This window comes from Triticum aestivum, chromosome 5B, assembly GCF_018294505.1.
Source record: "Triticum aestivum cultivar Chinese Spring chromosome 5B, IWGSC CS RefSeq v2.1, whole genome shotgun sequence".
Taxonomy (NCBI): Eukaryota; Viridiplantae; Streptophyta; class Magnoliopsida; order Poales; family Poaceae; genus Triticum; species Triticum aestivum.
In genome coordinates this window covers 480,520,799-480,592,887 of record NC_057807.1, presented here as the reverse complement: position 1 = coordinate 480,592,887, position 72,089 = coordinate 480,520,799, and positions in this window count along the sequence as shown.

Here is a 72,089-nt window from a genome sequence, read left to right as displayed (position 1 = left end):
AATTCCTCAAACTTATTCCTTTTGAAAAACCTTCTGAGAACGCATATGACCTCTCCAAATTCCTCGCAACTATACTATGTTCACAGGTACTCATGTCTGCTGCTGAATCACTAGGTTCTCATCAACTTAACTCATTTGCAGCGTTCCTCGAAGAAAAGTTGCATACATCTTCAGAGAATTCCATTGTTCAAATTCCTCAGCTGAAGAAAATGGCTGATGATAAGAAGCCACAGAAGGGTGGAAAGAGGCTTGAGGTCAATACTGCTTTCGAGATCCCTGATGACATATACAAGGATTATTGCACTCCTGATGAGGCCAAATTTGGCAAGGAGGACAAAAATCAGCGCAAGGTGCTTATACAAAGGATAGAGAGGAGATGGGCACGGGAATGGAGGGAGTACAGATATGTTACTCCCAAGTATATGAAGAAACTCACTCTCAACCCTCCATTCTAAGACCTCCGTTGGCACCTGGCCAATTGGCAGATCCTACCAGCCTCAAGCGCGGTGAGGATTATCCTGATGAATGGGCAAAGCGCCAGGCCAAACTGGCCAAACAGGCAAAAGAAGCAGTAAGGAAATTCAATGAAGACTCTGCTACTGCTGTTACCGCCACTGAGGCCTCTACAAGCAAGCCGAAGAAGGCCATGGCTAAGAAGCCTGTTCACAAGCCAAGTGCTTCACCCTCAATGCCCTCACGGTCAAGTTCCTCAGCAATGCCCTCACGGCCAGATTCTTCAAAGCCCTCACGGCCAACTCCTCAAACTGCTCCTCCTCCTTTAAAGTCATCAGCTCCTCCGACAAAGTCCTCAGCTCCTCCAACTAAATCCTCTACACCTGTGCATCTCGCCACATGCCAAAGGACTACAGGCATCTCAATTGCCTTAAGAGCTTCTGCAAGTTCCTCAGCTGCACCAAATTCCTCAACTGGCCCCTCTGCTGAAGAAAAAGGCCACTGCTGGACGAGGCTCTCGACCAAGTCCTCACAAGAAGCAGGTCGCCTTTCAAGTGCCATCTGATGATGACGAGGCTGATGATGAAGAACTTACCGAAATCATCAGAGACAGGCAGGTCAAAGCCGTTAGAGCCAAAGGTAGCAATGTGCCAATGTTACTGGATCCGAAGTTGATCCTAGATTTCATCGATCTATGGCACAAGGACCCGAACACACCTTTGCCGGAGATGAACCTCACTCCTGGTCAAAGTCATGTTTTGACTGCCTTCATTGAAGAAGAAAAAATGGAAATATGAAGAAGGAAGAAGAGTGAAGAAAACGCAGTACAAGAAAGAGCGCTTTCTGAGGGAAAACGTTCTGAATCTTTCCCCCTAAAGAACTTGTTGCCTTACAAGCTAAAATCAAGAAACTGAGTGATGAATTTGATCTCTACTATGCTGATTGGCTTGGAGCCAAAGTCATATTTGTGAAGTTCACTGATAAATTCACTTCAAATGTTGCAGCCCCAATGCAACAAGAAAATCCTCAGGCTGAAGCATCTGCACAGCCTACTGAAGAACATGCCAGCACCGTTGATGACAATCAGGATGCTGAAGAAAATGAAAGTACCAGGGCTGACGACTGCATTCTAGCCGCTGAAGAAATTGCCAAGGCAACCACTAGTGTTGCGCCTGAACAAAATGAAGAAGTCAGGGTAACTGCATCAATTGTTCCTGAAGAAAATGAACCAAATTCCTCTGCTCCTCCTGCACCAACGCCAACTCCAATCCTTCCATCTGCATCAGATGTGAAGAAGACCAAGGCTGCAGAGCGTGCAACTGTGAAGAAAAGGAAGGCATCAACTTCATCAGATTCTTCAGCTCTGAAGAAGATGAAGCCTTTGTCAGGCTCATTTGACAACCCAATTGATGTCATTCCTATCTCATTCATGCCATCAAAGGACCTTGTTCCTTTTGATGAAGATTATGTGATTCCAAGTGAATCAGATGAAGAAATTCCTTCTGCTGCTTCGTTAGAGCAGTTGGATGAAGAAATTGAAGTGGATGAAATCCCTTCAACACCTGTTGTCTCCTCGCCTATGCCTCAGTTTACTGTTGAAGAGGCCGGCGTTGAAGAAATGGAAGATGAATATGTGGACATTGGTTGTACCACACCCGTGCTGAATGATGACTTTTGGGAAAGTCAGCACCCCAACTCTCCACTGTTCACACCACTTCAACAAATTCCTCAGTCCCCTGTTGCTACTGAAGTACAAATGGGATCTGAAGAACCTCGTGCAACCCCATCTGTCCATGAAGAAATTCCAGCCACTAGTGCTGATGAAAATGAAGAATTGAAGACCCAGGCTGCAACTAAAGAAGAGCCTGAAATTCCTCAGCCTGTGGATCCTGAGATTGCGATTCCTGAAGTGGTGATGCAATTGACTGATACTCCTCAGGCCAAGCCAAAGGATCCCTTCTCGAAGAATCAGGAATTCGAGGCTGATGATTTCTTCGGCGAGCACGTATTCTTTACGAATTATAGTCCCTATGATTCTGCTCGTCTTAGAAAGAAGCGCTTTTGGACTGCCAGCCAGGCCAATTTCTATTCTTCACTGCTTGTCAATAAGGACAAAGTCTTCGACCACGAGCATATTCCTCACGTGGATATGGAATCACTGCCTTGCTTCTCTCTAGTCCTCAGTGTGCCTCATAATGCAAGACTGCTCAACTTTTGTTCTGACATTGTTGATTGGAAAGAAGAGCTTATTATTCAGTTCTACGCAACGCTGCAGGTCACATGTGATGTTGACGATATCAACTCTTGGGTGTTGGACTAGATGATCGAAAATACTCATTAGAAAGCACCGACCTCTGAATTACTTCATGCCCTGCCAATCAGTCCTCCCCCTGAAGGTGCTCGTTGTCTGTACCAAGAACCTGAACTTACTGGTCATTACATGCAAGTGCTAATGAAGCCTCTGAAGCCCGGTCAAGCCCCAAGGACCAAATTCCTCGTGAAGGAATTGCTGTATGTGCCAAGAACAGTCTATCTCATTCTGACGAAGACTTTGAGTCCTATCAAAGGCCACGACTCATCTGATGAGGAAATTGTTGACATCATGAAGAATTTGCTATTCTACATCATGCATGACATCCCGGACAATTATCATGATTTCTTCATGAGGACTCTAGCAAATGTTGCACTTTCTCCGTTTGAGCTGAAGCCTTATGCTCCTTGGATTATGAGATTCATCAGAACAAGGTCTTCACTCAACTACAAAGCTGACTTTCAGAATCACCTCAGCTACTTGCCCCCGATTGAAGTCCTCAAGCGGACATATTCCTCAGCTGATGAGAAGGGCAAGGCGCTGACTATTTTTTATGAAGGCATTCATCCATTGGATGGTCAGTTTCGCAAAGCTGCATCTTATTCCACCAATGATGACTCTGCCACTCATGATTCTGCTGCCAATGCACCCAAGTCAAATCCTCAAGCCACTACTCCTCGTGTGATGGCTGACCGTGAGCTACTTCTTAGTCTTCACCAGAAGGTGGATCGAAACCACAAGTGGGTTAAGCGACAGTTCGGTTCTATTCTTCACAACATGACTGCTACACATAATGCAGTGAAGAAAAACCATTACTACCTCCATGAAGTCTTCGGTCGCACCTGGGCTATTCTGTCACATATATATGGTGAAGAAGATCTGAAGAAAATGGGTCTCAAGGAAGATTTTGACTGGTCTGCTCCTCTACCGAAGAAATACAAGAAGGTCAAGGTTCCTTCTTTGGTAGCCAATTCATATTCTTCATCTCGCGACACAGACGAGCATGAAGACTTGGACGACACTGCGGCATGCCCTACAACGACACACGACCCCAACAACGTTGGCGCTCCTTCATCATCATGATATTCTTCAGGGGCGTTAGTCCTCATTTTCAACCCTTTTGGTCATTCGATGACAAAGGGGGAGAAATTTGACTTAGTCTTCAAGCGGGTCTATCTTATCTAGGCATTTTTTTTGCTAAGTTACAACTCTCATTCTTCTGATTAATTTGGTGGATCGAGTTGTAAACATAAACTCTATGGTGGCCTGATACTTTTGCCGAGTTCTTCTGCATGCTTATTCCTCATTAATGTCAATACACGCATGTTGAATTACATCAGTCACCATATTTCATCATGCATTTCAAATTCTTCATATTATATGTCAAATGTGTGTATGAATTACAAGATATAGGGGGAGATCTCCATGATTATACTCTTCAAGTGTGCATTGCTTCAAAAGCAAATTCCTCACTATGCACATCTTCAGGGGGAGTTCTTCTATATCTTGCAATCAAATTCCTCAATATCAGTACTTACACTTCATATGTTTATCCCCGTTGAAAACTTAACCTATATTGTCATCAATCACCAAAAAGGGGGAGATTGTAAGTGCATCTAGTGCCCCTTTGTGATTTTGGTGTATTGAAAACTTATAGGTTAAGGGACTGATGCGTTTGTGAGTGTACAGAGGTCTATAAGTCTATGAGGAGTTTGATAATTACAGAGAAAGTCGACCCCTAAAAATGAAGTTCTTCAACTGAAGACTTTGGATTTCTGAAGACTTTCTGAAGACTTTGAAAGTGAAGAAATTGGTGTGACCTTGAAGACCTGGAATTCATTCGAGGAATATGATGCGTGAAGACTTTTGTTTTCGTATTTTCCTTTTCTCTTTCTTGAGTCATAGGAAACACTGTACTGTTAAAGGGGGTCGAGGAAATACTAAGGAAAAATTTCCATGTGATGCTCAACTCAAAATCCTACACCTACCAATCCCTTCGAGTGAAGCCATTGGAAATCTCATACAGTTCAGTCAATTTCTTTAGTAACAGAGACGAAGTTCTTCTGGTTGCTGAGGAATGTGTTCTGACTGAGGAGTTAGGAATTCGCCAGTGCGGATTGCCTACACAGTGAGGAACATCATAGCCCTGAGGAATTTGGGAGTCAAAATTCCGGCCGTTGTTGTGCTATGTGCCAGCTGTCCCAAAATATCTACCCACCTAACGGTCATATCATTGAAGGGCATTTATGTCTTATCATGTCGGGCTGCTCCCTAGGCTATAAATAGCCCCCCCTACAACCACTAGCTGGTTGGCTACTCCGAGAGAAACTGACACTTGTCATTTGAGAGCATCCCATCCTCCGAGGACATTGAGTGAAAATCATCAAGTGAGGAAAACCCAAACCCAAACACCTTCAAACCCAAAGTGATTGAGCATCACTGAAGAGATTAATCCTACGTGGATCTGACGCTTGTTACCTTTGAAGACTGTGCTTCTTCCAGACAGTTAGGCATCATGGTCTAGAGCATCCAAGAGGAATTGTGGATCGCCGAGTGACCGAGTCTGTGAAGGTTTGGAAGTCACCTGAAGACTTACCACGAGTGATTGAGCGAGGTCTGTGTGACCTTAGCTCAAGGAGAATACGGTGAGGACTGTGTGTCCTCAGGTTTAAATACCCAGCCGCTCCAACCAGACGTACAACTGAGATAGCAGTTGGAACTGGTCTACCAAATCATTGTATTCACCAAGCTTACTGGTTCTATTTCCTCAACTCTTTCATTTCCTCATTTCAGTTGTTGTGTGCTTGTTCATATCTGTTTGAAGACTTTGACTGAAGACTTTCTCAATTTCCTCAGTTCAATTTCTCCAGTCTGTCCGTCTTCATCCTGTCTTATCATGTGTTTACGCTTTCTGTACTCTATGCTTCTCTTCATTTCATCATGATGACTATGCTTGTGTTCTGTTATGTTTACTTTTGAGTACTTATTCCGCTGCAAGTAGTTCTTCGCTAAGGAATTTCCTCACCAGCAAATTCCTCAGTGAAGAATTCATAAAAATCGCCTATTCACCCCCCCTCTAGTCGATATAACGCACTTTCAGCCCTGCAAATTTAGTATGATTTTTTATGGAATATTTGAGAATATTTGGCACTAAGAACACAGAAGGGGGGGGGGGGCAAGCACCTGGCCACGAGGGTCCAGGCGCGCCCCCTTCCTCATGGGCCCATGGTGGCCCCCCTCCACTTATTCCTGCACCTACACACTTCATCTTCCTCCCAAAAAAATCACCATCCAGCTCAAGGACGAGTTCTAGCTCATTTTGCTGCGATTTTGGATCTCCTTGCTCAAAGCTCCATTCATAAAACTGCTTTGGGACATTGTTCCTTGGTATGTGACTCCTTCAATGGTCCAATTAGTTTTTGTTCTAGTGCTTTATTCATTGCTAATTTTTGCTGCCTAGGTGACCCTGTTCTTGAGCTTGCATGCCAAATTTATGAGATCCCAAGTAATTCTAATGCATGATATAGGCTCTAGGCACTTGTGGGAGTAGTTGCTATCAATCTTGTTTAGTTTGATTCACTTTTATTTTGAGTTACTAAAAATTTCAAAAAATGATGAAGAGATTTTTGAGGGGCTCTTCTAGCCAAAGCTCCAAGGATAAACAAGCTAAGGAGAAAGAAAAGGCCAAGTATAATCTTCCTCATGTAGCGGAAGTACGGCCGTGTGAATGGCCTTGTGATGATTTCTTGAGAGCAGCCGGGATTTATGTAGACTTTTATTCTTTGGCTGATAATGCGGGCCTCACCGACTTCCTCCACGACCGGATCGAACAGTATCTCTTACTCACCAATACCTTTGTGCAAAACTTCTACTATTATCCTAAGAATTCACCTCCTTCAGTAGCTTTTCATTTATATGACGAGGCTAGGGAGATGTCATTACGTAATTTTTGCGCGGTTTGCAGAATACCCTTCGAGGGCAGCTTAGATGAACCACATCGTAAAGATGCGGATGGTTTTATTGATACTATTACTGTAGGGGAATCGAGGAAGGTTTCTGATGCAAGACTAACTAGCATACATTTTCCTGTTTTACGCTACTTTGCCATATTAGCTAGTCGATGCTTAATTGGTCACGGAAACTATGGAAACCTCAGTGTTCCTGATATTATTATTCTGTTCCATGCCTTATTTTGTGATAACTCTTTTAGTATGGGTGCTGTTATTGCTAAAAGATTAAGCCTGAACCGTATGAAGGGCCCCAACTTTGTAGGTATCTATGCCTCACGCCTTGCTAAACACTTCGAGATACCTATTAGGCATTATGAGAAAGAGGAAAAATTGCTGCCCTCTACCTTTTTAGATTACAAGAGCATGGTAGCACATGAGTTTATTGTTAACAATGATGATAAGATGCTTCTATATAACCTGAGATTTAATAAGAAACACAATGAGATTATTATCTTGCCTGCGCGTTCTTTGTTTGATTTCACTGCAGGCCACTACCTCGTCTTGCCGGCGGCCGTTTACATGCACCAAGGCCAGACATTAGCTCCAGAGCCTGAGCCGGAACCACCACTAGATCCTTATCGTCCATCATCTTATCAGTGGGATCCGGAGCAGATCGCCAGCCAGTGGCAGTACGATGACACTCCTCAGTACACCGGGGAGAGTAGCCGCGATCCATGGGCATAGACCAACTTAGGCCAAAAGCCTAAGCTTGGGGGACTACGTATTTCTCACTGACATTACATTCATGTTCACACACTCATTCTAGTTGTCGGTGCTCATACTTTTTCATTGTACTATCCATGCTAGTTTAATTTCTTTTTCTAGTTTTCTTCTTGTGTGTTTGATAAACCTTAAGAAAAAATAAAAAAAAATTAGTTAGTTTAATTTCCATGCTTGTAGTAGTAATTAAAAGAAAACCCAAAAAGATTTCTCGTTCTTCTTTTGCTTGTTGGGAGCTTTCCCGTGTAAATAGTTTTATTTCTTTCCTTTCCTTTGGGGGTCACGAGGAGAAGACCATAATGAAAATGTTAAGTGGCTCTTATATGCATGATTGTTGATTTAACTTATAGCCAATATTACCATGTCTTCTCCCTTGAATTGAATGCTTGCAGATTCCAGATTAGTCCAATGCACGTGCACTATTATTATTATACATATTGTTCGGTCGTGCAAGTGAAAGGCAATAATGACGATATGTGATGGACTGATTGAGATGGAAGAAGTTGGTATGAACTCGACCTGTGTTGTTTTTGTAAATATGATTAGTTCATTGTTCCTGATTCAGCCTATTATGAATAAATATGTTTGCAATGACAATTAGAGATTATAGTTGCTTATGTCATGCTTAATTAGCTAGGAGCTTATAATGGTTTACCTTGCGTGCCAACATGCTATTAAAATGGTTGTGATGTGGTATGATAGGGTGGTATCCTCCTTTGAATGATTCGAGTGACTTGACTTGGTACATGTTCACGCATGTAGTTGAAACAAAATCAACATAGCCTTCATGATATTTATATTCATGGTGGATTATATCCTACTCATGCTTGCACTCAGTGTTGATTAATTTTAATGCATGTTCATGACTGTTGTCGCTCTCTCAGTTGGTCGCTTCCCAGTCTTTTGCTAGCCTTCACATGTACTAAGCGGGAATACTGCTTGTGCATCCAAACTCCATAAACCCCAAAGTTATTCCATATGAGTCCATCATACCTTCCTATATGCGGTATTTACCTGCCGTTCCAAGTAAATTTGTATGTGCCGAACTCCAAACCTTCAAATGAAATTCTGTTTTGTATGCTCGAGCAGCTCATGTATCAACTAGGGTTGTCTGTATCTTCCATGCTAGGTGGGTTATTATCAAGGGGAGTGGACTCCGCTCCTCATTCACGAGAAAATGGCTGGTAACCGGGATGCTCAGTCCCATGATCAAAAGATCAAATCAAATCAAAATTAAACAAAACCCCCCCAGGATTGTTGCTATAGTTGGAGGCACCCATTGTTTCAGGCAAGCCATGGATTGATGCTTGTTGGTGGTGGGGGAGTATAAACTTTACCATTCTGTTTGGGAACCGCCTATAATGTATGTAGCATGGAAGATATCGAGATCTCATAGTTGTTACGTTGACAGTGAAAGTATACCGTTCAAAATGTTATTCATCTCTATTTTAAAATCGAGCTCTCGCACCTCTACAAATCCCTGCTTCCCTCTACGAAGGGCCTATCTATTTACTTTTATGTTGAGTCATCACCCTCTTATTAAAAAGCACCCGCTGGAGAGCACCGCTATCATTTGCATGCATTACTATTAGTTTATATTGGGTATGACTTGACTGGATCTCTTTTACCATGAAGTACAATGTTTAGTCAGTCCTTGATCTTCAAAGGTGCTCTGCATTTATGTTTTGTGGTCACAGAAAGGGCTAGCGAGATACCATCTTGTTATATCATATTATGATTGTTTTGAGAAAGTGTTGTCATCTGAGTCTTATTATTATTTCTCACTAGTTGATTATGCCATTGATATGAGTAAACATGATGCCTAAGTGTTATTGTGAATATGGTTAGTTCATAATCTTTGCTGAAAACTTGAATGCTGGCTTTACATATTTGCAACAACAAGAGCAAACAGAGTTTGTAAAAGTTTTTCTTTATCATTTTCAGTTTATCAACTGAATTGCTTGAGGACAAGCAAAGGTTTAAGCTTGGGGGAGTTGATACGTCTCTATTGTATCTACTTTTCCAAACACTTTTGCCCTTGTTTTGGACTCTAACTTGCATGATTTGAATGGAACTAACCCGGACTGACGCTATTTTTAGCAGAATTGTCATGGTGTTATCTTTGTGCAGAAACAAAAGTTCTTGGAATGACCTAAAACTCCTCAGAGATTATTTTTGGAAAATATAAAAAATACTGGCGAAAGAATCAAGGCCAGGGGGCCCACACCCTGTCCACGAGGGTGGGGGCGCGCCCCCTGCCTCGTGGGCCCCCTGGACGTCCACTGGCCCCAACTCCAACTCCATATGTTTGCTTTCGCGGAGAAAACAATTAGAGAGAAAGTTTCATCATGTTTTACGATACGGAGCCGCCGCCTAGCCCTAATCTCTCTCAGGAGGGCTGATTTGGAGTCCGTTCGGGGCTCCGGAGAGGGGGATTCATCGTCGGTCTCATCATCAACCATCCTCCATCACCAATTTCATGATGCTCACCACCGTGCGTAAGAAATTCCATCGTAGGCTTGCTGGACGGTGATGGGTTGGATGAGATTTACCATGTAATCAAGTTAGTTTTGTTAGGGTTTGATCCCTAGTATCCACTATGTTCTGAGATTGGTGTTGCTATGACTTTGCTATGCTTAATGCTTGTCACGAGGGCCCGAGTGCCATGATTTTAGATCTGAACCTATTATGTTTTCATGAATATATGTGAGTTCTTGATCCTATCTTGGAAGTCTATAGTCACCTATTATGTGTTATGATCCGACAACCCCGAAGTGACAATAATCGGGATACTTCTCGGTGATGACCATAGTTTGAGGAGTTCATGTATTCACTAAGTGCTAATGCTTTGGTCTGGTACTCTATTAAAAGGAGGCCTTAATATACCTTAGTTTCCATTAGGACCCCGCTGCCACGGGAGGGTAGGACAAAAGATGTCAAGTTCTTTTCCATAAGCACATATGACTATATTCGGAATACATGCCTACATTACATTGATGAACTGGAGCTAGTTTTGTGTCACCCTATGTTATAACTATTACATGAGGAATCTTATCTGACATAATTATCCATCACTGATCCAATGCCTACGAGCTTTCACATATTGTGTTTTGCTTATTTACTTTACCGTTGCTACTGTTACAATTACTACAAAACTGCTACTCTTACTTTTGCCACTGTTACCGTTACTTCCATACTACTTTGCTACTAAATAATTTGCTGCAGATACTAAGTTATGCAGGTGTGGTTGAATTGACAACTCAACTGCTAATACTTGAGAATATTCTTTGGCTCCCCTTGTGTCGAATCAATAAATTTGGGTTGAATACTCTACCCTCGAAAACTTCTGCGATCCCCTATACTTGTGGGTTATCATGCTTCCTCCTCCATGGCCTCCCCCTTGGATGGCGAGAGGTTCTCCCTATGGTCCTTGGCCTTCATGGCAATGATGGGCCTCTGAGATCCTCCCCCATGGCCTCCGAAGATGATGGACCCTCCAGCAGGGTGCTAGAGAGGGCCTAGATTGACTTCTCGTGGCTATAGAGGCTTGCGGCGACGGAACTTCCAATCTCTCTTCTGTTCTAGGGTTTTTAGGATTCATAGGAGGGGTTGGCGTTGGTTTCACTCAGGGGGCCCCACAGGGAGTCCATGAGGCAGGGGGCGCGCCCAAGGGGGGCACGCTCCACCCTCGTGGTGGCCTCGGGACTCCCCTCCAGTAGCTTTTCGTTCCAGTATTTTTTATATTTTTCAAAAATATTCTCCGTTGATTTTCAATGCATTCCGAGAACTTTTATTTCTGCACAAAAACAACACCATGGTAGTTCTGCTGAAAACAGCGTCAGTCCAGGTTAGTTCTAATCAAATCATACCAAAATCATGTAAAAATATTATAAACATGGCATGAATACTTCATAAATTATAGATATGTTGGAGACATATCAACATCCCCAAGCTTAATTCCTGCTCGTCCTCGAGTAGGTAAATGGTAAAATAAATAATTTATGAAGTGTGAATGTGCTATGTCTTGAGCTTGCGTTGGTTTTCCTTGAAGAGGAAAGGGTGATGCAGCAGAGTAGCGTAAGTATTTCCCTTAGTTTTTGAGAACCAAGGTATCAATCCAGTAGGAGGCTCCTCAAAAGTCCCACGCACCTACACAAACAAACAAATAACTCACAACCAACACAATAAAGGGGTTGTCAATCCCTTCACAGCCACTTGCAAAAGTGAGATCTAACAGAGATAGTATGATAAGATAAATATATTTTTGGTATTTTATAATATAGATGCAAAAAGTAAAGATGCAAATAAAAGTAGATTGGAAGCAAATATGATAAGAGATAGACCCGGGGGCCCTAGGTTTCACTAGAGGCTTCTCTCGAGATAGCATAAGTATTACGGTGGGTGAACAAATTACTGTCGAGCAATTGATAGAAAAGCGAATAATTATGAGATTATCTAGGCATGATCATGTATATAGGCATCACGTCGGCAACAAGTAGACCGACTCCTGCCTGCATCTACTATTATTACCACACATCGACCGACTCCTGCTTGCATCTAGAGTATTAAGTTCATAAGAACACAATAACGCCTTAAGCAAGATGACATGATGTAGAGGGATAAACTCATGCAATATGACATAAACCCCATCTTTTTATCCTCGATGGCAACAATAAAATACGTTCCTTGCAACCTTTTCTGTCACTGGGTAAGGACACCGCAAGATTGAACCCAAAGCTAAGCACTTCTCCCATGGAAAGAAAGATCAATCTAGTAGGCCAAACCAAACTGATAATTCGAAGAGACTTGCAAAGATAACTCAATCATACATAAAGAATTCAGAGAAGATTCAAATATTTCTCATAGATAAACTTGATCATAAACCCACAATTCATCGGATCTCGACAAACACACCGCAAAAAGAGATTACATCGAATAGATCTCCACAAGAGAGGGGGAGAACATTGTATTGAGATCCAAAAAGAGAGAAGAAGCCATCTAGCTAATAACTATGGACCCGAAGGTCTGTGGTAAACTACTCACAACTCATCGGAAGGGCTATGGTGTTGATGTAGAAGCCCTCCGTAGTCGATTCCCCCTCCGGCGGAGCGCTGGCGAAGGCTCCAAGATGGGATCTCACGGATACAGAAGGTTACGGCGGTGGAAATTGTGTTTCGGGTGCTCCCTGGATGTTTTCGGGGTACGTAGGCTTATATAGGAGGAAGAAGTATGTTGGTGGCCGCCCGAGGGGCCCACGAGACACGGGGCGCGCCCTATAGGAGGGGGGCACCCACCTATCTCGTGGCCGCCTTGGCTGCTTCTTGACTTGCACTCCAAGTCCTCTGGATCACGTTCATTCCAAAAATCACGCCTCTGAAGGTTTCATTCCGTTTGGACTCCATTTGATATTCTTTTTCTTCGAAATACTGAAATAGGCAAAAAAACAGCAATACGGGCTAGGCCTCCGGTTAGTAGGTTAGTCCCAAAAATGATATAAATGTATAAAATAAAGCCCATAAACATCCAAAAGGGGTAATATAATGGCATGGAACAATAAAAAATTATAGATACGTTGGAGACGTATCAAAATGCTAGCAAGTGCACAAGTTTGATCCGCGATATTTTCAATCACCTTTACTAGCATCATTATATATCATAACAATAACTCAACTCATAAAACTTCTCATGATGAAGTAACAAGCTATTCATATGTTAAATTATAGATCATAAACTTTCTTGAAAACTAACAAACTATGTTTTCAGTCATCAAACAATTGCAATTCATCTTATTTTCAGGAAGAGTCCATGTAAGAGCTTTGATTCAGCAAATCCCACATACTCAACTATCATTTAATCTTTCACAATTGCTAACACTCATGTGATATTTATGGTTTAAAGTTTTAATCGGACAAAGAAAAAGATAGGGGCTTATAGTTTCGCCTCCCAACCTATTACCTCAAGGGTAATGTCAACAATAATACTTAATGAAAATTTACATCCAAGTGGATATATATATCCGGATCGCTCCAACACAAAGTGCTTGCCAAAGGAAAAAGTGTAAAAAGGAAAGGTGAAAATCACCACGACTCTTGTATAAGGGGAGAAGGTAAAAGTAAAATATAGGACCTTCGCAGAGGGAAGCAGAGGTTACCATGACTCTTGTATAAGGGGAGAAGGTAAAAGTAAAAGATATGCCCTTCGCAGAGGGAAGCAGAGGTTGTCATGCGCTTTTATGGTTGGATGCAGAAAATCTTAATGCAAAAGAATGTCATTTTACATTGCCGCTTGTGATAAGGACCTTTATTATGCAGTCTGTGGCTTTTATTTCTTCCATATCGGAAGTTCGTATAAAGTTTATTTTCTTCGCACTAATAGATCATACATATTTAGAGAGAAATTTTTATTGCTTGCACCGATGACAACTTATTTGAAGCATCTTACTCAATCCATAGGTAGGTATGGTGGACTCTCATGGCAAAACTGGTTTAAGGAATGTTTGGAAGCACAAGTAGTATTTCTACTTGGTGCAAAGAATTTGTCTAGCATGAGAGGGAAAGAAAAGCTCAACATGTTGGATGATCCAAGACAATATAACTTCTATTCGGATATAAGAAAACATAACCCATTAAGTTGTCTTCCTTGTCCAACATCAACTTTTTAGCATGTCATATTTATTGAGTGCTCACAATTACAAAAGATGTCCAAGATAGTATATTTATATGTGAAATCTCTCTTCCTTCAATATTCTTTCATGAATTGTTCAAGTGACCACTTTTGCGTTTGCTAACTTTCAATAAATTTACGACCTATACTTATTATGTGTGAAGTCATTACTCCCCTGTTGGGGAACGCAGTAATTTCAAAAAATTTCCTACGTACACGCAAGATCATGGTGATGGCATACCAACGAGAGGGGAGAGTGTTGACCACGTACCCTCGTAGACCGTAAGCGGAAGCGTTATGACAACACGGTTGATGTAGTCGTACGTCTTCACGATCCGACCAATCCAAGTACCGAACGTACGGCACCTCCGAGTTCAGCACACGTTCAGCTCGATGACGATCCCCGGACTCCGATCTAGCAAAGTGTCGGGGATGAGTTCTGTCAGCACGACGGTGTGGTGACGATAATGATGCTCTACCGGCGCAGGGCTTCGCCTAAACTCCGCGACGATATGACCAAGGTGGAATATGGTGGAGGGGGCACCACACACGGCTAAGGAATGATCCGTAGATCAACTTGTGTATCCTAGGGTGCCCCCTTCCCCCTTTTATAAAGGAGCAAGGGAGGGGTGGCCGGCCTAGGAGGAGGCGCACCAAGGAGGAGTCCTACTCCCACCGGGAGTAGGATTCCCCCCCCCCTTCCAAGTAGTAGGAGTAGGAGTCAAGGAAAGGGGGAAGAGAAGAGAAGGAAGGAGGGGGCGCAGCCCCTCCCCCTAGTCCCCCTAGTCCAATTCGGACTAGGCCTTGGGGAGCGCCCAACCTCTCCTCTCTCTTTCCCCTAAAGCCCAATAAGGCCCATATACTCCCCGGCGAATTCCCATAACTCTCCGGTACTCCGAAAAATACCCGAATCACTCGGAACCTTTCCGAACTCCGAATATAGTCGTCCAATATATCGATCTTTACATCTCGACCATTTCGAGACTCCTCGTCATGTCCCCGATCTCATCTGGGACTCCGAACTCCTTCGGTACATCAAAACTCATAAACTCATAATATAACTGTCATTGAAACCTTAAGCGTGCAGACCCTACGGGTTCGAGAACTATGTAGACATGACCTAGAACTATTCTCGGTCAATAACCAATAGCGGGACCTGGATGCCCATATTGGCTCCCACATATTCTACGAAGATCTTTATCGGTCAAACCGCATAACAACATACGTTGTTCCCTTTGTCATCGGTATGTTACTTGCCCGAGATTCGATCATCGGTATCTCAATACCTAGTTCAATCTCGTTACCGGCAAGTCTCTTTACTCGTTTCGTAATGCATCATTCCGTAACCAACTCATTGGCCATACTGCTTGCAAGGCTTATAGTGATGTGCATTACCGAGAGGGCCCAAAGATACCTCTCCGACAATCGGAGTGACAAAACCTAATCTCGAAATACGCCAACCCAACATGTACCTTTGGAGACACCTGTAGTACTCCTTTATAATCACCCAGTTACGTTGTGACGTTTGGTAGCACCCAAAGTGTTCCTCCGGTAAACGGGAGTTGCATAATCTCATAGTTAAAGGAACATGTATAAGTCATGAAGAAAGCAATAGCAACATACTAAATGATCAAGTGCTAAGCTAATGGAATGGGTCATGTCAATCACATCATTCTCCTAATGATGTGATCCCATTAATCAAATGACAACACATGTCTATGGTTAGGAAACATAACCATCTTTGATAAACAAGCTAGTCAAGTAGAAGCATACTAGTGACACTATGTTTGTCTATGTATTCACACATGTATTATGTTTCCGGTTAATACAATTCTAGCATGAATAATAAACATTTATCATGAAATAAGGAAATAAATAATAACTTTATTATTGCCTCTAGGGCATATTTCCTTCAGTCTCCCACTTGCACTAGAGTCAATAATCTAGTTCACATCGCCATGTGATTTAACACCAATATTCATATCTGTATATGATTAACACCCATAGTTCACATCGTCATGTGACCAACACCCAAAGGGTTTACTAGAGTCAATAATCTAGTTCACATCTCTATGTGATTAACACCCAAAGAGTACTAAGTTGTGATCATGTTTTGCTCATGAGAGAAGCTTAGTCAACGGGTCTGTCATATTCAGAGCCGTATATATTTTGCAAATGTTCTATGTCTATAATGCTCTGCACGGAGCTACTCTAGCTAATTGCTCCCACTTTCAATATGTATCCAGATTGAGACTTAGAGTCATCTGGATCGGTGTAAAAGATTGCACCAATGTAACTCTTTACGACGGGCTCTTTTATCACCTCCATAATCGCCTTAGTTCTCACTAAGGATAATTCTTGACCATTGTCCAGTGATCTACTATTAGATCAAAATTATATTCCTTTGCCAAATCCAGAGAAAGGTATACAATATGTCTGGTTCACAGCATAACATACTTTATAGAACCTATGACTGAGGCATAGGGAACGACTTTTCATTCTCTTTCTATTTTCTGCCATGGTCGGGTCTTGAGTCTTACTCAATTTTACACCTTGCAACACAGGCAAGAACTCCTTCTTTGACTGTTCCATTTTGAACTACTTCAATTTTTTTTATCAATGTATGTACTCATTGAAAAAACTTATCAAGCGTCTTGTTCTATCTATATAGATCTTCATGCTCAATGTGTAAGCAGCTTCACCGAGGTCTTTCTTTGAAAAACTCCTTTCAAACAATCCTTTATGCTTTCCAGAAAATTCTACATCATTTCCAATTAATAATATGTCATTCACATATACTAATCAGAAAGGTTGTAGTGTTCCCACTCACTTTCTTGTAAATACAGGCCTTTCCAAAAGTCTGTATAAAACCATATGCTTTGATCAACTCATCAAAGCGTATATTCCAACTCCGAGATGCTTGCACCAGTCCATTGATGGATCGCTGGAGCTTGCACATTTTGTTAGCACCTTTAGGATTAACAAAACTTTCTGGTTGCATCATATACAACTCTTCTTTAAGAAAACCATTAAGGAATGCAGTTTTGTTTATCCATTTGCCAGATTTCATAAAATGCGGCAATTGCTAACATGATTCAGACAGACTTAAGCATAGATACGAGTGAAAAACTCTCATCATAGTCAACACCTTGAACTTGCGAAAACCTTTTGCGACAATTCTAGCTTTGTAGATAGTAACACTATCAGCGTTCGTCTTCCTCTTGAAGATCCATTTAATCTCAATGTCTCGCCGATCATTGGGCAAGTCAATCAAAGTCCATACTTTGTTTTCATACATGGATCTTATCTCAGATCTCATGGCCTCAAGCCATTTTGCGGAATCTGGGCTCACCATCGCTTCTTCATAGTTTGTAGGTTTGTCATGGTCTAGTAACATAACTTCCAGAACAGGATTACCGTACCGCTCTGGTGCGGATCTTACTCTGGAAGACCTACGAGGTTCTGTAGTAACTTAATCTGAAGTTTCATGATCATCATCATTAACTTCCTCACTAATTAGTGTAGTAGTCACAGGAACAGATTTCTGTGATGAACTACTTCCAAATAAGGGAGCAGGTACAGTTACCTCATCAAGTTCTACTTTCCTCCCACTCACTTCTTTCGAGAGAAACTCCTTCTCTAGAAAGGATCCATTCTTAGCAATGAATGTTTTGCCTTTGGATTTGTGATAGAAGGAGTACCCAACAGTTTCCTTTGGGTATTCTATGAAGACGCACTTCTCCGATTTGGGTTCGAGCTTATCAGGTTGAAAACCTTTTTCATATAAGCATCGCAACTCCAAACTTTAAGAAACGACAGCTTAGGTTTACTGCTAAACCATAGTTTATATGATGTCATCTCAACGGATTTAGATGGTGCCCTTTTAACGTGAATGCAGCTGTCTCTAATGCATAACCCCAAAACAATAATGGTAAATCAGTAAGAGACATCATAGATCGCACCATATCCAATAAAGTGCGGTTACGACATTCGGACACACCATAATGTTGTGGTGTTCCAGGTGGCGTGAGCTGTGAAACTATTCCACATTGTTTTAATTGAAGACCAAACTCGTAACTCAAATATTCGTGTCCGCGATCAGATCGCAGAAACTTTATTTTCTTGTTATCATGATTTTTCCACTTCACTCTGAAATTCTTTGAACCTTTCAACTATTTCAGACTTATGTTTCATCAAGTAGATATACCCATATCTGCTCAAATCATCTTGTGCAGGTCAGAAAATGACGATACTTGCCACGAGCATCAACTCTCATTGGATCGCATACATCGGTATGTATTATTTCCAATAAGTCAGTAGCTTGATCCATTGTTCCGGAGAACGGAGTTTTAGTCATCTTGCCCAAAAGGCACGGTTCGCAAGCATCAAATGATTCATAACCAAGTGATTCCAAAAATCCATCTTTATGGAGTTTCTTCATGCGCTTTACACCGATATGACCCAAACGGCAGTGCCACATATAAGTTGCACTATCATTATTAACTTTGCATCTTTTGGCATTAATATTATGAATATGTGTATCACTAAGATCGAGATCCAACAAACTATTTCCATTGGGTGTATAACCATCGAAGGTCTTATTCATGTAAACAGAATAACAATTATTCTTTAACTTCAAATGAATAACCGTATCGCAATAAACATGATCAAATCATATTCATGCTCAACGCAAACGCCAAATAACATTTATTTAGGTTTAACACTAATCTCGAAAGTATAGGGAGTGTGCGATGATGATCATATCAATCTTGGAACCACTTCCAACACTCATCTTCACTTCCCCTTCAACTAGTTTCTGTTTATATAATTCCTGTTTCGAGTTACTAATCTTAGCAACTGAACAAGTATCAAATACTCAGGGGCTACTATAAACACTAGTAAGGCACACATCAATAACCTGTATATCAAATATACCCTTGTTCACTTTGCCATCCTTCTTATCCACCAAATATTCAGGGCATTTCCGCTTCGAGTGACCATTTCCTTTGTAGTGTAAGCACTCAGTTTCAGGCTTTGGTCCAGTTGTGGGCTTCTTCGCGGGAGTGACAACTTGCTTGTCATTCTACTTGAAGTTCCCTTTCTATCCCTTTGCCCTTTTCTTGAAACTTAGTGGTCTTGTCAATCATCAACACTTGATGCTCTTTCTTGATTTCTACCTTCGTCGATTTCAACATCACGAAGAGCTCGGGAATCGTTTTCGTCATCCCTTGCATACTATAGTTCATCACAAAGTTCTACTAACTTGGTGATGGTGACTAGAGAATTCTGTCAATCACTATCTTATCTGGAAGATTAACTCCCACTTTAATTCAAGTGATTGAAGTACCCAGACAATCTGAGCACATGCTCACTAGTTGAGCGATTCTCCTCCATCTTTTAGCTATAGAACTTGTTGGAGACTTCATATCTCTCAACTCGGGTATTTGCTTGAAATATTAACTTCAATTCCTGGAACATCTCATATGGTCCATGACGTTCAAAACATCTTTGAAGTCCCGATTCTAAGCCGTTAAGCATGGTGCACTAAACTATCAAGTAGTCATCATATTGAGCTAGCCAAATGTTCATAATGTCTGCATCTGCTCCTGCAATAGGTCTGTCACCTAGCGGTGCATTAAGGACATAATTCTTCTGTGCATCAATGAGGATAAACCTCCGATCACGGATCCAATCCGCATCATTTCTACTAACATCTTTCAACACAATTTTGTCTAGGAACATATCAAAATAAACATATGAAAGAAACAACGCAAGCTATTGATCTACAACATAATTTGCAAAATACTACCAGGACTAAGTTCATGATAAATTTAAGTTCAATTAATCATATTACTTAAGAACTCCCACTTAGAAAGACATCTCTCTAACCCTCTAAGTGATTACGTGATCCATATCAACTACACCATGTCCGATCGTCACGTGAGATGGAGTAGTTTCAACGGTGAACATCAATATGTTGATCATATCTACTATATGATTCATGCTCGACCTTTCGGTCTCCGTGTTCCGAGGCCATATCTGTTATATGCTAGGCTCGTCAAGTTTACCCTGAGTATTCCGCGTGTGCAACTGTTTTGCACCCGTTGTATTTGAACGTAGAGCCTATCACACCCGATCATCACGTGGTGTCTCAGCACGAAGAACTTTCGCAACGGTGCATACTCAGGGAGAACACTTCTTGATAATTAGTGAGAGATCATCTTATAATGCTACCATCAAACAAAACAGAATAAGATGTATAACAGATAAACGTCATATGCAATCAAAATATGTGACATGATATGGCCATGATCATCTTGCGCCTTTGATCTCCATCTCCAAAGTACTGTCATGATCTCTATCGTTACCGGCACGACACCATGATCTTCATCATCTTGATCAATATCAATATGTCGTCACATGGTCGTCTCGCCAACTATTGCTCTTGCAACTATTGCTATCGCATAGCGATAAAGTAAAGCAATTATTTGGCACTTGCATCTTATGCAACAAAGAGACAACCATAGGGCTTCTGCCAGTTGCCGATAACTTCAACAAAACATGATCATCTCATACAAGAACTTATATCTCATCACGTCTTGACCATATCACATCACAACATGCCCTGCAAAAACAAGTTAGACGTCCTCTACTTTGTCGTTGCAAATTTTACGTGGCTGCTATGGGCTGAGCAAGAACCGTTCTTATCTACGCATCAAAACCACAACGATAGTTTGTCAAGTTGGTGCTGTTTTAACCTTCGCAAGGACCGGGCATAGCCACACTCGGTTCAACTAAAGTTGGAGAAACAGACACCCGCTAGTCACCAGTGTGCAAAGCACGGCGGTAAAACCAGTCTCGCGTAAGCGTACGCGTAATGTCGGTCCGGGCCGCTTCATCCAACAATACCGCCGAACCAAAGTATGACATGCTGGTAAGCAGTATGACTTGTATCGCCCACAACTCACTTGTGTTCTACTCGTGCATATAACATCAACGCATAAAACCTGGCTCTGATACCACTGTTGGGGAACGTAGTAATTTCAAAAAATTTCCTACGTACACGCAAGATCATGGTGATGGCATAGCAACGAGAGGGGAGAGTGTTGTCCACGTACCCTCGTAGACCGTAAGCGGAAGCGTTATGACAATGTGCTTGATGTAGTCATACGTCTTCACGATCCGACCGATCCAAGTACCGAATGTACGACACCTCCGAGTTCAGCACACGTTCAGCTCGATGACGATCCCCGGACTCCGATCCAGCAAAGTGTCGGGGATGAGTTCCATCAGCACGACGGCGTGGTGACGATGATGATGCTCTACCGGCACAGGGCTTCGCCTAAACTCCGCGACGATATGACCGAGGTGGAATATGGTGGAGGGGGGCACCGCACACGGCTAAGGAATGATCCGTAGATCAACTTGTGTATCCTAGGGTGCCCCCTGCCCCCGTATATAAAGGAGCAAGGGAGGGGGTGGCCGGCCTAGGAGGAGGCGCACCAAGGAGGAGTCCTACTCCCACCGGGAGTAGGATTCCCCCCCTTCCAAGTAGTAGGAGTAGGAGTCAAGGAAAGGGGGAAGAGAAGAGAAGGAAGGAGGGGGCGCAGCCCCTCCCCCTAGTCCAATTCGGACTAGGCCTTGGGGGGCGCCCAACCTCTCCTCTCTCTTTCCCCTAAAGCCCAATAAGGCCCATATACTCCCCGGCGAATTCCCGTAACTCTCCGGTACTCCGAAAAATACCCGAATCACTCGGAACCTTTACGAACTCCGAATATAGTCGTCCAATATATCGATCTTTACATCTCGACCATTTCGAGACTCCTCATCATGTCCCCGATCTCATCCGGGACTCCGAACTCCTTCGGTACATCAAAACTCATAAACTCATAATATAACTGTCATCGAAACCTTAAGCATGCGGACCCTACGGGTTCGAGAACTATGTAGACATGACCTAGAACTATTCTCGGTCAATAACCAATAGCGGGACCTGGATGCCCATATTGGCTCCCACATATTCTACGAAGATCTTTATCGGTCAAACCGCATAACAACATACGTTGTTCCCTTTGTCATCGGTATGTTACTTGCCCGAGATTCGATCGTCGGTATCTCAATACCTAGTTCAATCTCGTTACCGGCAAGTCTCTTTACTCGTTTCGTAATGCATCATTCCGTCACCAACTCATTGGCCATACTGCTTGCAAGGCTTATAGTGATGTGCATTACTGAGAGGGCCCAGAGATACCTCTCCGACAATCGGAGTGACAAAACCTAATCTCGAAATACGCCAACCCAACATGTACCTTTGGAGACACCTGTAGTACTCCTTTATAATCACCCAGTTACGTTGTGACGTTTGGTAGCACCCAAAGTGTTCCTCCGGCAAACGGGAGTTGCATAATCTCATAGTTAAAGGAACATGTATAAGTCATGAAGAAAGCAATAGCAACATACTAAATGATCAAGTGCTAGGCTAACGGAATGGGTCATGTCAATCACATCATTCTCCTAATGATGTGATCCCATTAATCAAATGACAACACATGTCTATGGTTAGGAAACATAACCATCTTTGATCAACAAGCTAGTCAAGCAGAGGCATACTAATGACACTATGTTTGTCTATGTATTCACACATGTATTATGTTTCCGGTTAATACAATTCTAGCATGAATAATAAACATTTATCATGAAATAAGGAAATAAATAATAACTTTATTATTGCCTCTAGGGCATATTTCCTTCATCCCCATGGTATAAGCATATGAAACATATATAAATTCAGATTTATGATATTCAATCCATTCAACCATTTACTCATAGGATATACGTGAAGCACGTGAGTAAATGACAAACTACTCCAAAAAGATATAAGTGAAGAACACTGAGTAGTCAAATAATTAACTAGCCATGGGAGGACTCTTTCTCATTCAAGATTTCAGATCCAAAAGTTTATTCAAACAGCAAGTGAAATGAAAATACGCTCCAAGCAAAACACATATCATGTGACGAATAAAAATATAGCTCCGAGTAAGGTATACCGATGGTTTTGAAGACGAAAGAGGGGATGCCTTCCGGGGCATCCCCAAGCTTAGGCGCTTGAGTATTCCTTGAATATTACCTTGAGGTGCCTTGGGCATCCCCAAGCTTAGGGTCTTTCCACTTCTTATTCTCCTCATATCGATATCTCACCCAAAACTTGAAAACTTCAATCATACAAAACTTAACGGAACTTCGTGGGATGGGTTAGTATGATAAAGAGTAAACCATTCACTTTGGTATTGTCAAAGACAAGTTTCATAATTGTTCTCACACAATGCCTACTGTACCATATCATTTCTACAATTTATATTGAGAAATATAAGCCATAGAAACTAGAAAACAAGCAAACTATGCATTGAAAACAGAATCTGCCAACAGAACAGTCTGTAATGATCTGAACAGAAACCATACTTCTGCTACCCCAAAATACAGCTAAATTAGTAAAACCTTAGAAGTTTGTGTACCAATCCATAGGAAAATAATCATATCAAAAGCACGTTTCTGTGAATTATCAAAACTAATTTACTAGGTACAAAAGTTTCTGATTTTTAGCAGGATCAACAGAACTATCACCGTAAGCTATCCTAAAGGTTTAACTTGGCACTTTATTGAAACAAAAGCTATAAAACATGATTACTACAGTATCTTAATCATGTGAACACACAAAAACAGTACGGATAAATATTGGGTTGTCTCCCAACAAGCACTTTTCTTTACTGCCTTTTAGCAAGGCATGATGATTTCAATGATGCTCATATGAAAGATAAGAATGAAAACATAACGAGAGCATCATGAAGCATATGACTTGCACATTCAAGTCTAACCCACTTCCTATGCCTAGGGATTTTGTGAGAAAACAACTTATGGGAACAAGAATCAACTAGCATAGGATGACAAAACAAGTATAACTTCAAAACTTTAAGCACATAGAGAGGAAACTTGATATTATTGCAATTCCTACAAGCACATATTCCTCCCTCGTAATAATTTTCAGTAGCATCATGAATGAATTCAACAATATAACCTTCACATAAATCATTCTTTTCATGATCTACAAGCATAGAAATTTTACTACTCTCCACATGAGAAAAATTCTTCTTATTAGGGATAATGGGAGTAAACTCAACAAAATAACTATCATGTGAGGCATACTCCAATTGAAAATTAAAAGCATGATGACAAGTTTCATGGTTAATATATTCCTTTATAGCATACATGTCATCACAATAACAATCATAGATAGCAACTTTGTTCTCATAATCGATTGGAACCTCTTCCGAAATAGTGAAATTATTACTAACTAAAGTCAAGACCTCTCCAAATCCAGTTTCATAAATATCATACTAAGATTCAACACCCTCCAAAATAGTGGGATCATTACTTCCTAAAGTTGACACTCTTCCAAACCCACTTTCCATGATAGTATTATTCATACTCCAAAAGATATAAGTGAAGTTCATGGAGCATTCTACAGTTGATATAGATTAACCAATATCCATGCTCAAAATATATAAGTGAAGCACACGAAGCATTCTATAAAACCATACTCAAAAGATTTAAGTGAAGCACAAAGAGCATTCTATAAGGTCATACACAAAAGATATAAGTGAAGCGCATGAAGCATTCTATAAATCAATGAAGGGCTATCTCATACCAGCATGGTTCTTAAAGAAAAAGAAAAACACAAAGGACACAAATTATGTGAACAAAACAAAAACCGAGGTATACCGATAATTGTCAAAGAAGAAAGATGGGATGCCAATCGGGGCATCCTAAGCTTAGATGCTTGCGTATCCTTGAAATATTTACTTTGGGTGCCTTGGGCATCCCCAAGCTTGAACTCTTGTATCTCTTTATTCTTCTCACATCGGTAACTCCTCGTCCTTCGAACACTTCATCCACACAAAACTTAACAAAAACTTTGTGAGTTCTGTTTGTATAATAAAGCAAACCACTACCTTTAGGTATGTTGCAAACTCATTCCAATTTCATATTAGCACTATATCTAATGTATTCTAACTTCATCATGGTTCATACCCCCGATACTGCCCATAGATTCATCAAAATAAGCGAACAACACATAGAAAACAGAATCTGTCAAAAACAGGACAATTTGTAGTAATCTGGAAATTTCATATACTTATGTAACTCCAACAATTCTAAAATAATATGAAAATTTAAACAAATTGTACAAAAGTATTGTGCAAAAAGTTTCAGACCCGTTTGACTTTCCAGTAAAAAATGTAAATTCACACGCTATAGACAAAGTTTCTATTTTTGCACTGCACATAGTAAACAAGAACTCTAATCATCCTAAAACCAAAGCTTGGCACATTATTTTTATAATAAAATGGATATATACAAGGGGATAATTATTTTCAGAGAAACTTCCATGAAAAACTCTACATTGTTTCCATGAGCATGAACACAAGTGTTCAAGGTCGACCCTCACTTCTCCAATGCATAACTTTCCAATCACTTCTCTTTTTAAAAAAATATTTAGGCATAAGAGGCAAATATTTTTTTGTATTTTCATTTTTTTGTATGTTTCACCCATAACTAAGCAAAAAAAGGAAAACAAAAACTACTTAGTGAAGAAAGCAAACAAGCACACACGAGAATATTAACCCCACGCTACTGCTCCCCGGCAACGACGCCAGAAAAGAGCTTGATAATCCCCATGTGCAGGAAATCATCGTAGCAATTTCCAAAGGTGGAAGTGCTAAGTATGGAGTGTCAAACCCACAAGGAGGTAAAGGTAAGATTAGTATTCTCTCAAGTCCTATCTGCCATTGGTACGACTCTATGTACACCAAACATTTGCTCCCAATTAGAAACGAGAAATAAAACTATGTTGTGGGTATGAAGAGTATAACTTTGCATGATATCGGAGAGCTAAAATATTAAAGTAGGTGATGTTATCATAAAGTTAGAACATATTACTTAAGTATTATAAATAGTGAGTGTGGAATAATAATGGGTCGGTGTGCGAAATTGTCCTAAGCAATTGTTAACAAGATCGGTAATCATGATTGCAATTTCATATGAGGGAGAGGCATACTTTCTCTTCTTGGATCATATGCACTTATGATTGGAACTCTAGCAAGCATCCGCAACTACTAAAGATCAACAAGGTAAAACCTAACCATAGCATTAACATATCAAGTCCCCTTTATCCCATACGCAACAACCCCCATACTCGGGCTTATACTTCTGTCACTCAAGCAATCCACTATAAGCGAATCATGAACGTATTGCAACACCCTACAACGGGAATCCCTCACGCTTGCGCGACATGGAGGGCACAATAGGACAGCACCAAAATAAAACATACAACTCATACCAATCTAGATCATCAATCAACCCAAAGACAAAGGATATCTACTCAAAACATCATAGGATGGCAACACATCATTGGATCATAATATGTGGCATAAAGCACCATGTTCAAGTAGGGATTATAGTGGGGTGCAGGAGAGTGGACCGTGTAAAGGAGATGAGGACGATGACGATGATGGTGATGTTGATGAAGACGATCACCACGGCGATGATTTCCCTCCCGATGGCACTCTGGGGCCACCGAGAGAGAGGAGAGGTTCTCCCCCTTGTGCTTCCTCTTCCATGGCCTGCCCCTGGATGGGGAGAGCTTCTCCCTCTGGTCCTTGGCCTTCATGGCGATGATGGCCCCTCCGAGATCCTCCCCCATGGCATCCGATGATGATGGCCCCCTCCGGCAGGGTGCCAGAGAGGGCCTAGATTGATTTCTCGTGGGTACAGAGGCTTGCGGCGGCAGAACTTCCGATCTCTCTTTTGTTCTAGGGTTTTAGGATTTATAGGAGGGGTTGGCATTGGTTTCATGTCAGGGGCCCCACAGGGAGTCTACGAGGCAGGGGCGCGCCCTGGGGGGGGGGGGCGCCCTCCACCCTCGTGGTGGCCTCGTGACCCCCTCCGGTAGCTTTTCGTTCCATTATTTTTTATATTTTCCAAAAATATTTTCAGTTGATTTTTAGCGTATTTCGAGAACTTTTATTTCCGCACAAAAACAACACCACGGTAGTTCTGCTGAAAACAGCGTCAGTCCGGGTTAGTTCTAATCAAATCATACCAAAATCATGTAAAATATTATAAACATGGCATGGATACCTCATAAATTATAGATACGTTGGAGACGTATCAAGGGGGTCCAAACAACAGCATCTAGAAGTCAAAATCTCATAATTGTTGACTTGTTCTGAGGTCATGAATCTTGATGGCATCTTTTAGAAGTCATGGTCTAGATAGCGGCAATTGGCAGGGAAAGTTGGGGACGAGTGAGCCTAGGTTAGGATCTCTGCGTGAGCCTAACATGAACCGGAACAGCATGTGAACACTGTGATGCCTAGTTTATAGTGAAACAAAGGTTTTAGGGTGGGGATGGAGAATCGTAATCCTATTAAAAAAACTCTTATTCATAGTAGCACATAACTGAAATTTTAAAAAAAGGTTCACGGGACTGAGATTTTTATTACAAGCATTGGAGTAATTCAAGCATGAGGCTCGTGGAATTTTCCTTTCAAAACTTCGATGTCTTTTTCTTTTCTTCATTCCAAAATTTTATTACAAGCATTGGAGTAACTTTATTCATGTACGTCATAAAAAACTCTTTCCCGTTTTGGGGGTACTCCCTCCGTCCGGATACATACCGTGCATTTTCAGTGATTGTTAAGACATGTCTTTGACTAACAAGTGCATCAATAAAATATATTTTATATGGTATAAATGATAGTTATAGTTACTATTGATTATAGACCTTTTGAGATTATGTTAATTAATCTACATGATTAAAGTGTGATTGCGAGATAAACTCATGTCTTAGGAAATCAAAATACGGTATGTGTATGTGGATAGCAGCACGTGATGCCATGGCATTTTAATTAAGGTTGTGCTAGGCGTGAGCCGACTATAATTGAGGGAAAACCAACTGCATACCCGGCCATCGTATTTGATTTAAGTCAGGATCCAGAACAATCTGGTCTATGCAATAGTAAAGAATTCCCCCATCTAACATGTGTGTCGTGTGTTGCGACATTTCCTCAAGGAAAGTATGACAAAATGATGCAACATTTCAACACACACATGCAACAAGAAAAATCTTGGCACACAATGAATCCCCAACGATTTGTAGAGTTAGTTTTGGAAACGGATCGCAACACTCTCATCATGGAAGAGAAACACATGCATCACACATGACACCAATGTGGAAACACATTCGCAATATAAAGTTCAATCCTTTCCAACAGGCATAAGGAACCATTGCAAGATAGTGAACATGAGTACACAACAAACACCATAGACATTTTGCAACATGTCAAAACACCACGCCTCACAGGCTGACATCAAAAGAACTTGAGAGTAGACCTTGCATGTGGTTTTACAGAGAGAAAGAGAGACAAGAGAGAAAGAGAGACAACAGGGAAGAAGAGGGGTAGTTTCTTCTTAGGTGAGAGCAACTGATTTTTCTTCGAGATCAGTCCGTTGGATTGGATCCTTTTCCTTTTAATTATGCATTTTTTAGGGATTTCAATAGCACTTTTGAACTACGTTTCTACTCCAGGTTTCCCAGGTACACTAGTCCACTTCAGTCAACTGCTTGCTACAAGATTCGTGCACTTTGGCTAGACAACACGATCGATCGCCATTTCACATGACACGAGTTTCTCCTCTCGTGCGAATATGGGTTAGGTTCTTTGCCTCCCTTCGGCGGCGCCGGCGATCTACTTCGTAACCAGTGGAGCTAGGGCCATATGGGGGCATGGTGGATCCCGACCCTCATTGGCAGGAGGACTCTATTTTTAGATGTTTTTTTTAGTTTGGTTAGGTTTTGTGTCCTGCTCAGGAAGACGAGACAACGGTGGCTTTCTGAAGATGGAATAAGATTCTCCCTGCCTAACCTCCATTCCAGCGGAGCGTCTAGCGTCATCAAAGGGCATGTGGAGGTGTGTCTACCACGGATATCGTGGGATTCGATCATGGTTGTCTTTAGTGGATCTGATTGGATCCGACATTCGTTCGTCTACGTTCGTGTGTCTACAGGTTGAATCCTTTTGATCTATGATTCTCTTCATCTACGATGGTTGTCGTTCTGGTGCATTGGTCTTGTGGGGACTTAGCAGACGACTTCCTGACTCTTTACTAGAACAAAGTTTGCCTGGCTCTAGTAATGGCGGCGCCCCTTTGGCTCGTTTCAGTGCTTGTCCTCATTAGGTGATCTACGAACATGGATGTAATCTCTGTTACTTTTGATGTTCTTTGTACAGCATTGATAGTCAGATGAATAGATCGAATATTTTTCAAAAAAGGAAAATCGCCACTTCACAATCGAATTAACTAGCTAGCGAGGTCGCAGCTGGTTGCCCGGTTCTGGTCATCGCGAGACGACAAAACACCAGTCACTTCACACAGCAAGGCGTCGATGGATGGATGGACCTCGATCGCCCGGGTCTCCGTCCGTCCAATCGAAATGCAAATATATAGTCCCCGCGGCATCCGTTCTCGATCAACGCCCGTACCCGCAGGCCGCAGGATGTATCCATCCGTCCGTCAAAGGATGAAATCACCATCTGTCCCCTGGCCCTTCCGCCGGCCGACACGGCGCGCTCCGGCCCGCGGCGCTGGTTGCCGATCACATGTACTCCCTCCGTAAACTAATATAAAAACATTTAGATCACTATTTTAATAATCTAAACGCTCTTTATATTAATTTACAGAGGGAGTACTAGCGACCCGGGCGGCGAGCCCGCCGGTCCGTGCGCACGTACACGTACTACATACTAGGAGTATATGTCAGCGCACCCGAAACGCACGCGAACGCATGGCAGGTGGCCGCTGCATGCCCGTTGATCGGATGGCCGACACCCATGCGCACACCGGCAGCGCAGCATGGGCGCGTGACGGTGTCGTCCTAGGACTGCGGTGGTCGCCATCCGCCGGCCGGGTCGACGTCTCGATCGGCCATTAGTGCCGGCCAACTGCTTGATTACCATCGATACCGATCAGTTGGCCTGGTGTGGGCGCGGACGTCTCGCGGGGGAGGAACACGCCCGGACCGCTCGACAACGACGCTGCCAGCTGATCCACCCGTCTCGTCTTTGATGATTGAAGGTCGGTTCGGGTGGATCGTTGACTGATCGGTTGGCGCCGTGGCGGCGAGCGATAATGATTGATCGAGAGAGAGAGGCGGTGTACGTGCGTTTTGTGTGTACATGGACGTAGCATAATTTGTGACGGAGCTAGCTAGCTAGCTGCAAAATTGTGGTTGTTCCACGGGATCAATGTGCCGACAACAAGGTAGACTGCACACAGCTTTCATGTGCAGTACTACGTGGTCGTGGTTGAGGCCTCGACGCTAGCTCTTTTTTTAAAAAAAATATCTTGAGGGTCCGTTTAGGGCACATCTAGAAGTGATTCAATCAAACTAAAAAAGAAAATACTTACATGAATCTTAGCATAAAATCAATAGCATAGGACTTAGATGTACAATACTTAGAGCACATCTAGATGTGCTTTAGCAAAATTGATATCTTGAGGCTAGGTACCACTGTAACCTCGACAATCCTACATCTACATTAAGCTACGAAACAGTTTACGTAAACTGCCTAATAATTACTTTGACCCCTGATTTTCAGGTGGGTGGGGCCCTTCCTCCCCCTTCTTCAATCCTAATTACCCACATTGCACTTCACGTAAAACACGTAACTTTATTTCACTTTATTTAGCTAAGTGTGTGTAGCATTGCCCCTGTAACCTACACATGATGACATCGAATTGAAGATGGCCTTAGACTGTTGACCCCGGCCTGCTAGGCTAGATGTAAATACCTTCCAAGATGGTCCATCGTGCATACAGTATATACGTACGTACGTATGCATGCATGCATGCATATGTGGACCAATTGCAATGATCGATGTAAAGCACATGCACGCATATACTATATAGGTTATGGGCCAACGATGTACATGGTCGGGCGGTACATCGCACATATCGGTGACAAAACTACCACATATATGCAGTACACGATAAATACCAGTACATGCAGCCTCCATGCCGCGCTGCGCCCCGCCCCTGCCCTCCTTGCCCTTTTGCGCGAAAAACACGCCGTGGTGGTGCGTACGTACGTACGTACGTGCATGCTCGAAAGCCGATACCAATCGAAACAGCAGCGGCTCGTACAATACGACGGCGAGCGCCACGAGTAAAGCTGTATAAACTGCGCCGCAGCAAGAGCTGCGATCGAACAGCACAGTGACCTCTGATGAGGTCCAGACGCATTTAAGCGCGCGGAAGCCCACCACGGCACCACCATCAACCGCCTAGCCTGGCCTGGCCTGGCCCTGCCGCCGCCTGCCGATCGATCGGTTGCGCTACTTGAATGCACCGTACTACCGTCATGCATGGATGCATGGAATCATCCATCGGTAGACGTGGGTGCAAGAAAGCATCTACAGAGCCATCTGCAAGTAATTTTGGGATCACCAGCCCACATTAGCGTGAGTTTTGTTCTTTCTTCGAAGAAGATCTATATAGATCTATAATAGATGTTCATCAGAACTACAATGCACCTCAAACGTAATAAAAATTATCACCTCTATTTCAAAAAATAAAATAAAAATTACCACCGAACGGCCATTACCGTCGTCAAAACGCCATCGTTATCGCTCCCTACTGAAGCTGGCTTGACTTTGTCCCCTAGGTATGAGTTAATTGTTTTTTAAGTTTCAATCAATTTGTCAGATCAATTGATTGAAGTGCAACAATTATGGGTTAATCTTCCTCCTCCCTCCAGCCACGACCCTGTTGCGGCCGGGCCGCCTCGCCGCCCCGCCCTGCCCGAGTTACTTCCTCTACACTGCCCTCGCCGCACTCTAGCATCCTCTAAACCTTCCCACATTGGATATTTCCCTGACAGGCCCACACCCCCACCTAAACCAATCAACCCATTGCCGCTCCTCCACCAGCAACGTCATGGCCAGCCGCATCGATCGCCCTGGTTCTGGCATGCCCTGACCATTGAAAACTTATTTTGAATACAAATCCGATACTAATATATTTTTCGCCTCATCTAACTTAAATTTTACTATTCAAATTTATTTCAAAATACAAAAGCCTAATAAATGCATATTATAGAACGGAGGGAGTGGGTTACTGCACTACTACTTTTCGTGAGAGCTTAAATAACGGATTGGCTACATGTGAGGTGACTGAAAATCTAATTTGGGTCAGTCGATTCGCTATGAGCCGTTAGATGCAAGATGAATGGCCAGATCGGCTTCTTCAACCTCCGTAACAGTTTACTGTTCATCTTCTTCAACAGCGAACCACCTATACACGCCAGGCCTAACCCCGCTCTGTGGTCGACGACACTCCCGCGCCAACATCGCCGCCCTGCTCTCCCCTCAACCGCCGCCCCCTGCCATCCCTCTAACCCCGACCATGAACCATTTTTTCGGGCGAACCTGCACCCTCACCCCAACACCCCTAAGACAAATAATGAGGTCACCTGCCACCCTAAAATAGATAGTAGGGTCGCCTGCCACTCTAAGATAGAGCCAGAGGGTTTCCTTGGCGAGCCGGCGACTGCTTCTTTCTTTTCTCCGGTGGCTTTTTCCTTCCTTCCAAAATCGACTGTCCCAAAAACTATTTTCTGACGACTTACAAGTACTTCCTCCGTTTCAAAATATAGTGCTTCCGCTATTTTCATGCTTTAACTTTGACCATAAATTTAACCAATGAGACCGACTGCGGCGGGAGCAAAAGTTATACCAGTGAATTTATACTCAAAAGAAGTTTTCAATTATATAATTTTTTTTCTCCAGATGCAGTTGGTTTCCCTGGTTAAATTTATGATTAAAGTTGGACCTCGGGAGATACGGACGCACTATATTTTAAAATAGAGGGAGTAGCTATCAAATATACATAGTATATATATTTGGAATAATGCCGCGTGCGTCGCTTTGGAGTCAGCCCCTGTCCGCCAGGGCTCCCATTCCATTCTGCCACCGGTCAAGCGGACCCTGCAACAACGCCAAACGCAAAGCAAGTATAATCATCTTGTTACAGCTAGCTAGAGGCCTAGATACCCGAACAGTTGGTCTTTGATCGCTAGCTGTACGTACATGGTACGTGTCCCTCCATGCATGCATGCATGCAGCAGGATCGCTGACACTATTACTCCAAAGCAACTTGCATCATTTGCTGGGCCGACGATCAATCATGCATGCCATGCACGCCAACCGATGATCAGCAGAAAGAAAATGTAAAAATAACAGTTGGTTGGCGTCTTAAAAGCCGGCTACAGGGAAGCATCTTCATATCACTGCACACAAACACCACCGGCCCATGGAACGCACAGCCGTTCCCTGGGTCTGGGCCCGGCCGCCCCGCCGCACGCACGTGGTCTCTACGCCGCGCTTGGCGCGAAATACCGCGTACGTACGGCAGCGAGGGATGGAGGCGCCGATCTCGCGCTGTGCATCCGCCATGGGCGCGCACTCTGCGTGTGCATGCCATGCATGCACTGACCCCGTACCGGCCACGGCCAGCATGGCCCCGCGCGCACGGCCGCGCCCATGCGTGATCGGCGCCATGGATGGACCCCGGCCGGCGGCGGGCTGCTCCGTCCGTCGTCGTCTAACGGGCGACGGCGATGGCAAAGCGAACGGCCATGGTACCTGGACATGTGCTTTTGGGTGCTGCGGTGCGGGCCTACGTACGGCAGAACATGCAGGGCGATGCATGGCAAGGATGGGCCGTGGGGCTGGCCGTGGGCCAATGCGGCGGCAGCACGTCGGCGGCGACCTAGCGAGGTGGGGCGGCCGTGATTTTGTTGATTGTTACTGGTACGTAGCTTGTTGGATTTTGTGCGTCACGAAGAGGTACCTAGCCTTTATTCACACACACAAAAAAGAGGAGAGGTACCAAAGCCTTGGGAAGGTACATGCCTAATTGCCTATGCATGTTTTACTACCCGACCAGAGTGCATGTACCGCACTTGTGATTTTTTCTTTTTGACAGTCACTTGTGATTTTGTTTGAGACATGCAACAAGAGAATAGATAGAAACGCGCAACTTGTCCAGATAGAATCTGATCACTGTGTTAAAAAAATCGATAAAAAATATATATTAATATCACGAAGATACAACCACTGTGTCAATTACTTGAGCCAAAGTGCCAAACACACAAAATGAGTAATCACACATTAAGAATATGGTCACAATAGGAAGTATCAAATACTCCCTCCGTCCAAAAATACTTGTCGGAGGAATGGATATATCTAGACGCAATTTAATTCTAGATACATCCATTTTCATCCATTTCTTCGACAAGTATTTCCGGACAGAGGGAGTACTAGTATTATGCATATGATACCGAAAATGCCAAACGGAGACCGAGCTCCATGGAGGCCTTTATTTGAAAACTTTAAAATTCAAACTTTTCAGTTTCAAAAAAATCTGAAAATAAATACACATATACGTAGATACATAATGTACATGTGTGCAAATTTTTATGTGAAATACATTATAATGTGAGCTACACAAAAAAGACAAATCTGGGCTTTTTAGCATATGTACTGTTCATCTTTAAATTCCATGATTTTGTTTTTTTGGTGCAGCTCGCAGTTCAAGGTATGTCATCCTGAAATTTTTCACGCATACACTTTACATCCTTGCATACATGTGTATTTATTTCAGAATTTTTTTAAACTGAAATTTATGAATTTTAAATTTTTTTAAAATAAAGGGCTCCATGGAGCTCGGTCTCCAAAATGCCCTATTCATATGATACTACCTTCACAATGCATAGTATCATAGCTCGGTACTCTCTCCGTTTCATAATGTAGTGCATATACATTTTCCAAGAATTCTAAATTTACAAACTTTGACCAAGTTTGTAAATGAAAACTTTTTATAACTACAATACCGAATATATACAATATGAAACTGTGTCTTGTGATGTATCTAATAATATGTATTTGGTATTCTAGAATTATATGTTTTTCTATACAAACTTAGTCAAAGTTTGACTTCTTAAAAGATCTATACGCACTACATTGTGGAACGAATGGAGTATCATATTGGCATCATTTAATATGATACGGTATCATATCATGATACTTCTCATTTAATTGTGTCACTTTAACAAAAATGCCTAATTTTAACAAAAATGTCTAATTGGCATGCATGAGACTCCCTCCGTTCCTAAATATAAGTCCAATACGAACTACATAGGGAGCAAAGTAAGTGAATCTACACTCTAAAGTGTGTCTATACTCTATATACATCCGTATGTAGTCTTTATTGAAATATCTAAAAAATACATATATTTAGGGACGAAGGGAGTGCTCGTTATGATACTCCCATTGTGACCAGCCTGAGCGAGGATGGTTATCCTTTTTGAAGGCGTTGCGGAAGAAGTCAACTTAGTAGTACTACCTCCGTCCTGGTTTATTGGTTCCCATTGTAATCTGTGTCAAATTTTGATCAAATATTTAACTAACAAAATATTAATGCATGTCAATAGAAATTATATTGTTAGATTCGTATTTGAATATAGTTTCCCATGATATAATTTTTGATGACATGAATGAACATTTTGTTAGTTAAATTTATGATCAAAATTTGGCACAAAATACAACGAGGACCAATAAACCAGGACGGAGGTAGTAGTTGTTAAATTAATTCTTGTAATGGTTGTGGCATGCTCCCTCCTTTTTAATTTATAGGGTTCATCTCAAACTTTTCAGATTTCTATTTTATTAGGCTCACTTTGAGTCCAATTGAGTTAAACTGCTTTGAGTCTCACACCACATTTAATTCATACAGATAAGAATAGGAAAATTAGTGGGCATGTATGCATATTATTTTACATGCGTCATGCAAGTCCAATGAGAGAGACGGTGCTACATGCATTGCTTCGGGAATCGAATGTGTGGGAAATGTTTTATTGGACAATTTTTGTATCCACAAAACTCATGCCATCCACTTACAATCTACCTTGGTTGATGAGATTTCAGGTTTGAGCCCTCTAACACTACCCACAGTGGGAGTAACACCTAATATCACACATCTCTAGGCAAAACAGATGATGAGGCGAGTAATTAATGAGGAAAGAGGGGCATGTGGTAACATAGCTAGTTACTGTAACATCACACATATCAAGATAAGATGAGTCTACAACTTTATAAATGAAGTTTTGCATGACACCACACATATGTTACTCCCTACTATAAGGCTAGTTGTAATGGGGAGTATCATATACTAATATCATGTATATGATACTAGTCTATGATACTACATCTGTAATGCATAGTATCATATGTTCGTATCATAGAGGATTATATTTATTGCCATGCATGACACAAAGTAGCACATCATTTAATATGATACGGTATCATGATATGATACTCAAGCCTCTCTTTCTTCATTTAATTCTATGCCACCTCATCAAAATTGCTTAGTTGTCACGCATGATACTACCTATGATACTCTCATTACGGGCAGCCTAAATGTAGTAACATAGACTAGTAACATATGCATGTTACTAGTCTAAGTTAATTACTATCCATTGTGACTAGTCCAAACCAGAAAATAGGGAGTAGTTACTATGTTGTGTATACTCCATTTGTTGACAACTTTGGTCTCGTTGCCTTGCATCAACTTCAATAGAAGTCAGAAGTCCATTTGTTGACATCTTTGACCTTGTTGCCTTGCATCAAGTTCAATAAAAGTATTTGTATGCATCATAATGTTGAAGAGGTCCAGGGCTTCATCCTCCTTTAGAAATATCAAACTCATACCAAGTACTTCCATGTAGTATGAATATAACAAAGTAAACCATATCTAATAAGAAACCAAAATAACTAAATAACTAAGGATGGCAACAAACCATGATAAAATAGGAAGATTTTTTTTCTATTTTATCGAGAATGATGGGACTGAAAGTTACATCAAGATCATTTGAAGAATCTTCCAGCCATGTGTTGGATCTAGGTCGATGAGTGAGGCGGAGACAAGGCCGCCCGAGGCGGAGACAAGGCCGCCCGAGGCGGCTGGATTTCCACCGCCGGCGGCTCGATCTTCCTTGTCTGGATGCACAAAGGCGGCACACCTGATCCGATCGCGATCTCCCAATTCCCTCGTGGCGGTTCCATCTGGTGGAAAGGTGGGGACGCTGAGATCGGGCGGTGACCGTAGGGATCTGCCACACGGCGAGATCGGACAGGAGGGGAGAACGTGGGTGCAATGGTAGGCGATCTTCTCCGACGAGACGGATCCGGGCATCTGGATTGAAGGGAGGATTCGATTCACAACACATTTGCGATGGCTGGTTCTTCTCGATCTGGAGAATGACATCCTCGCCGGCGATTATCTACCGGACGGCGGCATGATTAAGGTAGGTTCTAAATTCAAACTTGATGTTTATGACGTCGTTGTTGGCGATTGTGTGCAGTTGGATTTACGATCGATGGCACCGGTGATGATCGATCTGACGGAACCGATGGTACATGCACGGCCGGGTGGACGTTTTTGGCCGCTCTTGGAGAGCGACGACGAAGATCAGGAGGAATGCCACGTCCCCACTGCCAACGCGGTCACCGGAATGCATTTGGCCCTACCGACTGCCGATCCATCTCCGGTGTCCAAGAGTACAAGCGATCGGCGTCGTTCAAAAATTTCGACTTCCAAGGCGGTCATGAAGCCGTGGATCGGCCCGATTCCCAAGGTAAAGAGAGACCCTGTAACTTTGTCGGATTTTTTGCCGGAAAATTGGACTCATGTCACGAGGAAGAAGAAGAAAGGTAATTTTTGCCGGCCACCGCCGCTGCCAAGATCGCCGGTGGAGAGATCGGCGAACGCTGTTCGAACAGCCAGACGGGCTTGTTTGAACGCGTTATTAGGCCGTGGACCCGAGCTGGAAGCGGGTTTGAATGTTGCGACGGTCGTGGGTTCTCTTGGTGCGGGCGAGGCCCAACCAGAGGCCCAAGCCGCGCACAGCCCTGAGCGGACGTACGTGCATGTATCGCCGCAGGCTGTCCATCCTTTGATTGAGTCTAGGGTTCCCAGTCCAGGCTTTCCTTCGCTGGGCACAGGACGGGCGAGGAGGATCTCCACCGCCGGCGGCATGGCGGGTCGTGGTCTGCGGCCCTCCAAGCGAGGTCCCCTTTCTACGCTGGGGCCTCGGCTCCTGCCGGAGCTGGGCGTGGTGCTCTGCCGGCAAATGCTGCCGCGGCGGGCGCGGCTGGTCGTGCAGCGCCGCCGGCCGCTGCTGCTGCTGGTGTTGGCCGCGGAGCCATACCAGTCACTGGGGGCGGACGGGGCGGCCTAATTCCTCCAAGGCAGGTGGCCGCGGGACCGGGGGCAATGGCGGTGCAACCCCGAGCCGGGTCTGGTCGGGGCGCCCAAGCTTCAAGTGCGTTGCCGACGACCCAAGCGTCCAAAACCAACGCGCATTAGCCGTAGGACACGGCGCAGCCACCAGCCGCCAAGGCGCTGGCCCTAGGAAGGGGTCGCGGCGTGCAAGGACGTCATGGTTACACTGGTTATAGCAGAGATGGTCAGAACTACAACCGATACGGTCAGTGGGGAGATGACGGATATGATGCTTACGGTGAGGGACTGCACCGTGGATCTTCATCCGGTGGCGGCCGTGGTTATAACCGATACAATGTTGTGGACGCTGGACATTTTCAAGGTCCACCTGGTAATTTTGTTGAAGGTGTCGTCGGACCCAGGGATCGATTCTGAGGTGGCTATCGTCGCGGTGGGACAGGGAGACGACTGATCAAGCTATGTACCTAGGGTAGGGTCATGGACCTGTCCAAACTACCCTACCCAAGGACATCTCTAGAAGAAACCACCTATCAATCAACTCAAAAGTGTTCTACTCGACGGACTCGAACACACTCGACAATGAAGCCAACCACTCGACCATGAAACCAACCACTCGACGGCCAGGAGACCTAAAGTCACTTTGCATGTAACGGTCTGTCATTAAGTAGCCTTTATGGTCTTCATAGCACTTTATGTGGGCATTACCAGTAACCCCCAGTCTTAATGTACTTTAAACCCTGCATAACTGAGGGCCGGAGGGGTCTGGCAGACTCTATATAAGCCACCCCCTCCTCAGTGTAAAGGGTTCGCACCCCTGTAACTCATACGCATATAATCTAGTCGACCGCCTCCGGGCTCCGAGACGTAGGGCTGTTACTTCCTCCGAGAAGGGCCTGAATTCGTAAATCTCTTGCGTATACAACTACTCCATAGCTAGGATCTTGCCTCTCCATTAGTACCCCCCCACACTACTGTCAGACTTAGAACCACGACAGTTGGCGCCCACCGTGGGGCAGGTGTCTTAGCGACTTATTGGAGAAGTTGCAATTTTTCCCGATCCCCTTGATCATGGTTTCAGGCGGAGTTTTGGTTCAGGGCCGCGAGATCTGTCTCGGCACGCTCACGTTCGTCGCCACGACTCTGCTTGGCTTCAGGAGGCTCCGCTCGACATCGACGCGCTCCCAGTCTGCGGACCTACGCACTTTCACGCGTGCGTCCGCAGCGTCCTCCTGCGACAACCGTCGACCCAGTATCGGTCGGTCGTTGTGTCATCCTCCCTCCCCGCTTCCCGCCGGCGCAAGCTCTCCGGTCGGTCGAGGCTTCAGCGGTGGGTGAGGCACGCGGTGGCCGCCAGTCGGCCACCCCCAAAGTCGTGGCAATCGAGCCCGACGAATCTCTCTACGGCCTATTTGACCTGTCGACTGGCTCCACAGAGACTGCATCCGAGTGCGATAGCAGTGATCCAGCGGTGGAGGTTCTGATGGTCGATGGACCACGCGGTCCTCCCGGCTTTCCCGGCACCGAAGGAGGCGACGGCGGAGGCGATCCGTCGCATGCCCATGAAGAGTACCTCCCCGAGCCCATCAATTCGCTGCAGAGGGAAGAATTTCGCCACCGGAACATGGATGCACTTCACACTCCTATCGTTGGAGAAACCCCTGAGGCTCGTGCCTTAGAGGATGCGCGCTTGGCCAACCTGGCTGAGCGCACTCGACTGGAGAACCTTCAGCGAGCACTCGACGAGCGTGCGTGGCAATGGGTTCCGGACTCCAGTCGACGTCAACTCTTTCCACCACCGACTCAGGTATATCGAACTCCAAATCAGAATTTAGCAGTTGCAGCCCGTATAGTAGAGTCAATTCAGCCTTCCCAGTCAGAGGCTGGCAGAGGTTTGATGCAGATCAGAGAATTGCTTCGGGCAGCAGGAGATCAAAATTCAGCTGTATCACAGTCGCGGAACAGGATTCACAGCAGATCCGTAGCTGCAAATACAGTTCAGTCGGCTCACAGCCCTAGATCGCCCCCGAGGCGTGAGGGACGTGGAGACCGGCATGATCAGTACAAGAACCGTGAGCAGTATGATCACCAATTCGATCGCGATGATCGATGTCGAGTTCCCACCCCTCCCCCAAGGGGCGTATCGTACGTGCCTCGACAACGGGATGATAGACGCCAACACAGTGTTGGGCGAAGGATTCCAATCGACCCCAGGGAACCAAGCTTTGATGCGAGATCCATTATCATTCAAGGTCTGGTCAACAGGAACAAAGCTCACCGAGAGGGTAATGACAGAGATGTACCCACCAGCAGTAGAGTGCATGTCTCAGGACCAGAGTGCTTCAGCAGAGCCATCAGGGCCGCGGTGATTCCTTCCAACTTTAGGTTGGCAACTGGAGTTAGCAAGTTCACTAGTGAGTCCAAGCCTGATGCTTGGCTTGAGGACTACCGAGTGGCTGTTCAGATCGGCGGCGGCAATGATAAGGTGGCCATGAAGCATCTGCCTCTTATGTTGGAGGGCTCGGCCATAGCGTGGCTGAATCAGTTAGCACCCAGCAGCATTTACACTTGGGAAGATCTTTCCCGAGTGTTTGTCAGAACGTTTTAGGGAACTTGCAAGTGACCAGCAGGGCTGATAGAGCTGCAAACTTGTGTGCAGAAGCCGAATGAGACTTTGAGAGATTACGTCCAGAGATGGATCACATTGCATCACACGGTAGAGAATGTTTCTGATCACCAGGCAGTTTGTGCCTTCAAGGAAGGCGTTAAGTACAGAGAGCTGAACCTGAAATTCGGTCGAACCGGAGACATGTCTCTGAGTCGAATGATGGAGATAGCCACCAAGTATGCCAATGGTGAAGAAGAGGATCGGCTCCGGAGTGGCAAGCAAAAGTCAGTCGCCCACGAAACCCGAGGAGGTAACTCCAGTCGGAAGCAGAAACGGAAAGCCGAGCCAGCTGCTCCTGGAGAAGCCTTGGCCGTGACTCAGGGAAAGTTTAAGGGGAAGCCCAAAGGGCCTTGGAACCCCAAAAAAGTAAAGGATAAAGAAGGAAATGACGTGATGGATTTGCCGTGCCACATCCACACGAAGAAAGATGAAGATGGTAACTTCATTTACCCGAAACATACCACTCGACAGTGCCGGCTCTTGATCCAGAAGTTCCAGGGGAAACAACCCAAAGATAAGGAAAAGGAGTCGGACAAGGTTGAGGACAAAGAGGATAGTGATGATGGATATCCCCAGGTCAATTCCACCCTGATGATTTTTGCTGACGTTGAAAGCAAAAGTCGACTGAAAGTCATAAACCGAGAAGTGAATATGTTTGCTCCGGCGACACCCAATTATCTGAAGTGGTCTCAGACGGCCATCACATTCGGCCAGTCTGATCACCCGACGCACATAGCCACCCCTGGGAGGCAAGCTCTGGTGGTCGACCCAGTTGTCGAAGGCACTCGACTGACTAAAGTGTTGATGGATGGTGGCGGTAGTTTGAATATACTGTATGCAGAGACATTGCAGGGAATGGGCATTCCGATGTCCAGACTCAGTACCAGCAACATGAGCTTCTATGCAGTCATTCCTGGCAAGAAGGCTGCGTCACTCGGCCAGATTGCTCTTGATGTGTTTTTTGGTGATTCTAAGAATTTCCGAAAAGAAAAGTTGACATTTGAGGTTGTGGATTTCCAGAGTGCCTATCACGCTATTTTGGGCAGGCCAGCTTATGCACGTTTTATGGCTGGACCATGTTACGTGTACCTCAAATTGAAGATGCCTGGCCCTAAAGGTGTGATCACTGTTACTGGTAATCGCAAGAAGGCGGAAGAGTGCTTTCATAAAAGCTCAAAGATCGCTGATGCTCAGATGGTAGCAGAAGAGTGGCAGGAACACCAGAAACATGCAGACCCGAGTGATTTGTTGCGAGCTAAGAAGCCTGCTACAGCATCAGCGTTTCAGTCGTCCGGTGAGACAAAGCCAGTTCACATCCACCCAACCGATCCCAACGCTGCTCCGACCAATATCTCCACAACACTCGACCCCAAATAGGAAGAAGCGCTCATCCAGTTTCTCCGTGAGAACTGGGACATCTTTGGATGGAAACCTTCTGACATGCCAGGTGTACCCAGGGGACTGGCTGAGCACCGTCTATGAGTCGATTCAAAGGCAAAACCTGTCAAGGAACATTTGCGACGGTCCGCCGTCCAGAAAAGGAAGGCCATTGGCGAAGAGGTGGCTCGGCTCTTAGCAGTAGAGTTTATCCGAGAGATTTACCACTCCAAGTGGCTCGCCAATGTTGTCATGGTCCCCAAGAAGGACAAGTCACTTCGCATGTGCATTGACTTTAAACATATCAATCGGGCCTGCCCAAAAGATCATTTTCCTCTCCCCCGCATCGACCAAATAGTCGACTCGACTGTGGGATGTGAGCGACTGTCTTTCTTAGACGCCTATTCCGGGTACCATCAGATCCGTATGTATGGACCCAATGGGATCAAAACAGCTTTCATCACCCCATTCAGGTGCTTCTGTTATGTCAGCATGACATTCGGCCTCAAGAATGCCGGAGCCACGTTCATGAGGATGATTCAGAAGTGTTTGCTCACTCAAATCAGTCGGAATGTGGAAGCATACATGGATGATATTGTGGTCAAGTCACGGAAAGGTTCCGACCTACTGACTGACCTCGCTAAAACATTTGCCAATCTCAGGAGGTATGATATCAAGCTTAATCCATCAAAGTGCACATTCGGAGTTCCTGGTGGAAAATTACTCGGTTTTCTCGTTTCCGCACAAGGAATCGATGCAAATCCAGAGAAAGTGGGCACTATACTCCGAATGAAAAGACCTGTGTGAGTGCACGATGTTCAGAAGCTTACTGGTTGCTTGGCCGCTTTAAGTCGATTCGTCTCTCATCTCGGTGAAAAGGCATTGCCTCTTTACCGACTGATGAAGAAGTCAGACAAGTTCGAGTGGACTCCTGAAGCTGATGCAGCGTTTGCAGAGCTAAAAGCCCTGCTTTCCACCCAACCAGTGCTTGCTGCCCTGATCAGCAAAGAGCCTTTGCTGCTTTACATTGCAGCCACGGGACAAGTTGTCAGTACAGTACTTACGGTCGAGCGGGAAGAAGAAGGGAAAGCCTTCAAAGTTCAGCGCCCAGTATATTATATTTCTGAAGTCCTGACCCCATCAAAGCAAAGATACCCTCATTATCAGAAGCTTGTATATGGGATTTATATGACCACGAAGAAAGTTGCTCACTACTTCTCTAACCATACCATTATAGTCGTCAGCGATGCCCCATTATCAGAGATTCTGCACAACAGAGATGCAACTGGTCGAGTGGAAAAATGGGCGATTGAACTCCTTCCCCTGGATATCAGATTTGAGGCAAAGAAAGCTATCAAGTCCCAAGCAATAGCACATTTCCTCGCCGGGTGGACTGAACAACAACTGCCGACTCAAGTTCACTCAGAGCAATGGACCATGTTCTTTGACGGCTCTAAGATGCTGAATGGTTCCGGTGCTGGGGTAGTGTTGGTTTCCCCCCGAGGAGATAAGCTCAGATATGTACTCCAGATTCACTTTGATTCCTCCAACAACGAAGCAGAATACGAAGCACTTTTATATGGGTTGTGTATGGCCATTTCACTCGGCGTCCGTCGCCACATGGTGTACGGTGACTCGGATTTGGTGGTTAACCAAGTGATGAAGGAGTGGGACGTCAGAAGCCCAGCCATGACAGGTTACTGCAATGCAGTAAGAAAGCTGGAGAAGAAATTCGAGGGGTTAGAGCTTCATCATATACCCCGACTGAAAAACCAAGCAGCTGATGAATTGGCAAAGATAGGTTCCAAGAGAGAAGCCATTCCCAGTGGAGTGTTTTTGGAACATATCCATGCACCGTCAGTTCAAGAGGATCCTTTCACCAAAGAAGCCCCGCAACCAAAAAGCACCATGGATCCGACTGAAGTTGAGGTCCCAGCCGTGGTCGACCTGATCATGGAAGTTTTGGTTATCACTCCCGACTGGACAGTGCCATACATCGCGTATATCCTAAGGAAAGAGCTCCCAGAGAATGAAGAAGAGGCTCGACAGATCGTCCGTCGATCCAAAGCCTTCACTGTGATGAAGGGACAGTTGTACAGAGAAAGCGCGACTGGAGCCAGCCAGAAATGCATAACGCCAGAAGAGGGTCGGATAATTCTTAATGACATCCACTCGGGTACCTGTGGTCATCATGCGTCCTCTCGGACTATTGTGGCTAAAGCATACCGAGCGGGTTTTTACTGGCCCAGAGCAAATGAAATGGCGAAAGAGATAGTTGACAAGTGTGAAGGATGTCAGTTCTACTCCAACATGTCACACAAGCCCGCCTCAGCCCTGAAGACCATTCCAATCGTCTGGCCCTTCGCTGTTTGGGGATTAGATATGGTTGGACCACTGAGAACTGGCAGGAGCGGCTTCACCCATGTACTGGTGGCAGTCGACAAGTTCACCAAGTGGATCGAAGCAAAGCCTATCAAGAATCTTGATGCCGGCACCGCTATCAGCTTCATCAGAGAGTTGATATTCAGATATGGAGTTCCGCATAGCATCATCACTGATAATGGGTCAAACTTCGATTCCGACCAATTCAAAGCCTTCTGCGCTTCTCAAGGCACACGAGTCGACTACGCTTTAGTCGCCCATCCCCAGTCGAATGGACAAGCAGAAAGAGCCAACGGCCTAATTCTCAAAGGATTGAAACCCCGGTTGATGCGTGATCTCAAACACGCAGCGGGCGCATGGGTCGACGAACTTCCATCAGTTCTTTGGGGATTGAGGACTACTCCAAATCGATCGACTGGGAGAACTCCATTCTTTCTGGTCTATGGAGCTGAAGCGGTTCTGCCGAGTGATCTGCTTCACAATGCACCAGGAGTCGAGCTCTACTTTGAAGTTGAAGCAGAGCAAGCTTGGCAGGACGCAGTCGACCTTCTGGAAGAAGAAAGAGAGATGGCCATGATCCGATCGACCATCTATCAGCAAGACTTGCGTCAATTCCATGCCAGAAACGTGAAGAGTCGAGCCTTCCAAGAAGGAGATTTGGTACTCCGAGTGGACCAACAGAAGCCACACAAACTCGCCCCTACTTGGGAAGGCCCCTTCATCGTCACCAAAGTTCTCCACAATGGAGCATACCATCTTTACAACGTCGATCGCCAGATTGATGAGCCACGAGCTTGGAATGCGGATCTGCTCCGCCCCTTTTACACTTAAGTATTCACTCAGACGAGATGTAATAAAAGTACTCATGTAGTTTGTTTATCAAAGACAAAAGTGTTATAATTTTCCCATTAATTGTTGCTGCTTTTGTTTATGTAAGAAATCCCCCAGTGGGTGGCTTAGCTGCGAATCCGTTTTGCCTAAGTTTGTAAAAACTTTTCCTACCGAGTGACAAGCAAGCCTCTCACTCGGAGACTTAGTTGTGAATCCGTTTCGCCTAAGTGCTTGAAATCCTGCCGAGTGGAGAGCAAACCTCCCACTCGGGGGCTTAGCTGTGAATCCGTTTTGCCTAAGTGTTTGAAATCCTACCGAGCTGAGAGCAAACCTCCCACTCGGGGGCTTAGCTGCAGTCCAGTACTCGCCTAAGTGTTTGAAATCCTACCGAGTGGTGAGTCCGCCTCTCACTCGGAGGCTTAGCTGCAGTCCAGTACTCACCTAAGTGTTTGAAATCCTACCGAGTGAAGAGCAAACCTCCCACTCGGGGGCTTAGCTGCAGTCCAGTACTCGCCTAAGTATGAAATTAATTCCGATCCGCAAGGACAACAAGGTGAAGGTCGACTGCTACCTGCTCCTTCGAGTTATGGCACAAATACAATGAGAAGTAATAAAAATCCTACCGAGTGGTGAGTCTGCCTCTCACTCGGAGGCTTAGCTGCAGTCCAGTACCCGCCTAAGTGTTTAAAATCCTACCGAATGGAGAGCAAACCTCTCACTCGGGGGCTTAGCTGCAGTCCAATACTCGCCTAAGTGTTTGAAATCCTACCGAGTGACGAGTCTGCCTCTCACTCGGGGGCTTAGCTGCAGTCCAGTACTTGCCTAAGTGTTTGAAATCCTACCGAGTGACGAGTCTGCCTCTCACTCGGGGGCTTAGCTGCAGTCCAGTACTCGCCTAAGTGTTTGAAATCCTACCGAGTGGTGAGTCTGCCTCTCACTCGGGGGCTTAGCTGCAGACCAGCACTCGCCTAAGTACGAAATTCGTTTCGATCCGCAAGGACAACGAGGTGCAGGTCGACCGCTACCTCCTCCTTTGAGCTACAGCACAAATACAACATGCGCTCTACAAGGACGACGAGGTGCAGGTCGACCGCTACCTCCTCCTTCGAGCTACGGCACAAATACAATGTGCGCTCTGCAAGGACGACGAGGTGCAGGTCGACTGCTACCTCCTCCTTCGAGCTACGGCACAAATACAACATGCGCTCTGCAAGGACGACGAGATGCAGGTCGACTGCTACCTTCTCCTTTGAGCTCCGGCACAAATACAATGTGCACCCCATCCCGACCCGCAAGGACGCAAGTCGATTGCAATCTGTGCTCCAACCTGCAAGAGTACGTACCAAGCACTAAAATATACTCCGAGTGAAGAACAATATTCGCTCGAAGACAAATGCAAGCATATTCAATGGCAAAGCCAAGTTCAGATAACACCCTACGGGTCCAGAAGTGCTCAGGCGTGAAGCCTGTTAAAGTTTATAAGTTACAAAATCACTCGGCATTCCGAGGCAAATTTAAGGCATCAAGCATAGAAGTTTTTTACTCCTCCGGTGGAGGACTGGAAGGCGCGACGAACTGATCCAGGTCGATTCCATCTGCAATCCGAGTGGCAGCGGCAATGAAGGTCTCCATGAAAGATTGGAAGTCATGCTTCTTGGTATTGGCCACCTTGAGGGACGCCAGCTTTTCCTCGTGCATCCTTACAGTGAACATGGACCAGAGATAGAGCAACATCAGCACCACACCTGGCAGAGGACTTCTTCCATTCTTGCACTCGACCTGGAACTTCATTCAGTCGAGTCATCAGAGACTCGAGGTCAAGTTGAAGCGTCTCTCTCGGCCAGAGTGTCTTGTCGATCTGCGACGCTGCAACCTTCAATCGAGCAAGGTAGTCGACCACACCGGCGACACGAGACTCCAGTCGGAGCACGTTCATGGCAGCTTCATCCTTCACAGGAGAGTTGATCAGATCCAAACCTGTCTCCACTCGACTGGTCTCCTCCTCGAAATTTTGGCAGAATTCTGTACACACAAGTCAAAGATAAACCAGCAGCTCTGCGACGAGTCGACGATAACAAGTCAGTCGGGTGAGAGAGGTTACATTCAAGCATGAGGAACAACTTCTTGGCGAGCCCTCCCAGATAAGCTTCCAGATCATTCTTCTTCCCCACAGCCACTAGCCTTGTCACTCAGAGCAATCTTGTCGTTCTTCAGATGGCTGACTTCCTTGTTGGCCGCGTCGAGAGCAGCTTTCAGGTTGGCATTCTCTTCTTCAAGTTTGCCGACTGAAGCCAGCTTCTCTTCCACAAGCTTCGTTTTATCCAAAGCAGCCTTCTGCACCTCAGCAAGTTCCTGGTCCTTCTTGTTCAGAGCCACCTTCATTTTTTCTGCAAAATGACAAGGAGTTTAGAATCAATAATGGGCAGAAGGACGAAAACAGTCGTCAAGTTCTCACCAATTGTACCTGTTGCCTCGTCCTTTGCCTTCTGAAAGTTCTCCTGAACAAGTTTCAAATCAAGGTCAAGCTGGATATGTTTCTTTTCCAAATCAGTATAACAGGCCATGAGCTCGCAAGATTTCTGCAAAGAGACAGTCGACAGGCATCAAAGAGAAGTTGCTTCCGAGTGACCAAGAGGAAAACAGTAATGTTTCTAAGACTACAGTCGAATCAAAATATTCAACAGTAGTCTCAGGGACTACACCCAGTGGGTGCACTCAGTGTGCCCCCACTAGTTTTATCGACTTGATCCGATCAGTCAACCGAAAGGAACAAAGAGATTATGATTCCGGAACCACAGCTAACTGCCAGCAGTTAGTCTTAGTCTCATCATGATCTACAAAAAAAATCAGGAGAGAGAGTTCTTCAGACTACAATCAACTGCCAGCAGTCCACCATAGTCTCGGGGACTACACCCAGTGGGTGCACTCAACGTGCCCCCACCAGTTCTAATGTTCCACTCGACATGGACCGACCAGACCGAGTGAAGAAATTTCAACTACAAAGACTACAGTCGACTGCCAGCAGTCCACTATAGTCTCGGGGACTACACCCAGAGGGTGCACTCAGCGTGCCCAGTCTACAAATTCAATCGACACACCCAGTGGGTGTACAGACACAAAGATTTTCAGAAGGGAAGTCTTCAGATAACATATCCTAATAGAACAGGCGGTTACCAACTAACCTGGACATTGCTCTGAAGGGCTGAGCTTGCATCATAGGCCGCTTGGCTGGCTTCCCGGATCGCCTTCACCTGCTCCATCATGATCCCTGCTTGGCGTATAGCCTCCTTAGCAGCACCCGCTTGATCCTCTGGGACGTGGTGTGTGGCGAAAAGGGAGGGCGGTTCAGCAGTCGATGACGAAGGCCGGGCACTCGTCAGTGGCACAGCGAAGGTCACAGAATGTCGAGCGATGTCGCCACCTTCTTGAACTTGTACCTCAGGTGCTGACGCAGTTCGAGTGGCCTTGCCAGCCGGGGCCTTTCTATTCTTCCTCGCCCTCAGTGGCACCTCGTCATCGTCATCAGGGAGATCAATGACGTGATGAGGAGCTGCAGGATAAATCCAGAGTTAGAAATGAAAATCCAATCGACCAGAAGTGAAACTACAGAGAGCATACCAGGATTGGAGGTGGCAGCATCTTCCATCTCTTGATCGTCGTTCTTGGTGGAGGTCTCGGAGGTAGCAGCACTACAGTTTTCGGAAATCAGTCGGTTAACCAACGAGTCGACCAAGAATCTACCCATGCTAGACGAAGAAACGCGAGTTCTGCTGTTACCCGGATATCATGGGAATGGCCACCTTCATCTTGGGCAGGGCCTTCGACGTCTTTAGCAACGCCGCTCGAGGATGCTTGGGAGCTTTTTCAGTCGGAGCAGGGGAAGACATCCAAGGGCGCTTCGTCGACTGCCCCGTAGGCACAGTTGCTTTGCCACGCTCGACCGAGGGGTCGTGGGAGAGCTTGGATCGCCTTTCCGTGCGAGAAGGGTCGGCTTCCTCCTCCTCTTCCTCCTCCTGTTCCTCCTCCTCTCCACCAGAGTCGTTTTCATCTTCGTCCCCCTCAGCGTCAGACTACCACTCCTCCTGGCTTTCGCCTCCGCTCGCCTCCTCCTCTTCGACCTATTCTTGCGTCCCGTTGGGCATCGAGTACATCTCAGTGGTGACCTGGAAAACAACAAGCAAAGCGAAAGTCAGTCGACTGAATTGTAACAAAATCGGAATGAAGGAAGCAGTATCACAGTCGGAGAAACAGAGTCGTACCTTGTCTGGCTCGTATGATTGGTCGAGTGGAGGAATCCTCCTGGCCCCTCGAGGGTTGTCTTTATTCCTTGTTATGGCAGTCATCCACCTCTCCAGCGTGGCATCCTCGACCTCCTCCGGGTGGACCCGAGTGGTGTCTTCGGTGCCAGAATACATCCACATCGGATGGTCTCGGTATTGAAGAGGCTGGATGCGTCGTCGAAGGAAGACTTCCAGGAGATCCATGTCGGTCACTCCGTCACGGATAAGCTGAACTACATGCTCGACCTACACTCTAACCTGCGCTTTCTCTTCCGGGATCACCTTCAAATAAGAAGGCTTTCCCACTCGGTCCATGGAAAAAGGAGGGAGTCCAGTCGACTGCCCTGGCATCGGCTGGTCTTTGCAGTAAAACCAAGTCGACTGCCATCCACGAACCGACTCGGGAAGGACCATGGCTGGAAAGGCGCTTTTTCCCCTCATCTGAACTCCGAGGCCCCCGCACATCTGGATCACTTGGGTTCTCTCATCACTCGGATTGGCCTTTTTCACTGTCTGTGAGCGACAGGTGAAAATGTGCTTGAAGAGACCCCAATGAGGCCGACAACCCAGGAAATTCTCGCACAACGACACGAAAGCAGCAAGATACACGATAGAGTTCGGTGTGAAATGGTGGAGTTGTGCCCCAAAGAATTTCAGAAATCCCCGAAAGAAAGGATGAGGAGGCAAAGAAAATCCATGGTCGACATGAGTGGCCAAGAGGACGCACTCACCCTCCTGAGGCTGCAGCTCCCACTCGTTCCCCGGAAGCCTCGCTGATCCATGGGGGATCAGTCCCTCATCGGCCAGGTCATCAAGGTCCTTCTAATGGATCGTCGAGCAGATCCAGTCGCCCTGGATCCAGCCCCACGGCAGGCCGGTCCTTGACGAAGATCCGCCCCGACTGGCCGCCCTTCCCTTCGCCTTCGTCGTCGCCTTCTTCGCCCGCTCCAAAGTCGTCGCCTTCTCCTTCACCATCGTTGTCGGTGAAGGATGCGTGAAGCAGCGGCGCTAGGGCGGAGGCGAGCACGGCGGATGAATCTGGAGAAGAGGAAAGGAAATGAGGATGCATTGTTCAAAACCCCCGCCCGACGCCTTATATAAGGCCGCTTCCGAGTGGCTGACATGTAGGCCCGAGCGATCCTGTCAAATCCCGCAACAGTCGCGCGCGCGATACATGGCGAAAAAGGTGGCATAAAGATCGAGGCATCCCTGCCTTATCTCGTCCGATTGCTGCGGCTTCGCCCCATCCCGCGCGCTTCCCCAAAATTCGAATCCCACAAAATCCGCGGGTTGCAGAACAACTAGTCAGATGGAAGATCTCCTCCACTCTGCCACTCGGAGCTCTCTAAGCGAAAACTTCACTCGACAGATACAAAGAATGGATCAAGGCGACTAAAAGAGAAGTTGGTGTCGTCACCTAAAGCTCATTGATCCAAGACAAGACATACTCATAGCTTGAGAAATGGGTCGAAAGAATTCTCAACTCCTTCCCCACTCAAACCTCGATCCATTCGGGGACTAATGATGAAGCTATGTACCTAGGGTAGGGTCATGGACCTGTCCAAACTACCCTACCCAAGGACATCTCTAGAAGAAACCACCTATCAATCGACTAAGAAGTGTTCCACTCGACGGACTCGAAGACACTCGACCATGAAGCCAACCACTCGACCATGAAGCCAACCACTCGACGGCCAGGAGACCTAAAGTCACTCTGCATGTAACGGTCTGTCATTAAGTAGCCTTTATGGTCTTCATAGCACTTTATGTGGGCGTTACCAGTAACCCCCAGTCTTAATGTACTTTAAACCCTGCATAACCGAGGGCCGGAGGGGTCTGGCAGACTCTATATAAGCCACCCCCCTCCTTAGTGGAAAGGGTTCGCACCCCTGTAACTTATACGCATATAATCCAGTCGACCGCCTCCGGGCTCCGAGACGTAGGGCTGTTACTTCCTCCGAGAAGGGCCTGAACTCGTAAATCTCTTGCGTATACAACTACTCCATAGCTAGGATCTTGCCTCTCCATTAGTACCCCCCTACACTACTGTCAGACTTAGAACCACGACAACGACCACCACCGCCACGACACTATCCAACGCCACCACCACCTGCTGCAGATATGGCCTCAGAGGAGGAGCACGAGCATTTAGCTGATGGGGTGGGAGACACATCCATGTTGCCCGCGGCGGCAGTGGACGCGGTTCGGGCTCTAGCAGAAGTGCATGTTCTGGTGACTACTGGAGGTGCTAAGTCTAGGGATGGTACGTCTGATAAAGGTCCGGAGAAAGCGGAGGGCGAAAAGCTCTCTAAGTGGGCAATTAAGAAGAAAAAGTTGCCTTGCTATAGATGTGGTGAACCGGGTCATTTCGTGGCAGAGTGTACGAATGAGCTATGTGATTATTGTCTTCGCTCCCAACATGCATGTGACCGGGGAATGCCCGCTTCTTTCCGGTCCTAAGCCTGGCATCAACATTTTTGGGGTCTGCTATAAGGAGTTGATGTTTTTTGAGACACCGGAGGTGGAGCCTCTACCACAGATGGTTGAGAGTTCCTTTCCGGCAGTTATCAAAGTTACTAATGGACAGTTGACCGAGGCTCAGATAGTCAGACAGCTACGTGAGTTGGTGCCGGGTAATTATCAGTGGCACCTGGAGCAGTTAGAAGGACAGTCCTATAAGGTTGATTTTCCCACTAAAGAGGATCAGATGCATTTTCTTAAGTGGGGTCTATGCAGAGTTACGAGCACAAACATTGTTATAGCTTTCGACGAGTGGAAGCAGGAGGAACCTGAGGGTACACCTTTGGAGAAGGTGTGGGTTCGTTTCTATGGTGTGCCACCTAAATATGTAAAACATTTTCTAATTGCTTGGAGCTTGGGTATTTTGATTAGTAAGACAGAAAAGGTTGACATGCCATTCACACGCGCACATAACGCTGTGAGCCTATTGGTCAGTGTTGCGAGTGTTGAGCATATACCAGATGTAGCCAGATGGACACATGCTGGAGTCACTTATGTCTTAGAGCTTGAGATCGAGGATACTGAAGTTTCTGAGGAGGGGGGTGGGACACAAGACATGGATACGACCGAGGTTGGCGGCGCACCCGGGAACCAGGAGAAGGGGCCCGATGATACACTACCGGAGTCGGACAAAGGGCCTGCTACTCAGCCAGATAAGGTAGACAATTCTACCAAACAGGGGCCCCCGTCCACTACTCCGATGAACACGCTTCGCTTTGGTTCATTTGCACCGGGGTCCGCTCCTAGCCGGTTGTGGAGCACCAGGGTCGAGGCAGACGACCCGACAGAGCTTGAGTTTCCACCAGTGCCGAGTCTAGTCGGTGATGTGACGATCACGGAGCCTACTCCCGATGCGAGGGTGGTTTCTATTGGGGTGGCCGCGGATTGTGGGGGCCATGGGCAGGACGCCCATCACACCCAGATACCTGAGCTCGTTTTGTCGTCGGCGGGAGGGGCGCTTGCACAAGAGGTCTATGGCGTCATTCCTACTTCGACATCTCCGGTCGAGTTGGGGGTGAGGTGCGGGAAGGAGTCCCGTGCTATAACCCCCCCCCCCCCCACAGGACCACACCATCCTCAGTGGCCAGCCGGGGGTGAGATGCGGGGAGGAGTCCCGTGTCATAATCCCTACGCAGTATCACGCCGAGCTGGGTGGCCGTGGGACGACGGTCCCCGTGGGTGATAAGGGGGGCGGGATTAGCGAGCAGGCGCCTCCACGGTCCTCCTCCCCCTTAACACTCGCAGCGGAGATTCACTCCACCGCGCCCTACCCTACTTCACCAATGATAAGGGAGGGGCGTGGGAGTCCTGACCGCACCTTGTGCGAGAGGACCACGGAGGAGCTCATCTCCTTTGGCGGGATTGCGGATCTGGTGTCGGCTGGTAGGCGTGTCAGCAACCGGATCCAGGGACAGCCGGATGCGGACGACCTGCAGCTAGCGCGTGCCAAGAGGGCCACCATGCTTCGTCATGCCGAGACTATTGCAGGTACGTCCTTTGATATTAGTTGTTCAATTTTACACTTCTCTGAGAATGATATTGTTGATAAGGCAAACGACTTAGGCATTTCTTTAGGATCAAATGAAACCGAGGTCGTCAAATCCGTTAATGATCTTTTAGATATGGAAGCGGAGAGGGCTTCTGAGATCATTCGTAATCTTGCCTCTATCCAACCTATGAATGACAATGACATGAATAATCTAGGAATTAATGATCTTGCAAATATCTGTAATACTCTTTTGCCTAGTGTCGAGGCTGAAGACGAGGAGGATGTTGAGAACACAAATACAGTAGAGCCTCTCTTGATGGAGGAGGTAGTGTCTGTTATAGATAATTCTATCATCCCACAGGGTGTTGAGGAGAAGCCCAAACGACCCTGGAAGCGGAAAATCTATCCTACTTCGGCAGTACGCAGAAGTGCTAGAGTTAAACTTAAGAAAAAAAATTATGATGACTTATGAAAGGACTCTTTTGGAATAGCAGAGGTCTAGCAGACTTGGCTAAACAAAGATTCTTAGCAGAGACAACATTAGAGCACCACTTAGATTTTGTTGCACTTTTGGAAACTGGACGAGATAATTTCACCTCCCAATTCCTTCAAACCCTTTCCAGTGGTATAGATTTTGATTGGCATATTTTACCGCCTAGAGGAAGATCCGGCGGGATTTTACTAGGAGTACGGTGTGAGACGTTAGAGGTGCTTAATGTGGTGCAGGGAGACTTTTCGGTTAGATTCAGGGTGAGATCAAAATTGGATGGGTTCCGATGGTCGCTAGTTGCGGTATATGGGGCAGCACAACCTGAATTTAAACCCGATTTTCTTGCCGATCTAGTGCGGATTTGTGGAGATGAAAATCTGCCACTGCTAGTCGGGGGTGATTTTAATATCATTCGGAGAAGAGAAGAAAAGAATAATGACAATTTCAATGGACGTTGGTCTATGATGTTTAACATGATTATCGAGAGCCTCGATTTGAGAGAAATTGAGCTCACCGGTAGACAGTTTACATGGGCCAACTCGTTACCTGTTCCGACTTATGAAAAGCTGGATAGGGTACTTGCTAGTGTGGAGTGGAAACAAAAATATCCATTGGTGTCAGTCCATGCGATGCATAGAGGGATCTCAGATCATACACCACTCTTTTTAGATTCGGGTGAGGCTACCCATGTTGCAAACAAAAACATCTTCTCCTTCGAGCAAAGCTGGTTTGAGCGAGAAGGATTTATGGAGATGATTGCACGCGAATGGGCTAAGCCAGTTACAGGAAGGACACATGTCGAGAGATGGCAGAATAAGACTAGACACCTCCGACAATTTCTGAGAGGATGGGCCAGGAATGAGAGTGGGATTTATAAGCAGAAAAAAGAACATCTAACTCAACTCATTGAGACACTAGATGTAAAGGCTGAAACCACGCTTCTTTCTGTTAATGAGCATCGAACCAAGTCCGAGGCTGAGCAAGGCCTACATGCTCTCTTGAGAGAGGAGGAACTCAAGTGGGCGTTGCGTGCGAAAACGCTTAAGGTTGTCCAAGGGGACGATAACACACAGTTCTTCCATATGGTTGCAAATGGTAAACATAGGAAGAAGAAGATCATACAGCTTGAACAGGACGAGGGAACAATAGTGGGGCATGAGAATCTGAAAGCATATATTTCCAACTATTATAAATGCCTTTTTGGACCTCCGAATACTTCGACGGTGTCTCTTGATGAGTCTGTTATTGATGATATACCTCAATTACAGGCAGCGGAGAATGATGTTCTCTCTGCACCGTTTACTGAAAAAGAAGTTCATCTGGCCATTACTCAGATGAAGCCGAATAAAGCACCGGGACCAGATGGGTTTCCAGCTGAATTCTATAAGAAATGTTGGCATATCATTAAAGATGATCTTATGCCTATGTTTCACGATTTTTTGATGGCCATTTGGAGTTGTTTCACCTCAACTTTGGTATGATAACGTTATTACCGAAGAAGAACGAGGCGGTCCGGATAGAACAATTCCGACCCATTTGCCTGCTGAATGTGAGTTTTAAAATCTTCACAAAGGTAGGAACCAATAGATTGACACAAATTGCTCACTCAGTGGTTCAACCTAGTCAGACAGCTTTCATGCCTGGACGACACATACTCGAAGGAGTGGTTGTCCTAAATGAAACGCTTCATGAGATTCACTCGAAGAAACTAGATGGGGTTATCTTAAAAGTGGATTTTGAGAAGGCTTATGATAAAGTCAAATGGCCTTTTCTTCAGCAGGCAATGCGTATGAAGGGTTTTAGTGAAACATGGAGGCACCAGGTGGATACTCAAGTCCAGAAAGGTAGTGTCGAAATTAAGGTGAACGATGATATCGGTCACTACTTCCAGACGCATAAGGGGTTGCGACAAGGGGATTCCATGTCACCTCTTCTGTTCAATATTGTGGCAGATATGTTGGCCGTCATTATTGGCAGGGCCAAGCATCATGGCCATGTAGAGGGTCTAGTTCCTCATCTGGTTGATGGGGGGTGTCCATTCTACAATATGCTGATGACACTATTATTTTCATGGAACATGACATGGCTAAAGCACGTAACATGAAACTTATCTTATGTTTATTCGAACAATTGTCTGGATTAAAAATTAATTTTCATAAGAGCGAAGTATTCTGTTTTGGGAAAGCCAAAGACGAGGAACATACTTACAGACAATTGTTTGGATGCGAATTAGGTGCTTTACCATTCAGTTACTTGGGTATTCCAATTCATCACCGTAAACTATTCAATAAGGAATGGAAGTGTATTGAAGAACGAATTGAAAAAAAAAACTCAGCTACTGGAAGGGCAAGTTGATGTCATATGGAGGTCGACTAGTTTTGATTAACTCAGTATTGACTAGCATGCCAATGTTTTTACTTTTGTTCTTCGAAATTCCAAAAGGAGTTCGAAAGTGACTTGATTTCTTTCAATCTCGTTTCTTTTGGCAGTCTGATGAGGCCAAGAGGAAATACCGTCTCGCCAGATGGGATATCCTTTGTCGACCTAAAGACCAAGGGGGGCTCGGTATTGAGAACTTGAAAATTAAGAATAAATGCCTTATGAGCAAATGGTTGTACATGTTAGAGACAGAGCCGGAGGACATGTGGGCTCAAATCCTGCGCAATAAATATTTGCACTCGAAAACGCTAGCCCAGGTAACCATCAGACCAACTGATTCACCGTTCTGGAAGGGACTTATGAGAACAAAGGATATGTTCTTTCGTAGGGTCAAATTCTTGATTGGCAACGGGATGTCAACAAGATTTTGGGAGGATACGTGGCTAGGAGAGACACCTCTGGCCTTACAATATCCTACCCTTTACAATATTGTGCAACGTAAGGAAGATTACGTAGGTATCGTCCTTCAAACTATTCCCTTGAACATCCAGTTCAGACATACGTTAGTGGGTGAGAGATGGACAGCCTAGATGCACCTGGTTCAGAGATTGATTGAAGTTCGACTCTCCAACGTGCCGGACTCCACACATTGGAAGTTAAAAAATGGGATATTTACGGTGAAATCTTTTTATACGGATCTGATTAATTCCGGCCCCATCCCAAGATCAATTCATATATGGAAGGTTAAGGTTCCTTTGCGGATTAAAATTTTCATGTGGTTTGTCCACAAGCAAGTAATACTCACAGACACTACTAGAAAAAGGGCTATAGATCAGATTGACACTAATGGCGCACCAGAGAGTAGGTGCGCCATTAGTATATGCTAATGGCGCACCACCTTCTGATACACCATTAGAGTTGAAACTACTAATGACGCACCAGGCAAAGAGTGCGCCATTAGTATTAAAAAAAATTGAACTAGCGCGCCTGTCCAAACATACTAATGGCGCATCCAGATAAAGTGCGCCATTAGTACTTGTAACTACTAATGGCGCACCAGGAAAAGGGTGCGCCATTAGTACCAAATTTTTTTTTTTAACTAGTGCGTCTGTCCAAACATACTAATGGCGCATCCGGACGTAGTGCGCCATTAGTAGTTGTAACTATTAATGGCGAACGGTGCAAAGGGTGCGCCATTAGTATTAAAAATTTTTTTAACTAGTGCGCCTGTCCAAACATACTAATGGCGCATCAGGATAAAGTGCGCCATTAGTAGTTTAATCTAATAATGGCGCACTGCGGATCAGTGCGCCATTAGTATTTTTTTTTTGAAAAACTACTAATGGCGCACCGCCAGAAGGTGCGCCATTAGTTACCTGGATTACTAATGGCGCATTTAGTGCTGGTGCGCCATTAGTAAGTGGGCAGCAACAAGATATTTTGGACAGCCCTCTCCTACCCACACACACTTTCTCCCCACTTCATTCTCTCCATCTCCTCCTTGTCTCGGGTGCCTCCTCTTTTTCACCTCATTTCCACCATAGATTCATTCAAATTAAGTGGTTAAATTACCTTGTTTTAATAGGTAAGTAAGGGGGGAAGCTATATTTATGTTGTTCTCCCTACAACAATGTGCACATGCACTTTTTACGGCCTAGCTAGATCTATGTATGTTCGTGGTGTTGCATATGTTTGTGGTGTTGCAAATGTGTTTGTGTTTGGAGGTGTACCGGTATTTGAAATGCGATAGTTGCCAATATTTTGCCGGAATGTTGATTCATTTCCATTTTGGCGAGAATTTTGGCATTAAGCATTCTTTTTGGTCCTATTTTTAGGGAAAGTCATGCCAAATTTTTGTTTGGTTCTAAAATATCGTTTTGCTCTACCCCGCAGGCGACCATGGTCCGCACGATGACCGAAGGCATCGTGAATAGGTTTTTGAGGTCCGCGAAGGCCGAGATGCTTCAAAAGAACGAGACGGAGATAAGATGTCCGTGTCGAAGATGCAAGCTGAAGAGCCTTATTGCGGACCCGGATTCCGGGCAGGTGCGGGACCACCTGCTCTTGCGTGGTTTCATGGATGGCTATCGGTGGCAAGGTGATGAAGATGACTACGAAGTCGTCCATGGGGGCCGGGCAAGAAATGAGGAAGGGCAGCAAGACAACCACCGCGGCTCGGGCGGGCGAGAAGACGAAGAATCCCCAGGAGATGATCACGACGGTGATGCTGTACACAGTCATCATGTAGAAGATGCAGGACATGATGATGAGGAAGATGCCGGAGCAGGCGACGGGCATGATCATGAAGATGATGATGCCGGCGGAGTAGACGACGCTGGACCATCGATGGGCTGGGTGCAGGACCCTCATATTCAAGAGCTGCTTCTCAAGCAGACGGATAACGCCAGAGCTGCCGCCCGAGAGAAAGCCAAGATGGATCAATTTGAGTTAGACGCGGTTACTCCATTGTATGAAGGATGCAGGCCCGAGGATACCCGCCTGAAAGTAACGCTCATGGCTCTGGAGATGAAGGTAAAACACAAAATGACCGACGCATGCTTCGACGAGAACATGTCATTCTGGCACAAACGTCTTCCCAAGGGGAACAAGTGCCCGACCAGTTTGGAGGAGGCGAAGAAAATCGTGTGTCCTCTCGATTTACCGCACGTGAAATACCATGTGTGCATGAACAATTGCATCATTTATCGGGACGAGCACGCGGAGTCTACCATATGTCCGGTGTGCGGCGTCACTCGATACAAGAAGAGGAAGAAAGCTCCTCAAAAAGTGGTGTGGTACTTTCCGATCACTCCTCGTCTGCAGCGCTATTTCGCGGACCCTAAGGTAGCAAAGCTCCTGCGTTGATGACGCAAATGATCCGGAGATAGATAAAAAAGACAAGATGCTAAGTCACCCTAAGGATGCGAGCCAGTGGCAAGCGTTGAACTTCGAAGACTCGGAATTTGGGAACGATCCAAGGAACATCATGCTGGGCGCGAGCACCGATGGAGTCAATCCGTTTGGCAGCCAGAGAAGCACACATAGCACCTGGCCCGTGTTTGTGTGGATGTACAACCTTCCCCCCTGGTTGTGCATGAAGAGGAAGTACATTCACATGAGTATGCTAATTGAAGGGCCGAAACAACCAGGGAACGACATCAATATGTATCTGGGGCTGCTGAAAGAGAAGCTTGACACGCTGTGGAAAACACCAGCCAATACGTGGGATGCCGCAGAGAAAGAATATTTCCCTATGAGAGCCGCACTGCTCACGACGGTGCACGACTATCTCGGTTACGAATATCTCGCGGGGCAGGTAGTCCACGGATTTTCTGGATGCGTAAGGTGCATGGATGACACAACGTATCGCCAGCTAGATAGGGATCCCGGGTCTTCGAAAACCGTGTTCATGGGACATTGAAGGTGGCTTCGCGACGATGACCCGTGGAGGAAACGCAAGGATCTGTTCGATGGTGAAACCGAACCCCGAAAACGCCCGTGTACGAGGAGCGGTGAGGAAATAGATAAGCTGTTGAAAAATTGGAAAGACTGCCCACTGCCGGGAAAGAAGCAAAAGGCGCTAGAGCCGGGAAAGAAGCGAAAGGCGCCAGAGCCGCTGCTGAAGGTATGGAAAACAAGGTCTGTTTTCTGGGACTTGCCGTACTGGAAGATTCACCGTGTGCCTCACAGCCTTGATGTCATGCATATCACGAAGAACGTGTGCGAGAGTCTGCTTGGTACCCTGCTCAACATGCCAGAGAGGACCAAAGATGGGCCGAAAGCAAGGGCAGACTTGAAATCAATGGGCATCAGGCAGGAGCTTCACGCTAATGATGATGATGATGACGATGATGATGATGATGATGATGAAGCGAAGCAGGACACAGAAAGTCGTCGCAAAGGTACATATGGGGTACTTGTGACTAATGCATGGGCCGGGGTACTTGTGACTAATGCATGGGCCGGGGTATCTTAGTAGTTAATTAAGTAGGATCAAGTGCCCCTTTATTCTAGCTGCATTAAACCATAGGCGTGCCTCGGTGTCGAAAAACCCTCAATGATAAAAGCTTAGATTTTAGGATGCCTCGGTGTCGACAAACCCTAAATGATGAGACCATGATCTTGTTCGTTGACAATAACCAACTTTTTGACCAAACTTTATTTCTATTTAGAGAGAAACATGGCCCAGAACGATGAGGCCGGGGGTTCGGGCGGCAAGGCATTCTGGGAGCTGTCCCGAGAGATGGAGGAACAACCTCACTTGTATGAGGACGCCGCCTTCCCCATCGATCCTGAGACCACTGATGGTACCGCCGAGGATGACCCCACTGATGCCACCACTGATGGTGCCGCCGAGGATGCCACCACTGATGATGGCGGCGCACGCACAGATGGCAGCCAACAGAAGAGGCAACGGAAGGACCGGCGCCCGACCGTGCTCCGCACCCTCAAGGAGGAAGTTACTGAAGTGGACTCCGACGGGAATCCAACGGCGCCCGAACGAATAGTCAAGGGGTACTCGCTTCAGCTCGGGTGCATTCTCCGAAGCACCGTCTCAATCAACACCGAGAACCTGAGGCATCCTGACCGAGGGAATTTGCGCAACCTCCTCTTCACGAAGCTACACGAACGATACAAGTTCCCCGCTGCTTTTGAAAACACAAGCCTCAAAGGGAATAAAGTGAACAATGCTGCCCTCACGAAGATGAGCAAGGCCCTGTCTACTTGGAAAAGCAATGTGAAGAGAATGATCGAGAAAGGTGAGAGTTATGAGAAGATCAAGGAGAAAAATCCTTCGATCACCGAAGATGACTACAACGACTTCAAGATCAATTGCTCGAGCACCGCAAACTCCCAATCAAGTCAGTGGGGGGAAAGAAATGCGGGAGCTGAACTTAGGGGAACACAAACTCGGTCCCGGCGGTTACAGAGTGGCGGAGCCTATATGGGACAAGGAGGACGCGGAGCGTGCCGAGCAAGGCCTACCGCCCCGCTTCGAGAAATACAGCGGTAACAAGCAGACTAGGAACTATGTCAGGGCCCGGTACAAGGAGGACCCGATAACAAAGGAGCTTACCACGGATTCGAAGACCAGGGCGCTTGAGCTTGTTCTGGTAAGGAATACACCCCCGCGTAATTAGCTCCATATGGTTGCATTCTAATTAATGAAGCCAAATTTCTAAATGGTTCACATTCCTTCCGCAGGCGACTGAAAGCAGTAGCGCGGGGTCGACTACGAGCAACCCTTGGGACACCACTCTAAATAGGGCGTTGAATGTAATGAAGAACAAGGATAAGCTCAGTAAGCCAACATCAGCTGGTCGTGTGGCCGGCAAAGGCTTGTCCACAAAATGGGGGTCATACTATACCGCTGGTGTGCGGAACAAGAAAAAGACCAGCTCGGAAAGCCAGGCGTGCGAGGTTCAAGAACTCAAGGCACAGGTGGCGCGGATTCCGGAGATTGTCCAAGAGCAAGTGGAACAACGACTCGGAGCGACGATCACCGCCATTGTGCCTACCTTGATCCAGGGGTTGAGTGCGTGGATTGCAGGCGGCCAACAGGGGCCGCCCCCGATTCCTAGCTTCACGGCCAGCAACTCGCAGAATGCGATGGCGGGGCCATTGGTGTCTCCGGTGGAGGCGGCATTGGTGTCTCCGACGCCGGCACGGGAGCTTAATGCACCCGGGTGTACGCCGGCCGGCACCTCTGCAGCAAGCGGCCCCTCCGTCAACTGCACGCCCGCCGTTGGCGGTGCCTCGACATTAGCCGAGCTCGACGCCATCATCAGGGTAACTAATTAAGCCTCTCTCGGCCGAGGACTTCATCTCCTTGCCTTTGACTGGGCATCCCTGACGCCCTACATGTTTTCACAGGGCGCCGCCGACGTTCCGTGCACTCTCCTGCACTTCGTGAACAATGAGTTGGTCGATGTCGCCAAGGGCAAAATCGTTCAACCGGGCAACCCCTTGTTCCACGGTACCCAGATGCCACCCAACTTGTTTAGGGTTCAACTGGTTCGGGTGCTGCCAGGCTGCGACGAGTTGTTACCTCCGATTCGACCCGTCGGGGCCGACGATGATGATGTGATGACCCTCAGCGCCTGCCTGAGCTGGCCCCTGCTTTGGCCGAAGAGCCAGATTCGTTTGGGGGCGGGGGACACCACCCCAAAGACAACACCGCCAGTCGTGCCGGCGCCAAGTCGGCCCCATGGCAAGACCGCCGCAACGGTGCCGGACATCCCTATGCCACTGGATCCAAACATGCATATGGCACAGGATCAGAACGACTACGACGACGATACATTTGGCAACGTCGATCAGTACTTTGCCGAACATGGGTACGATGGCGACTTCATGGGGACTCCTTCTCAAGAACCCAACCCAACAAAAGACGTGCGCGATCTAGCTGGTACCGCGGAGAAGCCAAGTTGCAACAGGCGTCGTCTGCCGTTCAGCTCTCAGGAGACGCCTCCAGCTGCCGACTCCACCGAGCCTCAGATAGGCGAGGTGCGAAATATTATCAGCCCAAATACACTCAAGAAGGCGGTCTGTGAGCAGAACTCGGTCCCATTACAGGAGAAGAAGAAGGCACGCAAAAGAAAGACTAACAAGGGTGCGAGCCAGCCGGCACCGAGTACGATCCGTGCTCAGGACGGGCCACCTTCACCTGAGGATATCTCGAGGAGGGTGCATGTGGCGGGTAGGGCGATGCTACCGACAAATATGCTCAATGCTGCAACCGGTGCTATGCGGAGTCTGCATGACAATGTTCTTTCTTTGGAGAAGCGGCGTCTCAGAGAGAAGGATGTGGCATACCCGGTTTTCGTGGCCAAGGTGCCAGAGGGCAAGGGCTTTGTGGATAACTCCATCGGGGGTACGATCGTCCTGCGGTTTGATGACATCCACGCTATGTTGAACCTTCATCCGCTGCACTACACCTTTGTTCGGCTATTTTCGCTGAGTATGGAGATGCGGATCATTCGCGACAAGACCCCGGACATCGTGATAGTCGACCCCTTCTACATGCGTGCCAAGATCTTGGGCAGCGCTGGGGACCGGCAAGTCGCGAGTTCTTACCTCGAAGGCGTCATTCTGGCAAACCAAGATAAGGATAACTTCCTCGTGCCTTACTTTCCCGAGTAAGTCCTCCCCTCAACCGCCCCGTAACATATGAATTCTTAGATTTCGATCGTTTTTCTTTTAACATTCCGTGTTTTCTGCAGTGACACACATTGCACGCTCATCCTCCTAAGCCCCAAATATTCCATGGCCACGTATTTCGACCCGGACCGTCAGTCGAACGTAGACTACACAAATGTCAAGAAGGTTCTTGATGATGTTCTCCCCGGCTACATCAAATCTGGAGGCACCTTCACCAGGCCTATTCGTAAGTACGGCAAGCACGTGTTCTCCCACAATACGACGTCTGCTGCGTCAAGCAGCCGCCTGGCGGTCAGAAGGGCGCCTACTACGCCATCCATCACATGCGGGCGATCGTACGGGACCATCATCAACTTCTGCTACCGAGTAGACTCAAAGATTGGGCCGCGAGCGTGTCGGCAATCCAGGACGTGGACATCAGACAAGAATTCTTTCGCATCCAGTCGGAGTTTGCGGAAATCATCCATCAAGATGTCCTTCGTACCTCGGGGCAGTTCTACCTCAGAAATCAACCGTCCAACAGTGACATCGACACAATGCTACAAATGCAGGCTGACAACGCTCGTTCTTTCATGACTCCCACGATAGACGGCGGCTTCATCCACGCTTCAGTCCCTTGAGTCGAGTCGAAAGCAGTGATGCTGTGTCTAGTTCTGAAACATCGATTGGCTCATGTTGTAATTAAACTTTAATGAACTTGTAGTATGTCTCTTTGGTTTCGAGAGTCGTTCAACTTAGATGTAATCGATGCTATTAATGTCTTGCTTTTCTCTTTCGATCGTTCTGTTGCATACTTATATATTGCTTATGTATTGACTGTGAATTGGTACTAATGTTTCGTTTGGCTAGTGCATAGCGATGCCGACGTATTTCGTGTACAAGGGTAAGGTTCCCGGAGTCTACGATGACTGGGAGGAGCGTCGGAGACAGGTTCACCGATTCAGCGGTAACAGTTACAAAGGGTACACCACTAGGGCCGAGGCCGAATCTAGATACGCCCGCTATCTAGCGGGAGAGGGGAGGGAGCGTTGGAGGAACCGGATGAAGACGAGTTTCATCGTGATGATGCTCATCGTGATGACCGCAACTCTCTTTTATGTGATGGTAGTTTAGATGATCGATATCGACTTGTAATGTGAAGACAAACTCGCTACTCGCGGTCTCGAGACTTGTAATATAATGTTCTATCTTTGTTCGATCTTTTCAATTCGGAGACTAATATGATGAATTGTATTCGGAGACTAATATGATGAATTGTATTCAAAGACTAATCTTCTATTGTATTCGATGAATCTGTTGTTGATGTGTGCTGTCTATATTTTGTCAAATTATACATTTTGTAACCTGTGCAAAAAACAGAAAATAAAAAATAAAAAAACCTAATATTCATACTAATGGCGCATCACATGACAGTGCGCCATTAGTATGACAAAGCATACTAATGGCGCATCACTGAAGAGTGCGCCATTAGTATGCCGAGGTTACTAATGGCGCATCTTGCTGCCGTGCGCCATTAGTATGCCAGAGCACCTGGGTATACATGGCCCCTGGGAGGCATACTAATGACGCACTTCTGTATACACTAATGGCGCATCAGTGGTGCGCCATTAGTATATCAGATACTAATGGCGCACCAGGGGGTGCGCCATTAGTAAAATATACTAATGGCGTGGTACTAATGGCGCACCGCTAATGCGCCATTAATGGCCAAATTAGATGCGCCATTAGTAGGCCTTTTCCTAGTAGTGAGAGGACAACTTACTTAAGAGGCAATGGGTAGGTAACTCGCGGTGTTGTTTTTGTACTAAGGATGAGACAATACAACATTTATTTATCTAATGCCCACTTGCCAAGTTACTTTGGAGAATGATTCATATAGCTTTTAATATCAATCCTCCAGTAGATATTGCGTCTTTGTTTGGGACGTGGTTAGCTGGGGTTGAACATATCACGGCAGCTCGTATTCGGATTGGAATATGTGCGCTATTATGGGCTATATGGAACTGCAGAAATTATATGATTTTTAACAGACTACACAACTTAACTTTTTTGCAGGTTATCTTCAGAGCTACAGCTTGGATCCGTACGTGGTCCTTACTCACTCCTACGGACTCCAAGGAGCCTTTGGTTACTGGGTGCAACCAATGGAAGATGGTGGCTCGGGTTATATTCAACCGGTTCGGATGGCGTTCGCATAACAGGATAGGAGTCTAGAGAGCTTGTCCTTATTATCAACGTACCGGTTGTCTTTGTCCGCTTCTACTTTTCAGTTCTATGTGCTTTGTTTTTGCTCCGTTTGCGAGCTGTAAGACCTTTGTGTTGATACTTTCTGGATATTTAATAAAAGGGCCGCATTCATCGTCATGATGCAGAGGCCGGAGGTATACCTCCATTTTCAAAAAATCAAGATCATTTGAAGTTGCGACCTCCACACACTCATGGTAACCAAAGCCTTGGACAAAAAATTTGCGGGAGCCAGAGTTTTGGTGTGTGTGTGTGTGTGTGTGAAGAAGCGCCTGCGTGTTGGTCCATGAGTGTGTGGGCCGGGCTGGCTGGCTGGTCGATCCATCCATCCATCCACCATTTATGAACCGAATCCGGCCGCGGGACAAGCCGACGCGCCCATCCCGGCCACCCTCAACGGCAAGCAACCAAAAACCGTCCATGTATGCAACCGCAGCGCCGCGGCCGGCGCGGTGTCGCAGGCCGCCGCAGACGGCAGTCGTGGACGGCCGGATCGTACGTACGTACGTGGTCCGGCTCCGGCGGCCGTACGTACGGCGCAGGTGGGCGCGGCGGAGGGCGCACATGAGCCGCGCGCTGGCCGGCCACCGGCCGCGCGTGGGGCGCGCGTCGCCACGTGCGGTGCTCCCTCTCCCCGCTCGCCTCGCCGGCGGCCTGCCCGCCTGCCGGCCGGTTCATGATTCAGGCCGGGGCCACGTACGTACGGACGGTGGTCCGGTGGTCACGCCCGGCCGGCCGGCCGTTGCCCAACGACCGCTTCACCGCCAGGCCTTAGCAACAATCAAGTAGGAGCACCACGTACCACAGCCACACAATAAACGGCATGGTTACACGTCGTCAGATTCTACACCCACCACTCCATCACCAGTGTCATCAGCCAATACCACTACATGGCTAGGCAGCCAAGGCAGGCCTAGTCTATAGCTAGTAGTGGTAGGAACAGTACTGATCTCCACTCACCAGAGAGTAGCGTAGAGACGGCATGAATTTTCAGTGAGAAGACAAGGGCCGGCATCACTGAACTCCTTGACCATTTGCCAGGCGTGGCACCACATGCATGCATCGAGGGAAATAGCAAGTGTGGAGCGGCCAGGCCGTGCCCACGGGGTAGGCCGATGCCATTACCACCACCAGCAGGCAGCAGCAGAAGAGACTGAAGAAAGAGCAGGGATGGATCATCGGTCGGCACGGATGACGCCTTTACTGCAATCTTTGGCCCAGACAATCTGACGTATCCATCCAGCAAACTCAGCAAGCCGCCCACAGTGGTTGTGGTCACATACCATGGAAGGAAGCAGGAGATTAAATATGCGAGGTAATAGCACTAGGAGTCCCACAACTTGTCCTGAATGTGACGATTTGGTCCCAATCTTGCAAAAGATAACTATTGAGTCCCACAACTTGCACCCAATGTGCAAATCTGGTCTCAGCCAATCGTAGCACGACAAGTGGCGTCTAGTCAGCACAGCCGGTCAGCCCAGCGCTTTTTGCATTTACCCCCCTGACTTAGCACTAATCAACCCGCACTACAGCACCTTAGTTTAGCTGCTTGGGTATATTCCTGGGATATTCTACTCAGCCCACTCCACTCCACTCACTCATCTTTCTCTGCTCTCGACCATCTCCTGCTCCCCAGCTCGTCGCCGCCGTCCAGCTCGCCGCCGCCGTCCGTCCGTCCAGCTCGCCGCCATGGTGTCTTGGAGTGAAGGATCCAGCTCTTCGTTCGACAGGTACTCTGTCACAAGTGAGGTTAGCTCCAGCTCCAGTACAAACATACTCACTGGCATTTAGGGTTAGCAATGGGGAATTTTTGCTGACAACAATATTTTCTAGGCTCCTGCTGCTGCCACCATTTTCTGCTCTGAATGGACAGGCCTTGCTCCAGATCTTGCAGTTAGATGTGAACATCAATGTGTCTGTGAGAAGTTAGTTTCCTTTGAATCAGTTGACAGTGGAAGGAGGTATCTTGCTTGTGCACAAAAGGTTAGTAGATCTCAAGTTAAGGCCAGCAAATTTGTAATGTGTCATCTTACTGTCATGTGCATAATCTTGTAGTGTGGCATTTAACTGTGGATTAGTGCATCAATATAGTTTATTGAGGAAAATCAGTTCACTGAAGAAAACAGTATTTAGTCAACTGAAGTTTTGGTTATGCTAAGAATTGAGATAGTGCTGTAATAATAGATCAATAGTGGTACAAGCTTTGCCATTTATCTAAAAATAACTGAATAAATACATTGAACTGAATACATACAGTTAACTGTAAGAGCACTGAGTTAACTTGGAACTGAATTCAGTTAACAGAATAAATTCAGTTAACTAAAGCTTGCAAATTAACTCAACATAAGCAGTAACAAACTGATGATTTAGCATGGCTAATGTACAAACTAAGTACTAATGCTGCCCCCTAAGCACAAACCCTAAACTACTTACCTCAAACACTGGCCTACATTGGCCAGACAAAGTTTACATTTTTTATAGTGCAAATGCTGCCCCCTAAGCACAAACCCTAGGCCAAATTGGCACGTGTATTTGCAAAACAGTATGTACATACTAGCCACAAACCTAAAGTCTGGCCGAAAAAGATTATAAACAAGAACCCTAGGTTCTTGCCTAAATCCCCAACTTCACCCAAAACCCTAGCCTACAATCAACTACCAAATAACCAGTATGAGGTCGCGGGAAGCACTACAACCACAAACTACCAACCAATGCGGCTAAAACGAGCTCAAAATTGGGCGATCCAACGGGGAAGACAACACCGACCGAGAGGGTTGACATCGAGCGAGCACAGAGAGAAGGAACAGGGCAGAGAGGAGGAACAGAGCAGAGAGAACTAACCATAATCCGGAGGGTTGACAGCGAATGGCAGAACTTGGTGCGCGGTAGGCGGCAGCGGCACACCGCCGGTGAAGTCCGGCGACGAGGACATGGCTCACACGAGCGCAGCCAGCACGGCCTGTCGGCCGGTCACGGACAGGGGGGAGAGAGCGACGAATGATTGGGCCAGGGAGGGAGAACCAATAAATTCAGGTGAAAAGTGCGGTGTAGTGCGGGTTGATTAGTGCTAAGTCCAGGGGGGTAAATGCAAAAAGCGCTGGGCTGACCGGCTGTGCTGACTAGGCGCCACTTGTCGTGCTACGATTGGCTGGGACCAGATTTGCACATTGGGTGCAAGTTGTGGGACTCAATAGTTGCCTTTTGCAAGATCGGGACCAAATCGTCACATCCAGGACAAGTTGTGGGACTCCTGGTACTATTATCTCTAAATATGCCAAGCTACGCATGGATGGATGGTTACAGAGATTTTCAGTACAACTCAAGCTTGAAAGGCTTAAATACACATTACTATTATTTTGGTATATGCACCATGTAACGCATCAACTCGCTTGACAACAAAGTAGTCATAAAAGCTACTACCCCTCAAAAAAAGTAGCCACAAAAACAAATTCCAACACATAAAAGATTAAATTTCAACATGCCGAGCAAAAATGACAACATTTAGGCCCTGCTCGGTAATGGTCTGCTCCCGGAATCTGCGGAGCGGGTAAATGGCAACTCCACCATTTTGACCTACAACTCCTGTCAGGATAAATCCGAGGCATACGTCGATCATCCGAGGACCAAGCAATCACACGAGCACGACACCGAGATTTGTTAACGAGGTTCACCGATATGGCTACATCCCCGGGGCCTGACTACAGGCGCTCCTCCCCGTGACACCGTCACAATACCATACACCGGCCACCCGGGCGCCGGCACACGCCGCCGGCTCCCCCTTGCGCGCCTGTGCTATTATGTTGGCATAGGTTACATCGTGTGTCTACCCTCGCTATATAAGAGAGGCCTAGGATACAAGTGTCCTACTAGGACACGACTCCACATCCTATGTAAACACAACACAACTCATAGTCCAACTGTAACCTACCTTGTACACTATATTCGACACAACTCCAACAAACTCCACCTTGGCGAATATACTCCACCACCCTGGATTTTTCCAAGCGTCAAACTTCCATGTACATTGGACTTGAGCTTACCCCATGAATACCGCTGCTACTCCAAAGACTCCATGCGACTCCACCTGCAACTTGTAGTCCCTTCTTTTCTTGACCACAGTCAACACTCAAGCAAAATTAAGTTCCACATTACTCTAGTTTGCGCTCCCAACTTTCAGAGTATCCGTCAACGCCATCACACACCGATCACTAACCTGCGTGACAGTGAACAACTCACATATTGGTGTCACATATAAGAGTTACCTGAACTCAACATCACCGCTCCTTTCTTGACTGCCTGTCTGAAACTTGAAGGAATTTCACCATTGCTTGTAGTCATCCCGAGTCAAATTCGCAGTTATCTCGCCACATGTATGACCACCAGAACCATGGCCCGTTTTCATGCCCCGTGCATACCGCACGCCTCGCCTCTATTACCGCGTCAAGCCTCCACTGTCCCGGTCGAGTCTCAAGGGTTGCAAAACCACACCACTCAACCCCCACTGCAGAGTACCACCGATCATCACCGACCGATGACGAGTTTCACGCTTCCATCAGACCACTGAGCTCCAGTCCAAACTATGTATCACTCGCTTTTTCCCCGCCTGCTGAATAGGCTTCGGCCCCGTCGACTTACGCCGTAGCTCCTCAATCCAGCTCCACCTTCAACATGACTCCATGGTAGATGATCAATCCACCCCTGCGCCTCATCGACTTCAAGCTCCGTCTATACACCACCTTGAATCAATCCCGCGCCATAGTCTTGTCGAAGCCGCACAAGCCCTCGGGGCCTACGCCACGTGTTTCCACGCCCAGAAGTCGGTCACCATCAACATCACGCTTCTATGTCGTCTTCGCCGATCCCACCACCGTCTTCTGTACCAACCGACTTATGTCGATCCATCAGACTCTCCAGTCCGACCCAGCCAAAATTATCTGATTGCAACCATCTGCATCTCCTCACAGTCTCCATCGTCCGCCTGGCTTGACATCCCGCGATGCCTTCAAGCACTGTTGTGCCAACAATTTTCATACTTATCTGTCATAACCCAAGGTGTTCAGTTCCGTCGAACTTCTACACCTCAAACCTAGTACCCGTTGGCTCCATGGTTCTTTGTATAACTGACCTGTGAAAAAAAACATCGAGCACTCTTTTTCGTGATCCCCAAGTACACCGAGTATACTAGTTGCAAATCCAACAAGATTGCTTCCGGTCTTCACGTAGAGTGGCTCCCGTAGCTCAACTCCGATGCTAGCTTTGCATGCCCAAGTCCTTGCCTTCCCACGTGCTGCATAACACACGACGGATGCTTTCCTTTTGGAGTCTTGAAGTTGCATGTCTACGTCTCGGCTACCAGGAGAACGCATCTCCCCAGGGACTCGGTCCCTTTTCTTTTGGGAAACGTTTGGGGCCGGGGCACCGGCGGAACATTGGGCCGGTCGCTCCCTCTTCCTCGCGTCTCCCCGCATCTCCCACACATCTCACGCAGCTCCCCCACGTCTCGAGCAGCTCGTCGGGGGCGCGCCGTCCTTTTCTTTTGCCCCCTCCTCCCCATCCCCTGCCCCTCCCCCCCGCCCCCTGGTCGCAGCACCATGCCTCCCCTCCCCGCTCGAAGCTCGCCATGGCTCTGCGCGGTGACCATGGGGGGTGACCGCAGGAGATGCTGCAACCGGGGCGACGGGGTTCTACCACGGCGGCGGG